The sequence below is a fragment of the Vitis riparia genome, chromosome 10 (assembly GCF_004353265.1).
Source record: "Vitis riparia cultivar Riparia Gloire de Montpellier isolate 1030 chromosome 10, EGFV_Vit.rip_1.0, whole genome shotgun sequence".
NCBI lineage: Eukaryota > Viridiplantae > Streptophyta > Magnoliopsida > Vitales > Vitaceae > Vitis > Vitis riparia.
Genome location: NC_048440.1, coordinates 13,783,329 through 13,855,417, shown reverse-complemented (window position 1 = coordinate 13,855,417; position 72,089 = coordinate 13,783,329). Strand labels below are relative to the sequence as shown.

Genomic DNA, 72,089 nt, shown 5'->3' with positions numbered 1-72,089 from the left:
TTTGATTGATCCCATGGAAAGTCATTCATGTGCTCTTCTAATGTTCAAGAATACGATCAGTTCGTGATGGAGAGAAACCCCGGGTTCAATTGGCTATTCCCTTTCTACACCCAAAACAGACTGTGTGTGTGCTCTAAAGAGTTTGTGCAGTACGTGCTCTTCTCAGCCCCAAGAGAAAAAAAAACAGAATAGGACAATAGTTTGCTTTTTTCCCCTTATATATATATATACAAATAAAAAATAATTCATATATATATATATATATATATATATATATTACATATCACACATACACAGTTTGGACCAATTGACTTAAAGGGCCAATCAAGTGAATTAGGGTGAACCCATAAAAATCAAACAATAATGTGTCTAGTCCCATTATGGATCACAATACAAAAATTAAATTAACACTAATTTATGGCATTATCAAATTGATTATATAAGTCCACACATAAAAATTCCAACAATTCTCCCACTTGGACTACATAATCAAACATCACAACATATACATAATCATAAATCAATGTCCCATAAAATCTCATCAAAAACAAATAATCAGAAAGCAATCATATATGCTTCATTGCTTGATTCACAAGGAAATATACAATAATAGCAATCCTTCCAACAATAGTATAATATTACAATACCAAAAGTGGCTCCCACTAATTTAATGCAACCTAGGCTTCCAACAACCCCATTTGAGATACATGTTCCTAAAACACAACTATGGGTAAGCCTTTTGTTAGTGGATTCGCCAACATACCTTTTGTGGACATGTGCTCAATATCAATAAGAGACTTTTCCACTTTCTCATTAACAAAGTAGAACTTTAAATCAATATGTTTGGAATGAGAAATACTCCTAGTGTTCTTAGAGAAAGCAACAACTACGAAATTATCACAAAATAATTTTAGCGGTCTAAAAATGGAGTCAACAACTCCCAAAGTTGAAATAAAATTCTACATCCACATAGCATGACAACAAGGCTCATAACATGCCACGTACTTTGCCTCCATAGTTGAGGATGTTGTAAGCGTTTGCTTGACACTTTTCCAAGATACAGCTTCTCCTGCCATCAGAAAAATATAGCCCATAGTGGATTTCTTATCATCTACGTAGCCAGCAAAATCAGCATCACAAAACCCAACTACATCAAGTATGTTGGTGCGCCAATATGTCAACATTAAGTCCTTATTTCCTTGCAAATACCTAAGGACCTTCTTTAGCAGCTTTCCAATGTTGACTCCTAGGATTGCTCAAGTACCTACCCAACATGCCCACAACAAAAGCAATATCAGGGCGTGTACATACTTGAGCATACATAAGGTTGCCAACCAAAGATGAATAAGGAATGGTTCTCATTTTCTCTCTCTCATCATCATTTTGAGGACACTGAGCCTTTGCAAATTTATCACCCTTCATAATTCGCGCTCTAGTATAACTACAGTTGTGCATATTGAACTTCTTCAATATCTTCTCAATATAGGTTCTTTGAGACAATTTAAGCACCCCATTAGCCCTATCACGAAGAATCTTTATGCCCAAAACATAAGAAGCCTCACCAAGATCCTTCATGTCAAAATGGGTTGACAACATGTGCTTTGTCTCAATCAACAAGTCAGAATTATTTGATGCGAGTAGTATATCATCAACATATAAAACAAGAAATATGTAACTACTCCTACTGACCCTTAAATATATGCATCTGTCAACTGTGTTATCTTTAAAACCATTTTGGGTGATAATCCTATCAAACTTCAGATACCACTGCCTCGAAGCTTGTTTAAGACCATAAATTGACTTATTGAGTTTGCAAACTAAGTCTTACTTTCCAACTTCTGTAAAACTAGTAGGTTGCTCCATATACACATTCTCATCCATATCACCATTCAAGAAGGTTGTCTTGACATCCATCTGATGTAGCTCCAAATCAAAATGAGCTACTATAGCCATAATCACTCTAAAAGAGTCCTTGGTCGACACAAATGAGAAGGTTTCTTTAAAATCAATGTCTTCTCTTTGACTATAACATTTAATCACAAGTCTAGCTTTATATCTCTCTATTTGCCTGCTAGAATCACATTTGGTCTTAAAGACCCACTTGCACCCAACTGGTTTACAACCATGTGGCAATTCAACCAAATCCCAAACATCATTCATATACATATAATTCATTTCATCATCCATGGCTTCTTTCCAAGAAGTGAATTGAGGACAATGAATTGTTTCTTGATAAGTGATTGCATCAGAAGCATCATAACCATCATACTCATGCTCTTGCAAATAAATCATGTAGTCATCTGAAATAGCCGGCCTACGAACCCTTTGTGATATTCTCAAAGGAATCCCATCAACAACAGTATCACCAACAAAAATGCCAGATTCCACTTGATCAACATGATCTCCTTGATTAGTGGCTGGCTGTTGAACAATAGGAACATCCACATTTAGAACATGAGATGCAGGAAAAAGAATTACAACATGTTTTTTTCCAAAAGGTATCTCACGAGGCACAAAATTGGGATCAATGTTAACTTTATCTTCAAAGTATATAAACCTATTTGACTTAATGATCTTGGTGGTATGAGATGGACAACAAAATCTGGAACCCCTTGATCCAATGCAATAACCAACGAAGAAACCACTGATGGTTTTAGGATCAAGTTTATTTGATTATGGGTTATATGGTCTAACCTCAGCCTTACATCCTTAAACATGGAAATGATGAAGACTCGGTTTGTTCCCTGACCATAGCTCATAAGGTGTCTTAGGCATAGACTTACTAGGCACTTGATTCAAAATATATGTCACAGTCCTTAAGGCTTCACCCCACAGAAATTCTGGTAAGGAAGACTTAGACAACATGCACCTCAACAATGTGCGATACCTCTTTTGAGCAACCCCATTATGTTGAGAAGTGCCTGACATTGTATATCTAGCATCAATGCCGCATTCCAACAGAAACTTAAGGAATGGTCTAGGATTCTGTCCTATCTTATCATATCTCCCATAATACTCACCACCTCTATCAAGCTTCACAACTTTAATGGGTTTTCCCAACCGCGACTCCACCTTAGCCTTAAAAGCCTTAAACACAATTAGGGAGTCAAATTTCTCATGGATTAGTTCAACATAACCATATCTAGAGAAATCATCAATAAAAGTGATGAAATATTTATAACCTCATAAAACAGTTGGTTTCAAAGGACCACATATATATGTGTGGATCAAGTCTAAAGTACTTCCACACCTATCAATCTTCTCCTTTCTGGTCTTAGCTGTTATCTTCCCCTTTAAGCAAACAACACAAGTCTCGAAGTCTGAGAAATCAAGATTATAAAGCATACCATCTCTAACCAATCTCTCTAATCTTTGCCTAGAAATATGACCTAGGCGTTTGTGCCACAACATAAAAGAACTCAAATCCATTCTAGCACGCTTGCAAACAACAAAAAAATTAACAGAAGATGAATCACACAAAGGACCATGATGCAAACTGAGACTATAAAGATTGCCAAACAAAACACCATTGCCAATTAAAACTGAGTTGCTAAAAATATCCACTTTTCCACCTCCAAAGTGGAAAGAATAACCTTGTCTATCCAAAACAGATACATAAATCAAATTCCTCTAAGTGAGGGTATGTAAGCAACATCGTGTAACAACAAAAAGCTTTCAGCGGCCAATCTTAGCTTTATCATGCCAAAAAAAATCTACTTTCACTTTGCTTCCATCACCCATATACACAAATTCTTCATGCTTTGACAGCCTCCTTTTCTTTGTCATCTCCCACAAAGAATTAGTAACATGAATAGTGGCACCAATATCTAACCACCAAGAATTGACATGAACATCAACAATATTAGTCTTAATCATGTTTGCATTCAAGTAAGTTGTCATTTCTGCCTTATCAATCTTGGTATAATTGGCCTTCATATATTCCAAAAAGTCTTTAACCCTTTCCATCTTTGGCACACATTCTTTGATAGATTTATCCATAGTGTGTTTCATCACCATCAAACAACTCCTATTGGAGTGCTCTCATTTCTCATAAAATGATCTTTCATCTGTAGAGCTCATATTAGTGGGCTTACTTGGCTCATCAACTCTCAAAGCCAAGTCCAGATTGTGTAGAGTCATATGCATGTTGAAAGACTCAAACCATTCCTCAAAATTATTTCCTATAAGAGGTTTGATGGTAGACAATTGCAGAGTAATACCAGGATTGCTAGTAGCTAGAAAATAGCAAAATTAAACAATATTCATGTTAGTACAAAATCATGTTATTTGCTAGTTTCCAGAATTACTCAATTTACCAATAGCTTGGAATTTTGAAAATTCCACAGTGGGAAGGACAACTAATTAAATATCACAACCAAGATGCACTAATTTTATTACCAAAAGGACAAAGAAAATTAGTATGGTTCATAATATATAATTAATTTCCTTCATCAATCTAAGCATCCTACCAAGTATTATAATCATCGATAGGACAATTACAATACCCGTATGGACCTTAGTAATCACAATAATAAAACAACCAAAAGTGAGAGATTAAATATCTTAACAAAGATAATTTGACACATATAGGATCACGATAGGCAACTACATATATGTTCACTATTGTCAAGATAAATTCAAAACATCTCAATTTGCACAACTTGACACACTTGGAATTGCGATAAGCAATCACTCAAGTGTTCTTTAATGTCACAATAAATTGAAATATTTAACAAAATAGCCTAGGACAACATTATTGGTATAAAACAAAAATTATACCCAAAAGAATAATAATAATAATAATAATAATAATAATAATAATAATAATAATAATAATAATAATAATTGTCCCAATAAAGCCAAACTTAATAAATGCATAATAATTTCAACATATGCATTATCATTCTAAGAATGGCAAGACAAAAAAAAATTCTTTTTTTTTTGTGACGTCATGATGACGTCATCATCTTCTCCACGGGCTAAACAGACCTGGTTCGGGCTGAACAGATCTGGAGAAGAAGAAAAAAAATCCCGACCAAAAAATTATGCTATTTCCGATGCAAATAATCGATTTTCCGTCCTAAAAACATTAATCCATCAATATTGACCAAAAATTACATAAAAACGGGTAATAAAAAGGAGATCCAAAACAAATCCTAGTTTTCAAAATCCCATCAAATGATTTCCAAAAAAATAAAAATAATGATGGCTTTTGCTCCAAACAAGGTTTTCTACAAGTCTCCAACATCAATCGGGCTTCAAATTAGACAATTAACACCAAACAAAAAAACCCCCAAAAAATGGCTTCCAAATAAAAAACGGGAAAACCTAAATTAATCCTAAAAAACATTGCAGCTTAAATGTCATCCATGGTGGCTTTGATACCAATTGTTGAAAAATTAAACCACAAACAGGATTTCATGTAGACATTAAAGCATATAATAAAAATTGGGAATTAAGAAAAGCTAACCTTGATTGATCCCATGGAAAACCATTCCTGTGCTCTTCTGGTGTTCAAGGATACGATTAGTTCGTTATGGAGAGAAACCCCGAGTTCAATTGGCTCTTTCCTTTCTACACCCAAAATAGTCTATGTGTGTGCTCTGAAGAGTTTGTGCAGTACGTGCTCTTTTCAGCCCCAAGAGAAAACAAAACAGAATAGGACAACAACCTGCCTTTTTTTTCCCCTTATATATATATATTAATAAATAATTATTCATATATATATATATATATTACATATCACACATACACAGTTTTGACCACTTGACTTAATGGGTTAGTCAAGTGAATTAGGGTGAGCCCAAAGAAATCAAGTAATAATGTGTCCAACCCCATTATGGACCACAATGCAAAAATTAAATTAACACTGATTTATGACATTATCAAATTAATTATGTAAGTCCACACATAAAAATTCAAACATCTGATTCATTAACAATTCTAATGATTAAAAATAATTTGGATGTCCAAAATTATACCTATTATTGCTAGAATTTGGACTAGGTCTAGAATGTCTAATTGAAGAGTACATTTATACATGTAATAAAAGTTGGTTATATAGACATTTAAAAAATTATTTTTTTATTTTTATAATTATTTTAAATAAAAAATTATTAATATTTGTCATTTATCAAAATATTATTGTTTATTTCAACAAATAAAATACTAGTATTTTTATAATATACTATTTATCATTTATTAAATTATTAATATTTATTTTATAATTTTTAATATAATATTATCATCTTTTAACAAAAAATATATAATTAGTATTTTTTTTTATCATGTACAAATTTTAGTGTTACATTATTTATTAAAACAATTATACCCATTTATTCTATATTTATATTTATTCTTTATAATTTAATATTCTTTCTAAAGTAGATAAAAATTTATGTGAATTTTTAAAAATATTATGATTCATTGTTATAAAATTTTCAATGTTATTATTCGTTCTTAAATATAACTACAATGTTTGTAAAAAAAAAAGTGATAATTTTAGAAATATTTTATAAAATATAAAAATAAATAAGTAAATAAAAAGATGAGTGCATCACATGAGGAGTTTGTAAAGTAATAAAGATTAAGAGAAAAAAAAAAAAAAAAAAGGCATTCCAAGGTAAGTAAGTCTGTGAAGAAGAAAAGATAAATGATAAAAAGTGAAGACAAAAAATGGCATATTTAGAAAGATGATTAAGTTTGAAAATTAAAAAGTATAAAAAATATATATAGAAAAAAAGAGGGGTATATTTAGCAAAATGAAATGGTTATAAAGTGGAAAAGATTAAAAAAAAATTACAATTAAAATAATGCGGTACTAGTAAATGTAAAGTAAATCATAAGGAGTTAGAGTTACTATTTTTTTAGCACTTTGGGGATTTGTTTTCAAAAAGAAAAAAAAAAAGGCTTTTGGGTTAGAATAGCTACTAGTAAGGGCATTAGATGTTAAATTTTTCTAATTGTATGCTTAAAAACATAATTTTCCTTTTTGATTTTCTCTAATTCAATTGTTTTTGGTGTCATTCAATACTGGTAATATGCTTTACATTTTACTATTCATTTGGGTGGTAATTTTTTTTTTTTTTTTGGATCTTACAATGTCAAAGATTTTCTTGGCTATCTTTACCATTATACAATTGCCAAAGAAATCAGCTATGACAAAAGGAAACGAGGTGGAGTAAGCAAGACGTGGAGATTCCTCCTTATAGCTAGCCTCCGAGTGTTTTGGTAATTTGCCACCTTCACAAATGTCTTTTCACTGACCTCCACAGAGGTATGCTCTCTTTAAATTCCTATTATTGTAGGACTCAAGTATGGTCTAGTTTCCATGTAATGATGAAAACTTTAGAATTGTTGGTTCTTCTACTTATACTTCTTAAACAAAGGTATAAGTTGGAACCAAGGGCAAATTAGTGCGTAATTTTAGAATATGTAGATGATATAAAAGGGTATAAGTGGTTGTGCCCAAATTAAAAATCCTCAAAAAATTTTATTGTAGGGATGTCACCTTTGATAAGTTTGAAATATTGAGTTCTAGGATGGATTAATCTAATATAGAGAACAATCTTGGTTTGAGAGGTGAGGTGGTGTTTGAACCTAAAATTTTAAAAATAAATAAAATAAAATAAAATAAAATAAAAGGTGCAATATCTTAATGATAAAGAAAATGCACCACAAAATAAACAAAATAATTTAGTCAAAGATAGAATAGGAAGGCATATTAAACCACCTCAAAAATATGTTTTGCTAGGATAAAACCCTTATAAGCATGCCATGATGAACAATAAATAGATTTCATTATTATTATGTTATGATTTTGGTTTTCATTTACTATCCTATTTATGCATTATATTTGTACATGACTTGAATGTATTAAGAGTTACACAAAAGATCCAAGTAATAGGTTCCTTATAGGTTGATGAGTTATTTATAACTAGTTTATGTACTTAGGTAATTCATCTGATACTATAGTGTACTATATCTTAATTGGAGGGATCACTTGTCTTGGTTATCAAAATGGATTTCCTATGGAAGTGTACTAGTATACGCATGGTTACACCTTAGGCAACACTTATAATGAGTCCTGACATTAGTCATCAGGTAATCATGATTTCACCAAGCTACAATGTTGTATGAGCTCTCAACCTTGAGAGACTACTGAGTTACTACTAGGGTCATTAGTGGCTCTGACCTATGAGTGAGATCCTAAGATTGTCATATATTCTTTATGGATTAGGTTGTTGTTGATAAAGACATGTGACAATAGGTATTCTCAAGATAAGTACCATGATATCTCTTGGGTTTGAGACAAAGTGTTTCTTTGGGTGATTCTAAGGACTTATAATAATGAAATATGTGGTCACAATAATTCCTTTAATGGAATTTGATGCATGCTCTTGGTGAGCTAGGGTGTAAGTTGATCACATAACAAGAGGATTTGAGACTCGATGATGGTACAAGTAATCTTAAACGAATGACGACTTGTACCTCATTAGATTATGGACACCAATTTATAGGAATCTTATATGTAATGGTTAGTAGGACATGGACTGAGCTTTATATCTCGATCTAATATCATAGGATACTAGAGTGTATTTAACTCTTTATAATATGATGTTGAGTCAACATGAGAATTGGATTTTGAAGAAGTTAGTATTTGATGGGAAAAAAATGGATCTCTCTGTTTCCCAAGCCTAGATTAGGTTGGGAACATGCAAAACTATCCTAGGTTTTTCTAAATCCTATGTACAATGAAAAAAAAAATTGTATTTTTAAACTTTATATGGATTTAAAATATGCTAACGAAAACCATACTTGAGATTTAGATGTTTTTGAATCGATTCCACATGACAAAGATGAAGAACGAAGTCATAGGAAATCTCTTAAACCCAAAGTCTTTCATTTGATGACTCAAATGTTAGGTGGAAGCTATGACTCTCTTTCTAGAGGTGGAAGATGGCTCTCTAGAAAATGTTATAGAAACCATAACTCCTCAAGGGGTATTTATAGGATTCCCCATTGGGTTTAAGTGACTTGAGCCCACTAAGGGCTTGAGTCACCTAATCCAGCCCAAGTAGGTTCTAATTGATTAATTAACCTAACAAGGTATACTAATCAATCAATTAGCCTAATCCAGAGACTTTGTTCACAAAAGTGAACTTAGAACCAATTCAACCCTCATAACCTATGCCAACAAGGAATATGAGCTTAGAGCAGGCACCATTGGGACCCATAGAAGTATTGGCTCCCTTATAATCCAATTCTGAAGTTGATTCAACATTCCACTATAGAAAATCAACTGAGCTCCAATATTCTATGTAACTAATGACATACCATGTGCTTGGGCCCATGACTTGCCATCCATCGTGTTTAGTTTTCCCATGAATTGGCGTCCATAGTCTAATAAGGTCAAAGCTATCAATTTTTCAAGACTACATGTACTATCTTTAAGTTATAAATCTTCCTATTGTATGTTCAATTGACATATCTTAGCTTTCAAAGAGTCTATGTCAAGTTCCACTTAAGGAATTACTATGGCCATAGTTTCCATAAACACATCTCCTTAGATCACCTAAGGGGACACACTATCTCAATCTTAAGAGATATCATGATGCCTCAATTTAGAATACCTATTGCTACCAACTTCGATCAACAGTGACCCAATGCATAGGGAATATATGATCAACTTACGATCTCATGTATAGGTTAAAGTCACTACTAACTTCAACACAAACTCAATATTCTTTCAAGGTTAATAGACAACATTATGAAACAATTTGGTGAGGTCATGACTACTTGAAAGAGATTCACCTTAGGTCCTATCTAATGCGTAACTATACACACTAATGTGTGTAAACTCATCATGGGAAACTCATCCTAATAACCAAGACTAATTATCCTTCCAATTAGGAGGTGGTGCACTACAACCTCTAATGGGTTGCCTAGAGCCATGAACTAGCTATGAACTAATAATTTATTTGCAAAAAACTCGTGACTTTGATCTTCCATGCAACTCTTAATGCACCAAAGTCACATATAATGCAAAATATACATGTTAGAGTGCTTATAAGGTATAATGCATGAAAATATGATAGATAAAAGTGAACTGAAACTTTATTAAATAAATCATAAAAAATCATTAAATCATGACATGCTTTTAAAGGTTTTATCTTAACAATCTTCCTTAAAGCATCATGCCTCTAAAGTATACTAGGTACACACATCTGACACCTATGATATCCCTATGAGCATCAAACACATCTAAAGTATTATAAGTGTAAGAGTGTTCAATCTATATTTGTTAATCTTTGAATCTAAAGTATCAAACACCTATGTTATTCCATAGTACTTGAACATTGACTTGCCCACCTAATTAATCTTTGAGAGTTTCTCTATATTGCTAGTGTTTGATAATGCTTGAAATTGTAAAGGTTTTTTGGAACCTAAGAAACCAAGTGTAAAGAAATAGAGGAAAGTGTTGGTTGAGGAGACTCTTGGAATAGTGAAATACCTCAAGGCTTTATAGCGGAGTCAGAAGGTACAAAGCTAGAGATGGGTTGTCGAATCATTATACAATCACTTTGTTTGCGATCTCTATTTCCTTACTATATTTTTGACACTTTACTTTTTATTTGTATGTATACACTGTTTGTATTAAGAAGATCCTTGGAATAGTAGAAATCCTCAAGGCTTATGAAGGAGCTAGATGGCATGAAGGTTGATGAATAAATATAAGATCATTTTGTTTGCAATATCTCTTTTCTTACTCTTTTTTTCGACACTCTAGTTTCTTTACTTGCATACATCAATTATTCATGTTGAGAAGACTATTGAAATAGTGGAATCCTCGAGTCTTGTGAAGGAGCTACAAGGCATGGACTGAGATTGTGTTTGCAACATCTCTTTCTTTACTTTATTTTCAGCTCTTTAAACTTTACTTACACACATTACTTGTGTTAAAATTTGGTAAAATGTTGCAAAATTATAGACTCACCCAATCATCCGCCAACCCTCTTGGGTGATAATATAGGTTTGCTTGGCACGACTTCTCCAATCAAATCATTCATAGTATTATCTCAAAACAAGCTATTAATAATTTCTATGTAAGAATATTTTTAAAGAGTACTTCTTAACTAGTTTCTTCACATTTATGGAATGCTCTTATAAAAGCAATTTAATAACATATTTTTGTAGCTAAAATTTATGCAAACCCCATTCCCCCACTCCCTCCATCCTAAAACCGTCGGCTGTTGGAAAGGTTGGTCTGTATGTTTCATTAGAGGACCTAATATCTAAACTAGAAAGCCAAAATGTTGTGAAGATTCATATTGCCATAGCCAAATTGTCACTTTTTTATAACTTTATATTATCTATTTATTTCTATATCCTTTTATCTTAATTCTGAATTTCTAAATTACAAACTTTGACTATTGTATGAATTTTGAAGCTAACCAAAATGTTTGTCCAAAAGTTAGAGCTCTAAGCTTGGAAGTAAATGAAATATTGAGCATTCTACATGATCTCCCAAATCAAATTTCCTAGAAAGTGATGAGCTATCCTATACAGGGATCACTACCTAAATATACAAATGGTCCATTCAAGACGACAACCATTGCCATTGAGTGTAGATGATCCAGTTGGAGGGATTGTCGGGCCACCTATTGTCCAAAATCGGTTGATCATAACTCAATTTTAGGACTTCAGTTTAAGGGATGTTTAACAATTGATTATTGGAGACGTGTTCCTAAAAAGATGAAAAATGTTTTATGAGCATCTATATAAAGATATATTAAAATTCAATGTTTTATACATTTTTACTTTAGATGGACTCAATATTTGGGTTCAACAGTTCAAAATTGGTTAGTCATAGGTCATTTTTAGGAACTCTAGTTTGAATGAGAGTGTCTATAACAATTGATAGTTGAAGACATGCTCTTAATAAGTAAGGATTACTTTCACTCACTTCCTTTGAGGTTTTAACTAAATACAACTAGTCTTCACTAGTTTAAAAAATTTTCAAATACTTCCCTTATTTTAATTTAGAGGATAAATGGGTGAAAACAACAAATGAGAAAGGGGCTTTGATACTAATGGAAGTTATGTGTATTAAGTCAAAACCTCAAGAGAGAGCAATGAAATTAACCCTAATAAGTAATAGCTGAAAAATACTTTATATGAGCTTTTACACGTGGGATATATTAAAATATAATATTTTATAACCTTTATTTGTTCACATGAAACATTTATTAATGTACTTTATTGCCAAAACACTACCAACGAAATAAGAAGTTTATGTTGGGCATCAAAATCAAGATTTGTTGTTAAGATCCAAAAAGCAAAAGATGAAGCAATAATTATTTAATATGATACAAAGAAGCAACCTACTAAAATTTAGGTAGGATTAAGAAATTTTATGTTCAAATTACGCATGGATAATCCTATGAATTTATATGTAATACAAGACAAATAATCCTAACACATAATTAATTTATACAAATATTATTATTGTTGCAATTGAAAAATATTAAAAAGATTGAGAGTTCGTATGAGATAAATGATTTTGATTAAAGCACTTTTAATTTGTAGTACTTTCAGAAATCACTTTAGTTGATTTTTCAACTTTTTAAAAACAATTTTCAAACACTTAATTTCCGTAACTAAACATTTTCAAGAATTAGAAAGAGCTTCTAACTCAATCAAAATCATTTTCAGATGAGGCCAAAATATGCTTTAGAGTTTAGAAAGGGGCCTACACAAATTACAGGTCAATTAACTCTTATTAGACCATACATAGAAATTGAACTCCAGAATCACTAAAACATAACGGTGGAAAGCTCATTACTGATTGCTGGGTGCAACTGCATTTAAGATCCTTAATTATCTCGTCCTTCTTATTTTTTATGACATGAGCAACTTCACCAACTTCTCAAATTCACTGAAATCATTAATGGCCTCATATTGTTGCAAGCTTTCCGAATTCGGACACAACAGGAAATTTTCTCGAATCATGTTAAACTCTTCCCAACAACTTTCGGCCTCTTCGCACTCCCCTGATAAGATGTAAATGATGGCCTGTGAAAATTTTCACAAACACCATATATGAGTAACGGAAATTTTGATGTCCATGTGAATTATGATAACAATGAACCACTGTTCTGCATCTACAAATACCTTCAAAACTCTAATAGTTTAGAACAAATTTTACTGAGAATATAGAGATCAAAGAAAAATACTTCTCACCTTGTACAGTGGACGTCGAGCATCAGAGATCTTTTCGTCCTTCAAGCATTTATAACTTAAAGCCTCGTTCCAATCACCCTAGCAGCATATTAGATCATAAAGGAAAAATGTGTAAGAATTAACCAACTGACCTTAAGTCCTTTTGTACTTCATATCTCAATTTCCATGCTCTCTAGGATCCTTTAATTTACATTAACCAACTGACTTTACATTTATCTCCTTGTTATGTAAGTCCTGTTTGGAGGACAAATTAAATGGATGTGGATTATCATTTTATTTGACTGGGGGTGGGGTGTGTGACAAGGTGATCGTTTGGTCTCAAGCATGCCAAGAGCTTGAGGAAGGATCCTCATGGTCATCATAAGAAAGGAACAAAGCATATCACTTCTCTACCTTATTCCATAGTCTTAGTCCTCACGATCAACATTCTTTCTGGTACATGTCCATCCACTGATGTGAATGCCCAATCCCCATCCCTAGTGGGGAGCTAGTGCCCAATTTAAATTTGGCCTGCTATAGTACTTATCAAATAACCCAGCAGCCACATCAATTTGAGAGGGTGCCTCCCTCTTCAAAAACAATATGCTAAATTATTTACATTATCTTGGAAATTAGAAAGGAAGACACCCATTGGGTCTTTAAATTGGTTAAATAAGACCTCTTGTCCAACGAGGCTCTATAATATATTGGACATCCAATTTTCTTAAAAACTAAAGTTGTCAAGTTTTGGGCCTACTTTTTATATTACTCTCTCCGCTACCCTTCCTCACCCGGAACATAATTAGAAGTCAAAATTTAAAGAGAAACTATTGTGGGAAACTATCCTGCATACGCTTTGTAGAGGACAAAACTCTAGAAACCTCCTAGTGCAGCTACATTACTAATCAATAAATAGATTGGGAAATAGGGAAACAGTCACCTTGTAGATTAACATTTCCACCAGCAACATTCCAATTTCATATTCTTCATGTGCTTTTCCTTCCCTCTGGGCTTTTTCCATTGCTGATTTAAGTGCTTTTACAGCTGCAGCTTCTTTTCTGCTCATTTCCAGCTTTGCCACCGTACTCTTCATACAAGAGAAAATTTTCATTAATTGGTATTTCTGATAAAAATAAAATAAAAATTGGTAATAATCTTCTATACGCTACATTTCCACCATCCACACGAAATAAAATTATGGTAATAATTCTCAAAAGAGTACTTGTGAAAGATTCAGAAACTTCACACAGCAATATAATATCCATAAATTTGTAGAAAATACAACTGAGGTAGAAAAATGAACTTCGTGGAAGCTGGTTCAAGTAGATGAAACACTCTAAAATTAAAACTGACTTAACTAAATGTTATGCAAATTAGATGTAAGATGCTACAGTATATATAAAATCTCAGATAATGGCGGAAAAATATTGGCTGATGTGCCTAACCTCCAGCTGCCTAAAATGAAGGTGAGGGTCAGCAAGTAATTTCTCCAATTTTTTCTCAGTCTTATCTAGCTCTGCCTGAGCCTCATGATAGTCAACCAGTCTCTGTAGGGCCAGGTGGCCTCCATGGAGAAGTCCAATGGACATGGACCTCATATAAGCAGGACGAGCCTTTCCTTTTCTTTCCCATGCTCCATTTTTGTATGCCCATGCATAGAAGATGACAACACAGATAATGATAGGCATTCCAGCCACAAAAATTGCTCCATACTTGGTTTTTATAGTAAGATGGTCAGAAAAAATTCCTATCCCTAGTTGTAAATATTGATTCAAGGTATCTAGGAACAAAGACATACTTATTGATCGCTTCTCTTCTTTCTTTTTCCAGCCTAGGGAGGGCTCTCCTTTCTAAGCAAACAATCCTCTGAGGATGAACAGATAAGAAGATTTTGTGAAAGAAGTTGTAGAAATGATGTTCCAAATCTATGAGCTACTTATAGCTAGATAAAATGCATGTGTGACACGGCTTTGTTTGTGAAGAACAAATGATTCTGATTTAGTTTTGAACAGTCGGTAAAGAGACTCGTGGATACTTATCAGGGAATATGTAAGTTTGAAAGTAAAGTTTGTTCCTCTCCTAGATAACAAGAAAGAGACCCTTTTTGCCATGTTATTCTTGGGACAATATGGTTTGCTTGTAGTAGTTGATGGTTTGAAGCACAAGCTGAAAAACAAAGTGATGGGGTTTGGAAATGGTTGACATATACTGAAGAAAAATTGGGAGCAAAGTAAGTGCCTAGGTAATGTTGCTAATTCAAAATAGTTAGTGAACAATGTTGTCCATGAGCATGAACTAGGCTTCTAGTGAGTGATTAAATTCAAAATAGTAAGTGCCTAGATTTTCATTTTGGAATCAACGAATGATCAAATCCAAAATAGATTCAGATTTTCAGTTTTGGGACTTTATAAATGGCATGCATGAAATACCTTTGACACAGATGCTTTGCCTCAGAGAATGTTTGTTTGCAACCAATACAATTATACCTTACTTCCTCCAATGGAAAACCACATTCATCCTCCATGTGGCCATTTTTATTGTTAAATACGCTACAACAAATATGAATTTTTACTATAGATTAATTTTTTTTATTAAAGTAAAGCATTTTTGTAGTAAAAAGAGGGTTTTCCAACTAAAAGCACCTGAAACAAGTTTGTTTCTACAAGTCGGTGAATAATTATCTTTCAACATAAAAAAAAAAGTTTCTAGTGAAAAATGAAAATTTTGTTACAAATAAAATGTATATATCAATTTTCACCACAAAATAAAATTTATGACAACATGTTACTTTTCTTCATAAAATAAAATTTGTAATAATGTATCACTTTTCATCACAAAATAAATTCATAAGGAAAGTCAATTTTTTTATTTTTTTTATTTTTTTATTTTATGAAACCTGAAGTTCTAACACTAAAGACTAAAATCCTTACACTACGATGGGTTTCAATAAATATGAGAAAGTAAACTTTGATAAAGCAAAGTTTAAATAAGCACAATAGCTCCAAGGAGTTTACAAATGTCCTACACAATCTAAGCATGAAATTGATTTAACATTAACCTAGGTCTTTCATTCCAATAACAGAAATTAAAAAACCTTAGTATTAATTAATTGTAGGCATAAGAAAAACCTAAGTTTTCCTCAATGGGCAACTGCAATCTTCTTGGCAATTGATTAGTCAAACGGTCCTTTGAAGACTCACATGTACTCTCTCTCTTCACCATACACCTCCTCTCTCTCTCTAACTCTCCCTCTACCACACACATCTCCTTCTCTTGGATTCAAAATCTAACTTCGTAGTGATGTTTCCATGTAAATTAATAGAATATCGTACTAAAAATTCATGTGAAACATACTATATTTGACTAGTTCAACGGTCTTTTGAAGACTCATGTACTCTCCCTTGTCACCACACCCCTCACTCTCTCTCTCTCGTGCTCCCCACCCCCCATCTTTTTCTTCTTTTTGGTTGTTGGTGAAGAATCTACCTCCTTTTATATCTATATTATTTACTTTATATTCTTTTTTTGTTTATTATTTCTTTTTCTTTTTCACTATCCCATATTCAACTTATATAACTTTATTAATATAATTTGATTTATAATTATACCTAAAATCCACATCTATATAACCTTATAATTTCCTTCCATTTTATTTTATCTTATTTATTTATATCTTTAATCTATCATTGGAAAATCAAATTCAATTTCAAAACAATATAACATCATATACGTACAATTTTGCTAAAAATTGAATTTTTGGTCCTTTATAATTATATTAATTTAATCTATTTTATTTATCAATTGCATCTCAATTAGATCAATCTTTTAAAGTTAAATTCACCAAATAACTTAAATTTTCATCCTAAATCAATTCACATAATGCAAATTTAATCTCAACTTGATCTTAGTTCAATTTCATTTTGTCTTTTGTATTTTCATAAAGTTTAATTATAATTATAGAAATTAAATTGGACTCCTCTTATTATTAGACTTAATTTCTTCTTCACCATCATAATTTGACATAATATAGATTAACACAAAATTTTTAATTAAGGTTCACAAATGTTTACTAATAATAATTAAATTAATTTTCAATAATTTACATTCATAATTAAATTACTCAAAACCCAATATCAAATAATTTAATAGCTAAATTTGTCTCCAAATTTAATTTGTTTTCTTTTTAAAATTTTTACTCTTAAAATTGATATGATAAAATTTCAAATTATTGACTTTTGTATAACTTTTACAAAATTTCTCTAAATTAAATATTGACATAACATCTTCAATACTCTTTTTGACCATTTGATTAATAACTTTAGAAAAAAATTTGTGATTAATAAATATGATGTGTCACTAAAAATTCAGGTATTTCAATAGTCGACCCTTAACCATGGACGAAAACTACAATGACTAAGAAGACTAAATTTGAAAATCTTTCTCATCATTTGAAATGAGATTTGAGGAAGCAATCCACATGAATTAGATGGTGCACCCATCATTCTTAGCTCGTTATGAAATATCCAACATGTCATTGGTAAATTTACTAACAATACAAATGTCATTGTATTCTTTTTTTAGGGTTGGGTGCTAATTAAGTTACCTCAATATTTTAAGGCATATCAAGAGATGCTAAGTCCAACACGCTCACTAGATGTATGACAATGAATGGTTGTAATAAAGATCATTGACAGTAATATATTTAATAAAAACAACAATGAAGAACTAAGAACTATAGTTATTAAGTAGGTCATGAATAAGGCACTGTTCAATCACGCCTATGAACTTTGGACATAACAAACAAAAACTTCAATTGTGAGGAGAGAGCATCATGAGCTAACTTGAAATAGACTAACTATTGTTATAAATGGTCACAACCTTAAACAAAGAAGAGTAAGGTGGCATGTGTAGTAAGAATTGCGCTTCATATATATATATATACCCGCCTCATTGACCCCATTTATTTATTTATTTTAAATAAATTATATTTTATTTATAAATTATTTATAAATTTCATGTTTGTTAAAAAGGGAAAAATGAAAAATAAATTAAATTCAAACAACTTTTTATTAATTAGATATATAAATCAGTGGGGCGGGGCAGCATAAGACAATATTTGAACTTGCCTATTACCATCGGCAGTTATACATCTCCTATATATTTATACATTCACACACTAAAATTTCGTTTCTAATACTATATGATATCCTTGGATAATATATCTAATAAAATAAAATAAGTTATACCATACTCATGTTTAATATATATACATATATATATAATAATTAAAAAATTGAATAGAAAATTTATTATACTTCAATCCACATATATACACATTAAAATTTCGTTTCTAGCATCATATGATATCCTTAGATGATATATCTAATGAAATATGTTATACCATACTCATGTTTGATATATATAATAATTTAAAAATTGAATAGAATATATATTATACTTCAATCGATATTTGTTTAAAATTAAAATTATATTGTATCTCAATATTTGCTATTAAAAAAAGTATAAAATTTCTTTCATATTTAATATCATTTAGAAATTGTTTCATAATTTATTTTGCATTTAAGAAAAACTTGTGGCTTTTTTATTTGAAATGGATTTGTTGTTCTTAAACATCATAATTTAAAACGGTTTGAAAACCCACGTGAGCGAGATTAATTAAAATTTAATAAAGAAATAAATGCAATTTTCGTTTTAAGAGTTGATAATGCAGGTGATACTAAATGCTAATTTAGTAGCAGCAAGCATGGTGTCAAAAGAGCTTGGTCGGGTGGGTAGGTCCTAACAACCTGATAACAACGTGTGGCAATTAATGAAATGCCTTTGGGTGCCTTTGGATGCCTTGCCTACTTCCAAAGACAACGTTTTCTAAAGCAGTTGTCTATATTATACCTTGCTTCTTCCCCTTAAAAGAAAAGATTTGTGCTGTACAGAACTGCCATTTTTTGTTTGCTATATATGGCCATATATATAAGTCAGTGTTTTACACCTTGAACCAGCACAACCACGCCATGGAATCCACGATTGGCCTCCGTTTTTCCACCCTTCCCAATCAGTACTCCATTTGCATGCATTCTGGTTTCCATGCTGCAAGAGCCACCAAACCCCATTTAAGCTTCAGCCATTCTCTTTCACTCCCCCAGAGTTCAAGAAACCGCCCAATTGAGCACATCCGTGGTCCTATAACTTGCATGTTGGATGGTTCACTGCCTCCTACATACTATAGAGTTGATAAAGGAAGGGCAAGTATGGCTTCGGCTTCTCCCTTTCTTCACAACATCGGTTCTGGAAGGTGGACGAACCACAAAGGCAATGCAGCTCAGATAGACGGGCATTCCTTGGCAGGAGTACCATTGCCAGGGACGACAAGTATTGATCATTATATTGAGGTTCTATTCCATCTCATACTATAAAAACTTTTGTCAAAAAATCAATGTTCCACTACTATTGAATTTCTAGGAAAATGAAAGAAATTGCTTAGATATTTTAAAATACTCCACTGTTTGGTAATGAAAAGGAATTAGAAAAGGATACAGGGAATCCCTAATTTTGAATTCCATCCTAATGTGATTAAATTGGATGGGGAAAAAAAAAAAAAACAGAAACGCTATTGGTCAGTATTCTGTTTGACCGCTTTCAATTTCTTTCTTTTCCTTATTCCAGTTGCCGTGAGAAATCATGGTCTTAGTCCCAATGTCATTGTCAAATTGCCCATGGGCCAATTATGAGCTGGAGCTCAAAAATTGTGAAAGTAAGTTTGATTTTAAACATAATTAAGTTTTTATTTTTCATTTTTTTTTTCAAATGGTGCTACTTAAACACACCTATCCCATATATATTATGCTGTTTGGAAATGAATTTCCAAACCCAAATCAACATTTAGTTTGTTCTTTTTAGTTCCACATTCATGAAGGTTTTACAAACCAAAAAGGACTAGTGTGTTTAATAGTATTTCTATTGGAAGTACTTTAGTGAAAGTTTTTTCTCCATAAATATTTTTGAAAAAATTATCTATCAACTACTTCTTCAAGAAACACTACAAATTATTTTTCAACTTTTTAAATGTGTTTTTAAAATTTTGAGAAATGTTAAATTTTTCTTCACAAACAAATTTTATAGTAGAGGTGTTTTGCTTATTAGTACTTCGGAGTGGTGCAGACTCTCCGGCTTGGCTATTGAATGAATCTTATGCTTGTCAGGTCCACTCCTGGGTCTTCTCTTGCCTATCGTCCACTTCGGTGACTCCAACCCCGGAAACATGATCTCTTCCACTAACCTCTTCACATGAACTTTCAGAGTCCCTATCTAAAAAGCACTACCACATGGGTTCTAATTTGTTCTTCTCGCTCCACATTCATAAAGCCTTGCTTTACAACCCAACAAGGCTGCTATGGGAAATGTTAGGTTAAAAGAATCCAGAAAGGGATAAGAATTGAGTAAAACTTTCTGATGTGCTGTTGTCAATAATTGATATTTGATAGACATGCATTATCATCCAAGCCTGGTACATGAATATGACTCTTAGATTTGGCAAGCCTTATACTGATTGTTATTTGCCTAGGATGGATTAAAGCTCGGTCCAACCTCCATGAATGAAGTTTAAAGCTTGCTTCTGCTGCACTTGAGCTTAAGAACTCCATCTTATATCATATTGTTTTTTGCAGCTTATGGAAGTGGCAAAGAAGCTAAAAGAATCTCGGCAGTATGATTTGGCAGTGGAAATACTGGAGCTTAACGAACCCAAAGTCAGTGAAGACCCGGAAGCTGCTTACCAAGTGCAAATGGAAATAATGCACATTCTCTACCTTCAGGTATGCATTAAAGCTTTCTTAACTTTTAAAACTTACTACATAAACTACTTTAGACAGTTTTTACTTTACAAGATCTCATTGAAAGCAACATGACCACTCAAAAAGCAACCATTCTAGTTGCTTCTCAAGAGCTCTGTGCTTCTCTTGACCACTTCTAAACTTGGTATAGAATTTACATGTATATCTCCGTCTCTTAACATTTTATTTAACCTTGAATATTTATAGAAATTATTTCTAATATATGCATTTTCTTATTTAATTTGCAATGAATTATATATCTATAAGCAAATACCTATATACAAAATAGTATATAGAATATTTTTACTAAAAGATATATGTACCAACTGGTTATTGGAAACAATGCTCAACAATCACCACATTTGCTTAAGTTTAGTTAAGTCAATTTTTTGTGTCCCCGTTTTATATGCTTCCTCTGTAATGTCTCATCAATTCACAAGATCCCTTCAATAAATCATTATTGAGAGTCACTTTATGTACTCCTCTATAAAGGTACATCAAATGAGAGAACTCACCATATTCTATCCTAATTAAGTTTACAATCTTCCAAGTCCTTACAATACACCAAAAACTTCCTTGTGGGTCATGACCCCCTTGTTCAGCATGAGCACATCTTATTTGCCTTCTAGTATATCCTCAAAAACTAAACTTTTCACAAACTCTATGATTTCCACCTTTCGAGATTCAATAAGTGCAAAAAGTATGCAAACGCTTATTTTAAATGACAAAATATATGCTTCGTATATTACATAATGATGAGAGGAGAACTAATTAGATCTATATTCAATTAAAATTTCTTTTGCAATACTCCTGATCAACACTACTCTTATAAATCATTTTTACTCCCATTTCCTTCTTTGCTTTAAAATTGTACTTTCAATGTTTTCAACCTTAGATATTATTTTTGGTTGTTCTAAGAAATCTTCACCTTAACTTTGATCCTATTTTTTTAGCCAATTGAAGCTTTAATGCTACGTATTATGTAACAAACAAAGAATATGTATTAAATAGGAATTTTAGATTCTTTTCAACAAGCTTCATCTTTAACTCAAATTTCATTGAGCTAGTCATGCATTGACGACTCTATAATTCAATCACTTATTGTATTATGCTTGCAAACGACTTTTTTGAACCACGTTTATTTAGAAAGCTAAGTTTTGAGTAAAGGAATATTAAATAAGTATTCACTCTTTCTAATCCTAGGCTCACTACTATACTTAATCTTCTAAATCTTTACTGCATGCTAAGACTTCATGTGTCATGAACTCGTTGTTTGTCTACCAGTAATCACGTGGATTCAAACTATCCAATACTTCAATATTGCTTGGACATTTCAACATCCAATGAATGTATATGACAGACCACACTTAAGTTGGATAGTAAAATACATCTCCAATCAAAATTCATTTTGCCAATCTTTTTAGCATTCCAAATCTTTGTTACTATTTTTACATTAAACTATATTCAAATCTTTAAGTACTTATATTTTGTTTAACTCTTTTATTTCTTCAATTTGGCTCTTATATAAACTATTGTGCTAATAGAAGTTTTGAACCCATGAATTGTATAATAACAATAAGGATACAAAAATTTATATACAAAAGTATATAAGATTGTTAATGTGATTTAACAAATCATGTTTAAAATGAAAGAAAGTCAATCCACTATACCAATAAAAAACCAACAAAAGAAAGAAAAAGTAAAGGGTAAACTCATGCTTCCTATCCCTGTTATCTATATATGTTATCTAAATTTTAAACTCAAAACCTACTTCACTCGATGTTTCTCTTCTTTTTCACATACCTACCCATATTATGTAATTTTTTCATGCTCATCTCGATTTCAAAATTTTACTGTGATATTCTTAATACATTTTCCTATCCTATAATATTTTTAAACATGAAAATGCTTATATCTAAAATATTTTATACAATATTTTTTTGTAAAAATGAATTATGAACTAAGAAGGAATTTGAGATTACTTCCCACACAATCCATCACTTTAGACACTGTCCACCACTTTACATGGAGGTCTGTTTTTAGTTATAAGATCCTTGTCATATGTTTCAAAATTAAATTGGATATGAGGTACTACATTGTCCTCAATATTTTTCTAGTGTTTAGTTGATGAGATGTTTCCTATTGTACACATACCTCTACATTATTCTCTTAAAATCATTTTTTGTGTTCTTCCACATTAATTCTACTCTTATCATCTTCCTTTGCATGATTATCTTTATCATTTTTTCTATGCCTATATAAACTTGAGATTGATCTTTTTAAAAAAATAAAAAAATTGATGCCAATCTATTAAAAATTTTCAGGAAATTACTTAGGATCCATGCATGTTTCTAAATATTTGAAGAAGTTTTGAGATTTATTATTATTTGCAATGTTTTCTAGGCTAATTTTTTATGATGCTTCATAGCTTCAATTTTAACTATCACTTAAATTTTATTTTTTAATTTACTATATGATTATTCTAGAATTTCATATTGGTTGTTATCTAAATCTCTCAACAAAATAATTTTATCGCTTCACATTCTCCATCTATTGGTTAGACTGATCAGGCTTGTGCCTTTTGTTTTAGTATTGTTTGTTACTTCCACTCCCCATTTTGGTAATTATATTATCAAAAGAAAAAATATAACAATTTTGGGAATCTTAAAAACCTTCAATGATTAATTCATTTTCTGAATTTATTATAATGTCACCCAATATTTTCTTTTCTTAATTTGCTTCTTGAATTTTGTTTCGGATACTGTCTCTTTTACAGGAAAAATTCACAGAAGCCATGGTATATGCTGAAAAGTTATATGAGAACAAAGCAATTTATGCCAAGCGATTCCAATTTGAATTGTTTTATGCTACAAAGGTTTGTTAATTACAGAGCTTTAAAATGAAACCTTTTAGAAGAAAACTCTCTATTAGATATCTCCCATCTCTAATTCATGATTTCTTAGTGAAGTCATTCATAAGTTGTATGTTAAGTGTTGGTTTGGATATATATATATATATATATATATATATATATTTTTTTTTTTTAATTAGAAATTTCTATATAGAAGTATAATATTTTATACAAAAATTATAGATTTATGTTATGTATTTAAAAATTATTTTAATTTCTTTATTAAATTGAAGGTAATAAAAATTTGTTGATACCTCAATTTTTTTTTTTTAAATAGCTTTTAATACTATTGCTTTTTCAATGTAAGTCTCTTAAGATTTAGCTGTGCTGTATATGGTTTGTCTTGAGTAATGGAACCTTGTCTAGGCTTGTCACCGATTCTAGTTTGGTTGGTTTAACATTGATTTATGCAGCTTCTGGAAATAGCAAAGAAGCTAAAGGAATCTCAGCATTATGATCTAGCAGTGAAGCTACTGAAGGTGCATGACCCCGAAGTTGAGAATTACCCAGATGCTTCTTACTCCGTCAAAATGGAAATAATGCACATGCTCTTCCTTCAGGCATGTATTAATGCACCTTTCTTGATTACATTAGAGAGAAAAAAAAAATAATTAACTCATGCTCTGAACATTTTCTTCTTTAAATTCCATCTCCAGTCATTTCTATTTTCATAGTATACTTTTTGAATTTATTTTGATATCATTTCTCACAGGAAAAGTATGAAGAAGCCTGGACTTATTGTGATGCACTCTCTAAGAATGAAGTCATTTACCTTCCTCAATTCAAGTTGGGATTGTTTTATGCTTTGAAGGTTTGTAACTTACAATGCTTTACCAAACATAATATTATAAATTTAGCTCATAATGATTTGGTAGACCATCATCATATATCCTCATATAATAAAAAGAATTATTAAACACCCCCATTTAAAATCTCTTTACCCCCACTCTTTTTTTTTTTCCCTATATACATATATATTCCAAGTGTGATATCTATCATTATCTTTATATATACAATGCTTTGAAAGCTTAATTTTTGCTAAAACTATTTTTTTTTTTTTTTTTTTACCTAAATTATTGTATGAGTGCTGATAAGTGTTTTACCTTTACAGTCAGGTATATTGTGCGGGTTGAATCAACATCAGGAAGCAATTAAATTCATGCATAAATTCAATCAAAACCGAAGCGAAGGATTTCCATTGGTCACACCCGATAAGGATGAATCCACCAAAAAGTTTGGAAGTTGAAGATGGAAAGAAGAGAAAATAAAAATATAGTTTTAATGCTTATACTTATATTAATTAATGAGAAATGTCCTACGGGAGATTCTGATAGAAGTAAGGCACTCACAACCATGATATTTCAAATTTTCTGAAGCCTTTTGAGGTATGTAGGACAACTATGTTCTTTCATGTGTATGTGCGCGCCTGCCACATGCCTGTTTGGCTGTTTCAGCTTTGAGTTCAATAATTTTCATCAAATAACTGAAGCTATTTTCCAAGAGTTCCATGGGTTTCATTGTATTATGTATGTGTTATATCATTGTTCCAAAATTCTAGTTTTAATTGCTCTTTCTCTATTTCTTTTAGATCATTTTTATCCTTTTATTTTTAATTTGGATGATATTTTTGCTCTTTTTTGTATTACATGAAAGGTGCAGTTGATTGGAAGGAATAGAAATGAGAATTGAAAATCATGATGCCATATGAAACAGAAAAATATAAATCTGACAAGATTGATTTTGCTTTCTATAAGAATGAACTTTTTATTCTATAGCTACAAAGGAGGAGGCTATGTGGTGGCTAACAACCGCGGGTATAGAGAATAATTAGCACGGCTATATCATATTGTTATGCCCACACTTAGTTATAAAAATGTGACTGATCATATGGTGGAGGACACAACAGATGATGCTCAGAGCATGAGCATGGGTGTAGAAGTCAAGGCATCTATAGGCAAGTCCATAGCCTTTGCACAATCCTAATTGGGTCAAAGTTGGTCATTATCGGCCATCTCTCAGTTTCAAACAAACACAAACCCTCACAAGGAATTTCCAAAGTCTCACAAAGAAAACCAATGTTCAATTCAATTTTTACTCCTCTTACGAATTTGCTAATTCGCCTAGCCATTTCATATTTTAAATTTGAATAAAACACCCTGGTTTGCGGTTTTCTAGTTTAATTATTTGTGTCTAAAAAGTGAATCCATAAAATTGTTCTGAAAAGTGTTTTGAGAGAAGAGATCAATCACATTTGCATATTTGCATATTTCTGTTGTTATATCCTTATAATCACCCAAAACATAAACTTGATATAAATCAATCACGGAAACATGCATTCTTGTCAGATTGGAAACAAACGAACCTGAGTCCATTTTTTTTGCTTTTGATGAAGAGGTACGGATCTTCTAAGATTGTAGAGAGCACCACCTTTCTTTGTACTCTCTCTGGCGATGGGAAGCAAGAGAGAATGGGTTCTGTTCTTATTCAAAAGATGTGATATAAAGAATAGACACTTAGCCTTATATGTATACCCTCTATGCCTTAGGGACCATACCATTTGGATTATTGGGCCTTCACGTGTCTTAGGCCCATCATCTTGGACCTGTGATGGCATTGGGCTCTACACATAAGGTGGCCCATACTTTAGAAAACTAATACAAAACAAATACGCAAAAGACGAATAGCTTAGTTATGAACCATTGTTAAATATGTGTGAGTCCATATTTTAACAATCTCCCACTTGGACCACATGTATTACAAAACAATGTTCATGATAGTACTTTATTGAGCTCATCTTGCTATTCTATCTAAATATTCTTAAACAATCCGGTTTACTAATTATGTTAACACAATATTAAAGCGGCCTTCGTTAATCATAATTGTAACTAGACCCATCAATGATCACAACATTAAAAAAATTAGCAACATAGATCAAGTATGGATGTGTGGCATGGAAATTACATAGAATATGATCTTTAATATGTCTATTTCCAATTGGTCCTATTTTATGACTAAAAAATATTCAAATTCTACTTTCAACACTTGATGCTAAACTACTACTGAAAGTCATCATTTCAATTCAGAGTATTCAAATACAATAGTCTTTTAAAATCAAGGTTTGTACAGATAACACAAACATAATATCACATCAAGAAAACAAACACAAAATCTAAATACAAACTCCCACTATACTAGCACATCATCAATATGTACAACACCCACATGTGTGACATGCTCATGATATACCTTGGGTGGCAAACCCTTAGTGAGCAAATTGGCAATCATGGAGTTTGTGCTTATGTGTTCAATTGATACTTGAAGACTCTGAACTCTTTCTTTTACAACCAAGAACTTGATGTCAATGTGTTTGGACTTTGACGAACTTTGGTTGTTCTTAGAATATAATTATGCGGCCTTATTATCACAGTTGATTCTCAATGGTTTCTCAATCCCATCAACAATCCGCAATTGAGTGATAAAATTTCACAGTCATATCCCATGGTTTGATGCCTCGTAGCAGGCTATGAATTCTACCTCCATGGTGGAAGAAGCAATAAGTGTTTGTTTAACACTTTTCCATGAAACTGCTCCTCCAGCCAACATGAAGATGTAGCCTGAAGTGGATCTCCTACTGTCAAGACATCCCGCAAAATTGGAGTCTGAATATCCCACGATCTCTAAATGACTGGATCTACGATATGTGAGCATATAATCTTTAGTTCTTTGCAAATACCGCATAACCCATTTTGCCTTTTTTCAATGATCCATACCTGGGTTACTAAAATATCTGCCTAACATTCCAACAATGTACGCAATATTCGGACGCGTACAAACTTGTGCATATATGAGACTTCCTACTGTAGAGGCATAGGGAAACTTCTCCATATCCTTCTTCTCAAGTTCAGTTTTTGGACATTAGTGCAAACTAAATTTATTGCCCTTTGCCACAGACGTGTCTCATGGTGCACAATTGCTCATGCCAAATCTACTCAACACCTTATCGATGTAGGCCTTTTATGATAGCCCAAGTATACATTTTGAATGATCCCTATAGATTTGTATACCTAGCACAAAAGATGCATTACAAAGATCCTTCATGTCAAATTTACTAGATAGAAATCGCTTGGTTTCATGCAAGAGTTCCACATCACTACTTGCAAGTAGAATATCATCAACATATAGCACCAAGATAATGAATTTTCTCTTACTGAACTTGAGATATATGCATTGATCAACAGTGTTTTCCTTAAAACCAAATGAAGTAATCACCTGATCAAACTTTTGGTACCATTGTCGGGATGCCTGCTTTAAACCATATATGGACCTTTTTAATCTGCATACAAGTTGCTTTGAATCATTAGATTCAAAGTTCTCCGGTTGTACCATGTATATGGTCTCATCAATGTTACCACTAAGAAACGCAATTTTAACGTCCATTTGATGCAACTCTAAATCATAATGAGCTACAAGTGCCATGATGATTCTAAATGAGTCCTTTGACGAAACCAGTGAAAAAGTCTCCTGATAATCAACGCCTTTTTTTTGAGTGAAACCTTTTACGACTAGGCGTGCCTTATACCTAATAATGTTGCCTTTTGAATCCCGCTTAGTCTTAAAAATCCATTTACAACCAATCGATTTTACACTTTTAGGAAACTCTACTAGGTCCCAAACACCATTGTCTTTTATTAATTTCATTTCATCCTTCATAGTTTCTATCCACTTTTCAAAGTTAGAACTTTGTTTGACTTGACTAACTGAAATCAGATCATCTTCCAGACCCATGTGAAACTCATGTTCTTGGAGATATACAACATAATCATATGAAATTGTACTCCTCCTTTCTCTAGTGGATCTCCTCAGTGACACTTGTACTTGAGGTTCTTGAGGTTGTTGAGTTACCTCTTCATGAACTTGAACTGATTCCATAACTTGAGTAGGAGGAATCTCAAGTGTGTCTTCAATTTCTATTATTGATTGTACATTCTGAATAGTGTCATCAAACATAATATGACCATGTCCAGTCCTAATAATAGGAATACTAACAGATTCATATTCAAATACCACATTTCTTAATGGTTCTCTTCCACTTAACTCAACATCCTCAATAAATTTAGCATTGCCCGTTTCAAAGAAGGATCTAGTTGAGGGGTCATAAAACTTGAAACCTCTCGACCTTTCAGAATACCCTACAAAGTAGCAGCTCACTGTTATGGAGTCCAATTTCTTTTCATTTGGCTTGTAAGGCCTAGCTTTAGTTGGACAACCCCAGACATGCAAGTGCCTAATACTAGGTTTCTTACTAGTCCATAACTCATATGGGGTTTTGGCTACTACCTTGCTTGGGACTCTATTCAAAATGTAAACTGCAGCTTTGACAGCTTCGCTCCAAAGTGATTTTGGTAAGGTGGAATGATTGATCATACTTCTCACCATATCTTTAAAAGTACGGTTTCACCTCTCTACTACACCATTTTGGCTTAGAGTCCCCAACATGGTGTATTGAGGAACGATACCACACTTCATCAATTATTTGGCGAATGGTCCTGGACGTTGTTCACCGGATCCGTCATATCTACCATAATATTCACCTCCATGATCAGATCTAACAGCCTTTATTTTCTTGCTTAGTTGGTTCTCAACTTCAGCTTTAAAATTCTTAAACACATCCAATGACTGAGACTTCTCATGAATCAAATAAAGATAGCCATAACGTGAGTAATCTTCAATGAAAGTGATAAAATATTGTTGTTCATTCCAAGAAGGAGTAGGAAATGGACCACAAATGTCCGTATGTATCAATTCCAAGACATCACCACACCTATTGGCATCCTTTTTCCTCATATTTGTTTGTTTACCCTTAATGCACTCAATACAAACTTGAAAGTCTGAGAAATCAAGTGGATCAAGAATTCCTTCTGACACAAGCCTTTGAATTCGCTGATTTGAAATATGATCCAAACGCTTGTGCCATAACATTGATGAATTCTCATTTATTAATTTTCGCTTAATGTCATACTTACTTGAATGCAAGGTTACATTTCCATTAGAGGCCTTTAAATTCAATTTCTATAATTTGTCTATTAGACTACCTGTACCAATAACATTTGAATTTCGATAAAGACTAACCATTCCATTTCTAAATGAACAATAATATCCACATTTGTCTAGACATGAAACAGAAATTAAATTCCGTCTAAATGACGGAACTACAAAAGTCTCTTCCAAATCCAAAGTACATCCAAAGTCTAACTATAACCTAAAAAAACCAATAGCCTTGACTGCAGCCTTGTTGTTATTTTCCATATAGATGTATATTTCACCATCAGTTGGAATTCAGCTCCTTAGGCAACCCTGCATCGTGACACTTATGTGAGTAGTTGCACCTGTATCTATCCACCAAGTCTCAGGAGGCACTATGGCTAAATTAATTTCTAAACAAACAAAGTTGAGAAGTGTACCTTTCTTTTCATGCCAAGCAACATATTTGGTACATGTCTTCTTCATATGACCAATCTTCTTGCAAAAGAAATAAATGATCTCCTTATCTTGTTTATTCTGCACCTTTTGCTTTGATGTCCCAAAAACTACAATTTGTTTTCCTTTATTGTCCATCTTTCTTTTCTTGTTGGTACCAAATCCTTGAGATGTAGAAGGCAAGTGAGCACTTTCTATCTTTTTTTGTTTCAATCTCTCCTCTTGTACACACTTAGCAATAAGCTCATTCATAGTCCATTTTTCATTTTGTGTGTTGTAACTGATTTTGAATGGATTGAATTGTGTAGGCAGAGAGATCAAGACCAAGTGCACGAGTATGTCTTCTAACAACTCTAACTTTAGTGCCTTGAGTCTAGTCACAAGATTAGACATTTCCATAGTGTACTCCCTTATATTCTCTTTCCCTTTGTACTACATGGGGACAAGCTTACTAAGAATAGTGCTTGTCTCAACCTTTTCGTTTATAGCGAATCGGTTTTCTATTTGGTCCAAGAATGTCTTGGCTCAGGTTTCCTCAGGTATTGCACCCCTTATAGATTCTAGAATTGAGTGCTTCATTATCATTAGACTCATGAGATTGGATCACTCCCATTTTTCCATAACAGCCCTTTGCTCAGTAGTGCTAGCACTAGTAAGGTCTGGAGGGCGATCCTCTCTTAATGCATAGTCCAAATCCATGCACCCGAGCACAATTACAACGTGTTCCTTCCATTTCTTGAAGTTTGTGCCATTAAGCATAGGAATGTTATTAACATTTGCAAATATAGAAGATGATGAATTCATAATAATAAAGCTTGCAATCAGTCACATAAACATCATACGTACATGAATAAATTAAAATCATACAAGATACCTAGCACAAACATTAATATTTAGTCTTTAGACAAAAATATCAACTTGTAATTGGTATCCTTTTCAAAATTAATTCATAAATATTGACAATAAAACCGAAACAATATGTCTATCTTTGGACTGACATACAACAAGCAAGATAAACTTTATATGTCACATATTTATGACCACTTTATTTATTATTATATTAAAATAATCTTCCTTTGAGCCGATTATTTTATACAATAATAACATGTTTCATACTTCAAAATAAATAAAATTATATAATATAAGTTACTTTGGCAACAAATATATACATAACCTATTTATTTTGAAATGTTTAAACACAAATTTAACAAGAAATAATTTAATTAATTAATATATATATATATATATATATATATATATATATATATATATGAAATAATTTAATTAATTAATTAAATTGGGCCTTTACTTAATAGTACAACCAAAATGATTTCTAGGTTTATAGTTCAGCCCTTGATTAAGGGCCCATAACAAGCATGAATTTTGACTAGTCTTACATTGAGACTCACATTTTCCAAGTCTAATTTGACCTAATATTCACAAAAAAAAAAAAAAAATGATTTTACTAGTAAGCATACATTTTATATTGTTACAACAGGAAAATATTCAAACTCCAATTGTTTGACATTCATTTGGTTCATAAGGAGAGAACACAGCACAAGATGGAACACAAAAGAAGAATATATTTTATTTATTCTTTTCCCATGTACTTTTCATTACTCAATTTGAGTAAAGCTTAAACCACACCAAACCGCACCAAAGAATGCTGTCAGTGACGTCACAGCGGGGCCAAAATGACACCTTAATGGCATCGCTCAGTGCCGTTTCAATCAGCAAATGACACCTGAACAACGTCGCTATAGACGGCGTCGCAATGAGTACGCCACAACGCCTCCTTCGATCGCCAAAATCAGCGTCAAAACGGCACCAAGGATGTCGGCAACGCTTCCTCTATCTGCCTAAACGTCCACCAAAATGAATAGCGCCGAAACGTCGCTATTCTGATTCCCAGATAATGGCTCGCAGTGGCGCTTCAGTGGTGCCATTTTCTTAATGGCGTTTGGAATGGCGCTTGAATGGCATTGCAAACGATGCTTAGTATGGCGCCTGAACGGCGCCTAAAGTGCACCTGAAATGGTGTTGCAAACGACGCTTAGTATGACACATTAATGACATTGCAAACAACGCCTGAAGTGCGCCTGGAATGGCGCTGCAAACGGCGTCATTGGAGCGCCTAAAAATGGCGTCTTTTCAAACCACCAAACAGTGTCAAAACGGTGGGAATGCCACGTCAAACGAATGGCGGAAGACATCGACAGTGATTCCCACATCAAATCGACGCCAACAGCGGTGTCTTCAACGACGCTTTTCACCCATCACTACAGTGGTGCAGCATCACCGGTCATTGGTGTCGCAGCCTAAATCGCCACGCCATCCAAGCCTTTACCTAGATGTTGCGACTGGTGGTTGGCGGGACTCTAGTTCGCATTCACGGGATCTCAAGAACATTTTCGGGCCCTCCCAAGGGAAGATCCGCATAAATGAGAGGGGAGGGGAATATTTAATGGTTCCTTAATGTTACTGGAAAAATAAGATTTCACATGTTTTCTTTTGTTTATGTTTTTTTAAAAGAATCTTGTTTCATTACGGGCTTTGATACCAATTGTTATATCCTTATAATCACCCAAAACATAAACTTGATATAAATCAATAATGGAAAACATGCTTTCTTGTCAAATTGGGAACAAATGAACCTGAGTCCAATTTTTTGCTTTTGATGAAGAGGTACGGATCTTCTAAGGCTGTAGAGAGCACCACCTTTCTTTGTACTCTCTTTAGCGATGGAAAGCAGGAGAGAATGAGTTCTGTTCTTATTCAAAAGATGTGATATAAAGAACAGACACTTAGCCTTATATTTATACCCTCTATGCCTTAGGGACCATACCATTTGGATTATTAGGCCTTCACATGTCTTAGGCCCATCATCTTAGACCCGTGATGGCATTGGGCTCTACACATAAGGTGGCCCATACTTTAAAAAACTGGTACAAAACAAATACACAAAAGACGAAGAGCTTAGTTATGAACCATTGTTAAATATGTGTGAGTCCATATCTTAACATCTATATCCTATAATTATTTCATAAGAGTGTTTAAATTCAGATGCACCACATTAAATTCATATTTCATGCAAGTTTATTCCAAATTCATTTCTAGATTTCTCATATATCTAGATATAAATGATCGATCAATCAAAATGAATTAAACATGTAGATCACGTTTATTGCATTTTCAAGCATCAAATATATGAAATCCATAACAATATTCAAAAGAATTCAATCATTTATATCATAAATAATGATTCAAGAGATAGGAACTGAGATTTACCACAAAGAAATAAACTTCTCATTTGATCTTCATTTCAAAATGGTTTTTCTCAAGATACAAAGAGATTTAACTCCCAATCATGATGGATTTTGCCTTCATTCTCATGTTCTGTTGTCAAGCCAGTGATAGAAAAATGGAGGGAAAAGTAAAACTCAAATTCTAAGTAAACCTGAGTCAAAATGATAAAAGAGGATAAAATTCACAAATTGATCCAAAATAATGCAAGAGATCCTAAAAGGATGTCTTCTACATCTAACAATCACTATTTATACTAATACCATGTCTATGTAGCAAGATCTTACTATGTCACCTTATCTACCCATCTAAACATCAATGACAGAACTTACTTAAAATAACAACAAAGTAAAAATTAAAAAACGAAGCTAAAATAAGAGTTTTTACAACAATGTAAATAGGTTCAACATTGTTTTGAATCCCGCTTAGTCTTAAAAATCCATTTACAACCAATCGATTTTACACTTTTAGGCAACTCTACTAGGTCCCAAACACCATTGTCTTTCATTGATTTCATTTCATCCTTCATGGCTTCTATCCATTTTTCAGAGTTAGAACTTTGTTTGACTTAACTTGAATCAATACTTTTAAAGTCATTTTGACATCTCATTATGAATTTTGATATATCTTGATAATAGGTTCAACATGTTAGGATAGAGCCTTTAAAAGTATGACATGATGTAACAAATTTGGAATTTATTATTTATTTAATAAAGTTTCAGTTACATGTTAATCTATCTTAATTCCATGTATTGTACCTTATGAGCATTTTGGCCTACATCTCTTTTATTGTACATGACTTACGTACATTAGAAGTCGAATAGAAGATCCAAGTTATGGGTTCCTTACAAGCAGATGATTTGTTCATAACTAGTTCATGGGCTTAGCACAATCCATTTGAGGTTGTACTGCACTACTTATTATAGAGATAGTTGGTTTTGGCCATCAGGATGGATTTCCCATGGTAAGTGCACCAATGTGTATGATTACATTGAATACAGTGAATCATGAAATAGGTCTATCGGGTCATGACCTCATCAAGTTGCTATGTTATATTATCTCTTAACCTTGAGAGACTATTGAGTTTGTGCCAATATTAATAGTGATTTTAACCTACAGGTGAGATCCTAAAGTGATCATAAATTTCTCATGGATTAAGTCATTGTTCATAGAAGTTAGTAGCAATAAGTATTCTTAATAAAGGTATCATAATATTTCATTGAGACAGTGTGTACCCTTAGGCGATTCTAAGGAGGTGTGTTTAGGAAAACTATGGCTATTGTAGTTCCTTAAGTGGAACTTGACATGTCAATTGATCACACTTTAAGAGGATCTAAAACTCAAGAATGGTAGAAGAAATCTTGAAAGGCTGATAACTTTTACTTTGTTAGATAATGGACATCAATTCATAGGGAGACTATATATAAAAAATAATAGGTCATAGAATCGAGTATGTAGTTTCTCATTGTTATTTACATAGGGTACTGGAGGGAAATTGATTCTCTATAGTAGGATCTTGAATCAACTTCAAAATTGGATTATGATGAAGCTAGTACTGTCCTACAGGTCCTAATGGTCCTTGCTCAAGCTCATATACTTCGATGGCATGGTTTATAAAGGGAATTGTATTGTCTCGTGATTCACTTATGTGCATAAGAGCATTTTGATAATTTTGTAAGATTGCACAAGGGTTAGTGATGATATATTTGGATTGAGTTAATTGATTCATTAAATGGCCTTATTAGGTTAAGTAATCAATTAGGACCCTACGCAAGCTAGATTAATTAACCTAAGCTCATGATAGGTTCAAGTCACTTATGCCTAATAGGAACCCTATAAATATCCCTTAAGGGTTAGCATTTAATTTTTCTTCTCCTTCCACCATCCATAGATAGAGAGCCCCAACCTCCACCCTTTAAAGCCTCACCATTAGAGTGCCAAGGTTTAAGAAAGAGTCATATGGGTAGAAGATCAAGAGTCTATGAGACATCTAACAACTTCAGACTTGTTTTTCACCAAAAATGAAAGGATTAAGGAACATCCAAATGGTCAATAAGGTTTTCTAATTCAAATATCTAGATTCGTTTTTGTTTTAAAAGACATTTTTTTTTTCCGTTGCTAGGATCTAGATGCCCCTAGGTAGTTATTGTATGCATTTAACCTAATCTTAGGATAGAAAAAGAAGTAATTCATATTTCCTTATGCAACAATAGTGAAAAATCTTTGGTCTCAAATAATTTTGATCCCAAAACTGATATATCAAATTGATTTTCTCTTTTTGATTTCATGCACTCTAATTTCTTTATTGTTATTATGATTCGATACATCCTTGCTTGTATCAAAATGCATTTGACACCATTTCTTCCATTTTGATACAAATTTTATTCTCACCAAATTCTTCCTTTAATGCTTTCTTCTCTTTCCTTGATGCTTCCTTCACCTATCCGATTCCCTAAAATGTCTTCAACCCTCCTATTTTGCTAGATGAAACACTTAAAATTCATATTAATTAGTAACTAAAATAGGACTTTAGCAATAACATAAGCTAAAAGAACTTGCCTATGCTCTCTTTTACACCAAAATAACATGTTTTATTGATAGAAAATCATTTGATTCAAGCACAAATCAACTTCCCCCAACTTAGCTTTTACTAGTCCCTAGCAAAATAGAGAATGAAAAAAAATCAAAACTTGTAATTGAAGAAAACTTATCAACAAGATTGTAAACCAAAATTAAACAAGTAAAGATGTAAAATCCTTTTAAGAATAATCTTAAAATTAAACATATAACTCAAAGTAATCTTTCAACTTTATAAATATATACATTAGCATGCTACATGATTAATATTCATCTTATTCACCCTCAAATAAGTTTTTAGAAATCATTTCTATAGGAAACTCAAGTGTTAATTTGTAACATTTCCTTCTAGTAACTATTTCAAAAACCTCACTTCTCCAACCTAGGATAAACCTCTCATTAGCAAATTTAGAAAAGCACATTTTTCTTTTGTTAATTTTTTTCATCATTTTTCTTTTCTAGATTTTTTTTTCAACCAAGAAAAACTCATTCTTTGTGGCTAAAAATGGATCAACCAGACAACTCCTAGGAATCCTCCCAAGGTAATAGATATTGAGGACCATATAAGGTCATTTACTCTTTAAGACCCTAAGCTCTTTAGAACAAGGTCTAATTTCCTACCTTTTATTTTCTCTTGCGTGTTAACTAAATCTCACCTCATGTAACAAACATTGTGTTTGTGGCTCCTAACTAGTTGGATAAGGGTACCAAGGTTTAAAAACAAGAATGACATGACCCTTAAAAACAAGCACTCAGGCCTTGAACAAGTCATCACATTGGCAAACTCTTATTCTTACACCAAACTCAATTCCATTATTAAAATCAAAGTACATAAACCATAAGAAAAAATGAACCATGGCAAGTTAATTTAACCTTAAAAATGTAGGTAATCACATTGAAATGGTTTTTTTATTATTCAAATATCTAAAAGTAAAGAGATTGAAAATAGGGAAAATTGAAATCAACAATGAAATGGGAACTACTACAATTTATTGAAATCTTGAGGCCTTGTATCAAGATATTTTGACATAAGCAACCAAAGATTGAAATTGACAAAATTCGATATCATAACATTGCATCTCATTGGTGTTAAAAATTTTGATACATGGTAAAATTGGATTTAAATGGTTATTTGATACAAGCTTGATTTATCAAATGACATCGAAATACATTTTGATAAAACTTAAAACCTATTGATTGATTTATAATAAATCATTTTGAAATTCAATATATTGCGGTATGGAATCAAGGTATCAAAACAGATTTCAATAAAACCATTAACCTTCTATCCTTTTTTACATTGGGGCACAAATCAATTCGATACCCCAATAAATCGAAAACAATTTTGACAATACCTCAAAATTTTTAGTCATTTCATACAAGTTAAATTCAAACTTGATACTTATGTTGTATCAAATAGCCTATCGAAATTAGAATCAATAAATACATTTAGCTTATTGCAATTGAGCTAACTCAAGTTGATACCCATTTGTTAGGACATCGAGTCTTATTTATATGTTGGTAATTTTGTTCCTTTTTTATTTTATTTTTATGTTTGGTAATAGAAGTCTTTTTAGATAGTGACTCACTCTCCATTGAAGATCAAGAGTTATTGTTCATCCAACCAAGAAGTCACAAGTACGTCTAAAAAGGTTTGGCTTGTGGCAAATTAGGCATTTTTGAGGTATTAAGAGAATTGGTTTTGTTTTAAACTTTAAATGATTTAAAATTGACTTTTGAAATAGAGTAAGACTGCTCAAGCGGCTTAGAGCACTCAAACACTCAGGACCGCTCAGACAAGCCATACCTCTTAAGCGCCCGAGACTCTCAAGCGGTGGGTGAGCTGGCTCAAGCTATCATACATATTTTGTCAATAATTTTTTTTATGCAAATTGATTTGGAACTCTTCCAAAACCAAAACTCTTTAGGCTTTCCAATAAATACCTCCCTATTAATTCCTTGAGGGTATGAGATTGGAGATAAATCATTGAGAAACCTTACATTCCTTAGAGAAGGTCTACGAGAAAGAAAGCCTAAAGAGCCACACCATTCCTAATTTCTCATTCAAAGGAATGGATCTTTGAATCTTGATTTAAAGACCTTCATCATTCGGTGAGGCTGAAATGATCTACTAGAGAAATTGAAGGTTGTTGTGTTATGGATGTGAATCAAGTTATAGGTAGTAGAGAGTAAGTCTTTAGGGTAAAACAACTTGATTTTGCATAATGGATTTAGATTAGTAAGTCTTAGACCTTGTGGTTTTTTATCTCTACAGTTAGTGTGGGGGTTTTCCATGTAAAAAAAATCTTATGCCTCATTGTTTATATATATTTTTTATTTGATATTCGATTTGAAATGCTTATAATTGATAGAATAGATTATCCCTAACATCTCATAGGGTAAAAAAAATTGGGTATAACATATAAATCTTTATTGAAATTTTTTAAATCACCTATTCTCCCCTCCTCTCTCTCTTTCTCGCCCCCCACCCCTCCTCCTTCCCTCTACCCCTTTTCTCGGCTAATATCAGAGCAGGATAAAAGATAAAACATAAAAATTGATTCTTTATTAATCATACAAGATAAAAATCAAAATTTTATTAATCTTGGAAGTTTGGTATGGAACAATCTAAAAGCGATGCCCCTTTGAATAGTCCACCTTACTTTGATGGGAATAACTACTCCCATTGGAAAGCACAAATGATGTGTTTCCTTAAAATGCAAGGCGAAAAGGTATGAAATTCAGTTGAATATGGATGGGGACCCTCATTGATCCTTGATGTTCAAGGAAGATCAATAGGAGAACTGAAACCTAAATATGAATCGGACAAAGCTGACAATGAAGGTAGTAAAGCCAATGTTAGGGCTTTATTTAATATTTTTAATGGAGTTTGTCTAGATGAGTTTCATAGGATAACAAATTGTAAACGTGCAAAGGAAGCATGGGATATTCTTCAAGTCACTCATGAAGGTACATCTGTTGTAAAGATCTCAGAATTGCAATTGGTTGCCACTAAATTTGAGAATATTAAGATGCTTGAAAATCAAAACTTTTCTACCTTTTATTTTGAATTAAGTGATATTGTTAATTGTTTTCTTAACCTTGGAGAACTCATTCCAAATTAAAAGGTAGTAAGAAAAATATTGAGATCTTTATCTAAGAGATTTAGACTTAAAGTTACTACCATAGAGGAGAGCAAGGGTATCAATTCCATGAGAGTTGATAAAATTTTTTGAGTCCATACAAACATATGAGATGACCTTACCTAGTTCTCTAAAGACTATGCCTTTAAGGCTTCTGAGAATGAGGAAAAAGATATTGAAATGCCATATGATGTAACTAGGGAGCCTTTAAGGCTTTTGAGAGTGAGGAGAAAGATATTGAAATGTCGTATAATGTAACTAGGGATGAATTGACCCATATGGCTAAAAGAATAAAAAAAGGTCATGAAATTTAACAAAAGGTTTTGCAAAAACTAAGAATCTAGAAAAATGAAGAGAACTAATGAACAAATATCCAAAAATAAGGATAAAGGTTCATCCAAAGATAAGAAAATTGAATGCTTTAATTGTGGAGGTCTTGGACTACACTATGCTAATGATTGTCCTAACCTCAAAGATATAAAAAAATCTATGTAGGCTATTTGGAGTGATACTGTCTCTAAAAAGAGTGTTTCCATAGCTTCTGAAGATGCAACGTACGATCCAAATGACTTTTTAGTTTTTATTGCATTTATGGAATCTGTGCATGATAGTGATAGTGATGATGAGTTTACTGATGAACAAAAGGTTGAATTCTTAAGTAATCTTGTTGTTGCGCATGAAAAGCTAATTAAAAGTTACTTAAAGATCATGATATTCTTGAAGCTCATAAAAAAAAGATTAATGGAGAAAATACTAATTTACTTGAAAAAAAAAATAGATTTCTTAAGTCTAAACATCACTCCCTCCTTGATAAAAATAATGCTCTCACTCAAGAGATCAACATTAATTAGCCTTCTTCATTTGTGAAGTTTTTTTACCCTGGAACTAGTGTTCTTAATGAAATAATTGATAAATGCAAAACCTATTGTGATAAAATAGATTTGGGGTATTATATTAACATAGATGAAACTCCCTCTAGTGGAATAAACCTAATCAAAAGCCTAGAAGTCAACCTAGTTCCTCTAAGTCACCACTTAGGACTAAACAAGCTTAGTTGAGAAAGGATAGGACTAAATGTCAAATTGTGTTCAATGCATTTAAAGATAGATCTTCTAGTAAGTGGTACTTGGATAATGGTTGCTCTAGACATATGATTGGAGACAAAGCCTTTTTCACATCTCTAGAGGATTATAATGGTGAGACAATTACATTTGGAGATGAGAGCTTAGCTTGTGTGAAAGGCAAGGGAAGTTTATCTATCCCGACTTGTCCTAAGTTAGATGGAGTTCTATATGTTGATGGACTCAAGGCAAACCTCCTAAGCATTAGTTAGACTTGTGACAAAGACCATAGGGTAAATTTTTGCCAAGACTTATGCGAGATAGTCAACAAAGAGGGAAAGGTTGTTATCATAGGACATAGGGCAGTTGACAACTATTATGCCATAAATCATAACTCTAGAACACCTCTTTTGTGTAGTAGGGCAAAGCTAGATCCTATTGAGTTGTGGCTGATTACTACTAAAAAACAACACATTTTAAATAGTAATTCTCTTGAATTCCATATCTTTTGAGTAGTAATTATGCCTAATATGCCTAAGTAATACATTGTTGCCCTTGTAAAAGATACTAATGGTTTTTTGTGAAGTTTTGAAGATATTTCAAGGTGATTTTTGAAGTATTGAGTAACAAAAAAAAAAAAAAAATGGAATTGAGGAAGGCAAATAATGAGGATGATGAGGAAGAATCAATGAACTTGGACCAAGATTTGGAGATGATTTGGAGGTGGTTGAGGTGGATTCAAAAGAAAGAAATGGAAGAAATGACAAAAAGGAGTTCAAAAATTAAATATTTCCATTTTGCATGACTATGTGAAATGGACCAAAAGGTGGATTTGTGCTGCAAGCCAAGGAGAATTTTAAAGCTGATTTTGCAGGATCATGCAAAAATTTCATACAACCATGCGAAATGCTCCAAGAAGATGTAAATTGTTGCTGCTACATTTTTTATTTTGCACAATCATGCGAAATTGCTTGATCTCTTGCAAATGGCCATTTTATTATTAAACTTCAGATTGCTTTATGAAGAAGCTTCCAGAATACCTCTTAGATGATGCTAAGTGTCCACTTGACCTTGGCTTATAAATAGAAATTTGATTTTTTTTTCAAAAAAAACTTTTTTGACATTTCTAATTGTAGAAATTTCTAGATTTTCTCTCTTTATTGAATTCTCTACTTTTCTTCATTTTCTCTAATGTTCTCTCTCTCATTTTCTCACTAGCCAAACATGCCTTGTGAGACCAAATCTCCAAGCATGAGTGGCTAAATTTCATTTTTCTTGGAAGAATGAGGATCTAGAGGCAAGATCTATGGTGAATTAGAGAAATGAGCTCTAATTACAAAACTAATTTAATCCAATTGATTGATTAATTGAATTTTGGGGATATTTCTTTTCAAATTGTCTTGGATGATTACTACAATGCAAACTAGGTAGATTCATTAAATTCTTAAAGCTAGATTTGATGAGATTGAATAGTTTCATTGTATGAATCATTGGAAGATAATTTAAAATGAATTGAATATATGATTTGATTTGATCTCTTGGATTAAATAACCTAATTTGATGAGAAATTAGATCTAGACTCAAAGGTACATCCAAAATCAGTTTAGATGAGAATTTAGGTTTTCAATCTAACTTGATGAAAATTAGATCTCAACATCTATTCACCATGGAAATTGTTTTCTAGAAAATCCTAACTCCGAGAATTTCATTTCCTATTAATTTTCTTCTATTTTACATTTCATTTTTCTTCTCAATTTGAGACCATTGTTAAATTGATTTTTCACCATGAATTTTCAAATCAATTTCACTTGATCACAATTATTTCTTATTCTCTCATTCAAGCCTTAATTATCGAGAATAATCCATCTTAGTGGACGACACCTAAAAACCACTATACTGCTGTAGTTTGTACTAAAACCATTTTTGATCGAGTACAAGCTACTCTAGAATAGTGAATTAGGTTATAAATTGTGTTTTGATCTAATAAATGACGAAAAATCAATCGATCAATGGCATAAAAGGCTAAGTCATATAAGCCATAGGAACCTAATGCACTTAGTGAATACTGAAAACATTAGAGGTATCCCTAAACTAAGTGATGAACCTAAACCCATTTTGTGGTGAGTGCATGAAAGGTAAACAAACTAAGAGTTCACATAAAAAAGGTTAAGAAGAAAAGGACCACTAATCCTTTACACCTTCTATAGATGGATCTTATGGGTCCAATGCGAACTAAAAGTAGAGGTAGGAAGAGATATGTCCTAGTTGTTGTCAATGATTTTTCAAGACACTCATTTTTGCAGAAAAATCAGAGACCATAGAGTACTTAAAGTCTTTATTCAATAGAATACAAGTGGAAATATGCCATCCAATGATAAGTATTAGGAGTAATAGAGGAAGAGAGTTTGAAAATGTGGATGTTGACCTCTTTTGCGAATCTAAAGGAATTAAACATGAATTTTTCAACCCCTAGAACTCCTCAATAGAATGGAGTGTTATAAGAAATGGCTAGGGTGATGATTCATATACATAATACCTTATGTAATTTTAGGCAAAAGTAATTAATGCAGCATGTTATACTGCCAATAGGATTTTTCTTAGGCTAGGAACAAAGAAAGCATCTTATAAATTATGGATTGGGAGAAAAACTAACCTTAAGTATTTTAGGACTTTTGATAATGAATGCTATGTATTCAGGGATGTGGAGAACCTTGGAAAGTTTGATGTTATATCTAATGTAGGTATCTTCCTAGGCTATTCTATTACTAGTAAAGCCTAGAGGGTTTATAATCAAAATTCAAAAATTATCCAAGAATCCTCTAATGTGGTTATAAATGATACTATGTATGATCAGGATATAATTGATGGTCAAATTTTAACCTAGGATTCTATTGAGAATACCTTAAAGATGTGGAGATCACAAAAGATAACCCTAATGATATCCCTAAAAGAGACATTGATCCCAATAAAGATGAAAATGTACCTCTAGATATCACTTCTAAAGAAACGAGGAGTAAGCATAGATCTAGAATACATAAGAACCACCCAATCTCAAATGTTGTAGGTAATGTAAATGAACATGTGGTTACTAGGAGACAATCAAGGTTGAATGAGATCGGTCTTGTATGCTATACCTCCTAATTGGAGCCAAAGAATGTGGAGGAAGCTTTAGGTGATGATTTTTGGACTACTTCACTCCAAGAAAAACTAAATCAATTTCTTAGGAATGATGTGTGGTATTTAGTCCTTAGGCCTGAAGATAAACATGTTATAGGTGCAAAATGGATTTTCAAGAACAAATAAGATGAAAATGGGATCATTGTAAGGAACGAAGCAAGATTAGTTGTCCAAGGATACTCACAAATAGAGGAGATTGATTATGAAGAGACATTTGCATCTGTAGCTAGATTCGAATCAATTAGGATGCTTTTGGCAATGGCATACTCCTTGAGGATAAAGCTTTACCAAATGGATGTCAATAGTGCATTTCTAAAAGGGATTCTAAGTGAAGAGGTTTATGTTGAGCAACCTAGGGTTTTGAGGATCCAAAATTCCCCAATCATATCTATAGGTTAAAGAAAGCCCTTTATGGATTAAAGCAAGTTCCTAGAGTTTGGTATGAGAGGCTTACGACCTATTTTTTGGAGAAAAAGTTTAAGAGAAAGGGAGTTGACAAAGCCTTATTTATACATAGGTCCAAGGATGAGTTGTTAATGGCTTAGATTTATGTTGATGATATTGTCAAGTTTAAGAGTAACCTTGCCCTTTGTTTTGTTGAGGAAATGAAGACTGAATTTGAAATGAGCATGGTAGGTGAACTAACCTTCATTCTAGGATTGCAGATTAGGCAACTAAAAGATGGAATCTTTCTTTCTCAATCCAAGTATGATAAGGAGTTAATAAAAAAAATTTGGTCTAGAATCCATCAAACACTTTAGGACACCTATGAGCACTACCACTCAGCTTAGCAAAGATGCATCTGGTAAAGATGTTGAGTAAAATCTCTATAAGAGTATGATAGGAAGTTTACTTTATCTCACAACGTGTCATCCTGACATTTCCTTTAGTGTTGGAGCTTGTGCTAGGAACCATGCAAATCCCAAAGAGTCACACTTAACTACTATTAAAAGAATTAGATGTTATGTAAATGGGACTCCTAATTATGGTTCATGATATCCTTATGATTCTTCTCTGGTGGTTGCTAGATATTCCAACACCGACTAGGTCGGGAATGTTGAGGATAGAAAAAACACATTTGATGTTTGTTTCTTTATTGGTGATTGTCTTGTGGTTTGGCTTAGTAAGTAACAAAACTTTATATCCTTATCTACCGTTAAAATTGAATATATTGCTGCTAGAAGTTGTTGTACGCAACTCCTGTGGATGAAGCAAATGATAAAGACTATGAAATTGAGCAAGGGAACTAAACATATTGAAATTTGTTATCATTTCATTAGAGATTTTCTTAATTAATTAGCCATTAAATTCACAAATTTGAAACTCAAATAATGAACCCATTAATATCATAAATTAATAGATAAAAATTAGTTCATAATGACTTTTCTTTTTTGCACATAATTATATTTTTATAAATTTTCTCAATAGAAAAATAAACTTCAAATTAAGCAACACTTTATATTGAATTTATTAATGTGTTTAACCATTTTTTAAATTAAGTTAGAACTCAAAATAAATATAATCATTACAAAATAAATAAATAAATAAATAATGAAAACTAATATATTATGATTCATGACTTTATTATTTCTCCTATATGCGCGCACAACTATATCTTTTGAATTATCTTAGTAAATAGATTCTAAATTAAGTGACACATGATTAATAATTTAAACTTTTTAATGAATCCTTTAATTTTTAAGAATAATTTGGAATTCAAAAAACCAATCCAGTTAAATATTGCATTTTAAACCAAAACATTATAGAATACATATTTCTTAATAGAATACTAAATGATTACATATAATGAAAATTTTGATTTATTTGCACCTTAAAAAGGTTAAACATTATTTATTATTCATTTTAAATAAAATATTCTTAACAATTATTATTATTGTTTATTTTTAACAAAAAGAAAAAAATCAATTATGCTTCTAAGAAGATGTTAATATCCATATTTTTCTACCATATACTAAAATAGAAATTCTTTTATAAATATAAATTTATGATTTTATTATAATATTACTATTCTTATTTTACTCAAAAATATTTATTTTTTAAATTATTTGGTAATTAAAAAACTAATCACTTTTATTATGACTAGAATTAAATTTGATTAATAGTATATAAATTAAATTTACAATATTTTTATAAAATCAAAATAGTTTTTTTTTTTTTTAGAGAAACAATTTATCCAAATCATTTTTTATTTTTAAAAATGGTTTTTAAAAACACCATGTCAAACAACTTTACTTTCATGAAATTCCAAAAAAAAATTGTTTTTGAAAATTCAACTTAAAAAACAATTTTTAAAAATAAGCATTAGAAAATAGGTCCTAAGTCCTAACCATATGATTAATGTGTGAGACATCAATGAAACGCCTTTGGCTGCCAACACGTGACACCAAGATGCCTTGCTTACTGCCAAAGACAATATTGTCTAAAGCAGTGGTCTATATTATACCTTGCTTCTTCCCCAGAAAAGAAAGAATTTATTCTGTACTGCAATATCATTTTTATTTGCTATATTTGCCCATATATAAGTGCTCTTAATGCCAGTAGTAGTGTCCTATACCTAGAATCAACACAACCACGCCATGGAATCCATGATTGGCCTCCGTTTTTCCACCCTTCCCAATCAGTCCATTAGGCCTTCTGGCCTCCATGCTGCAAGAGCTACTGCCAAACCCCATTTAAGCTTCAGCCATTCTTCTCTTTCACTCCCCAAGAGTTCAAGAAACAGGCCAATTGGGAACATCCCTGTTTCAATAACTTGCATGGTGGATAGTTCACTGCCTCCTACATTCAATAGAGTGGATAAAGGAAGGGCAAATATGGCTTGGGCTTCTCCTTTTCTTCACAACATCAGTTCGGGTAGGAGGACAAACTGCAAAGGCAATGTAGCTCAGATAGATGGGCCTTCTCAGACGCACATTGATCATCATATTGAGGTTCTGTTCCATCTCAGATAATATAAACTTTTGTCAAAAATCAATATTCTAGTACTATTGAATTTAGATAAAAATGAAAGAAATTGCTTAGATATTTTGAAATATTTCACTGTTTGGTAATGAAAAGAAATTAGAAGAGGATCCAGGAATCCTAAAGTGATTAAATTGGATGGAATTGATGTAATCTTTTCCAAAGCACATAGATTTAAGAATTTACAATTTTTCAACACCTTTAGTTTGTCCATTTAGTTTTGAAAGTAATATTTTATTATGAATATGACATTTTTGGCAATGAATTTCCAAACCCAAATCAACATTGAGTTTGTCCTTCCAATTTCAAATAGGGTTACTTAAAAGGTCAAGCATCCTCTGCACTTGAGATATTGAGAACTCCATATTATTTTATATTGATGTTTGCAGCTTATGGAAATGGTAAAGACGCTAAGGGAATCTCAGCAGTATGATACGGCTATGAAACTACTGAAGCATCATGAACCCAAAGTTTTGGATGACCTCGAAGCTGCTTACCAAGTGAAAATGGAAATAATGCACATTCTCTACCTTCAAGTACGTATTAAAATTTCTTGACTCTTCAAAACTTACTCCATATACTACTTTAGACAGTTTTTACTTTGTAATATCTCATTTAAAGCAACGCGACCACTCAAGACCCAACTGTTCCTTCTCAGGGGCTTTATACCTTTTCCCGGCTTACATTCCTCTTCTACTTACCATGCAATCAAATGTAACTTCCGGATCATCATGTCACTTTTATGATAATCACAGGCTATGCATGAATTATTTATGTTTGAGAATCATTTTAATATACCAAGGAGAACATATTACACAAGAAATAAATACACAATATAACTCCTGATCCATGAACTCTCTTATGTTTCCTTACTCTTTTAAGTATGTCCATAATATTTATGAAGATATTCTTAATACATTTTCTTATTCTACAATAAAATATATTTTTATAAGCAAATACCTATATTTAAAATATTGTATAAAATGTTTCAAAAAAATGAGATGTGTAAATAGAAATGAAACAATGTTCAACAATCTCCACATTGGCTTAAATTTAGTTAAGTCAGTTTTTCATCTTTGCATAACACATGCTGCCACTATAAGTATGTTTTCTCCATGCATGCCTCACCTATGTCAGTGACTCTTTTAGTACGCCATTATTGAGATAGTCACTTGTTGTACTTCAATATAAAGATACACCAAATGAGAACTCAGTACTATTTTCGATCCTATGTTTACAATATTAATTCCATCTTTCGAGTTCTTATAATACACACAGGCACACCTTGTTTGTTGTTATCTAGTAGCTCCTCAAAAAGTTGAATTATTCAAATATTATTATATTGTTTCCACCTTTGGAGATTCATAAGTGCAAAAGGTATGCAACACTTATTTCAAATAACAAAATATAGGCTTCTTATGTTACATATTGATGAGAAGACATACTAACTCCATATTTGATTAAAATTTCTTTTGCAATTGTCTTGATCAAAACTCTTATAAATCATTTCCCTTCTTTGCTTTCAAATTATACTTTCAATATCTTTGACCTTGGGTATTCTCCTTGGCTATTCCTGACATCTTCACCTTAACTCTGATACTATTTTTTTGAGCTAATAGAAGCTTTAATGCTATGCATTGCATGATAATTAAATAAAGAATATGCATCAAATAGGAATTTGATCCACTTTTCAACAGTCTCCATCTTAATCTTCTATCTCTTCACCAGTGTACATGATTCTATGATACATAATAATAATCTTCTATCCTCTTTTAAAGCTCCCTTCACTTTTCCTTAGAAAGAAGAAAAGAAACAAAAGAAAAAGAAAGAAAGAATATAATTACAATAGAAAAAATATTTTTCTTATTCTTTCTAAATTATGAACTAAGGAGGAATTTAAGATAACTTCCAACGTATCCATCACTTTAGATGCTATCCACCACATTCAATGAAGGTATGTTTTTAGTCAAGATCCTTGGTATATCTTTCAAAATTAAATTAACATGGAGCAATGTAGTATATTATCCCAATATTTTTCTTGTGATTAGTCGATGAGATGTTTCCTACCCTACATTTCATCCCCATTGTTCTCTTAAAATCATTTTGTGTTTTTCCACATTATTTCTTCTCATCATGTTCCTCTAGATTATTATCTTTATCCTTTATGTGTACCTATATGAACTCGAGACTGATATTTTTAAAAAAAATTGATGCCAACCTATTAAAAATTTTCGGGAAGTTACAAATTTGGATCCACATTTCTAGATATTTGAATGAGTTATGAGATTTATTATTACTTGCAATGTTTTCCAAACCATTTTTTTATGATACTTCATAAGTTTAATTTCACTAGTCCCTAAAGTTCATATTTTAATTTACTATATGATTATTCTAGAATGGCATACTGGTTGTTATCTAAATCTCTAAAGAAAATCATGTTCTTTCACATTCCCGGCTTGTGCTTTTATTTTTAGTATTGTTTATTACTTCCACTCCCCTTTTGGTAATCATATTACGAAAAGAAAAAATAGAACAATTTTAGCCAGCTTGAAAACCTTCAGTGATTAATACATTTTCTGAATTTATTAAAATGTTACCATTTCTTTTTTGTTAATTTGCTTCTTGAATTTTGGTTCGGATACCGTCTTTTTTATAGGGAAAAGACCAAGAAGCCTTGGTGTATGCTGAAGAATTTTATGACAACAAAGCAATTTATGCCAAGCGATTCCGATTCGAATTGTTTTATGCTACAAAGGTTTGTTAATTACTTTGCTTTACTTTGCAGATCATGTCGTACATCTATCATCTAATTAATTAAATTTCATATCATGAATTGTGGGCCCTTTGATCAACATTAGGAGACATAATAGCTATAGTGAACTCTTTAAGGATAAGCAAAGTGGAACCTTTCATAAGAGGATGTGCATCTCCCATTTCTACTTCACATGATTTCTTAGTGAAGTTTGTTCATCAGCTAGACTTTAAAGTTTTTGGTTTATTACCTTTATCATTTTCACGTTGAAACCTACCTTGAAAACCCATCTTATTGCACGTTATTGTATGCAGCTTATGGAAATAGCACGGAACCTAAAGGAATCTCAACATTATGATCTAGCAGTGAAACTACTGAAGGTGCACGATCCCGAAGTTGAGGACGACCCAGATGCTTCTTACTACGTGAAAATGGAAATAATGCACATTCTCTTCCTTCAGGCATGTATTGAACCTTTCTTGATTACCATGGTTTACATTCTTTTTTCTACATACCACACAAACAATGGTAACTTGTGCATGACCATGTCATGGCACTTCTAAGAGAACTAATTTCTGGATGGAGTACTTACTTATGGCTTCAATATTTTTTATTTATTTATAAAATGTATATCCCATTCTCCTAGTTCAATTTCTCAATATCTTACTTCTTTTTCCTCGTTGAGATTACTACTATCGAAAAATTGAATACTTTTTTTGTGCTATCCAACATATTTAGGGTGTGTTTGGCATATAGAAATAAGAAGAGAACTGGATCATAATAACATATAAATAATAATTTTTTTATTCTTATTCTAAAAATTAATCTAAATGTATTGATAAAAGACAAATAGAATTGATTTCTCAGTCTTATTATCCTATTATTTCAAACATGGCGTAGAGAAAATTTTGGCATGTGTTTAAATTGAATTTATTAGCAAAATCACCTTGGAGTTCCATACTGCATTATTATCTCCATTACTTTTCTATTCAGCTTGTGCTTAGTTGATGAGAAGTTTCTCCAACTCCTCTTTTCATTTTTGTGTGCCTAAATGAAGTTGAGATTAAACTTGTTTGAAATTTTCTAGAAGACTTACTAGGCTATGTTTGACTCTCAAAAAGTGCTAACAAAGGCAAAAAAAAAAAATACTAAGGTTTCTCGTGTTTGGTTTCATTATGAAAAAAAAAAAAAAATCAAATATAATTAAAATTAATTAGAAATTTATATATTTTAAAATTATTTAATATTTAAATAATAAAAAAAAAATAAGTGAAATGATTTTGAAGGAGTATATGAAAATAATTTATTGATTTTAAATATTTTTTATTTTCTTTCATTTTTTCTTTCCTTTCACTTTTCCTTTTTATTTTCTTTTCCTTACATTTTCCATCAAAATTTTCAAGAACCAAATATAGCCTAAAAATTCCAAAGAAACTCTAGATACACATTTCTAAACATCTTAAGTAGTACTAAAATATAGATTCCCATATTGTTTTGGTTATTACTTGTGTTTAATTTCAAAAAGTGCCTTTTCTTTAATCATGCATAATTTTATTTTAACAATTCCCCAAAGTTTAAATTATCTATATTTACCGCTAAAATCATGTTCTCGCAGCCCCTATATATCCCATCTATTTCTTAGACCAGGCTTCTACTTCCAATTTTCTCTGTTGCTCCTATTCTACTCCCATTTTGGTAATTAGATAAGAAAGAGAAAAAGTAATTTTCGGCAGTCTAAAGACCCTTAATAATTAAACTTTTTCTTATCTAAGTTCCCTCTCCAGTCATTTCTAATTTCGTAGTATATATACTTTTTGAATTTATTTTGATATCATTTCTCGCAGGAAAAGTATGAAGAAGCCTGGACTTATTGTGAAGAACTTTATAAGAAAGAACACATTTACCGTCCTCATTTCAAATTTGGATTGTTTTATGCTTTGAAGGTTTGTTAATTACAATTCTTTACCAAAGATAGCATTATAAGGTTTAGCATGTTCATACAAAGGCTTTAAATTTAGCCCATAATCATTATGTAGACCATCATTATCCTCATATAATAAAAAGAATTGTTAAAGACCCCATCTAAAATCTCTTTACCCCTCTTTTTTCTTTATACATACATATAAATATCTGATAAATATCTTACCTTTACAGTCAGGTATATTGTGCGGGTTGAATGATCATCAGAAAGCAATTGAATACATGCAGAAATTCAGTGAAAACCGAAGTGAAGCAATTCCATTGGCGCCACCCGACAAGGATGAATCCGCTAAAAGTCGATGGACTTGAAGAAAATGAAAATATAGTTTTAGTGCTTTTTACTTCTGTTAAGTAATAAGAAATGGCTATTAGAAATGCTGATACAAGTACAGCACTAGCTAGCATGGTATTTCATAATTTTCTAAAGCCTTTGAGGGATATGGGATAACCATATTCTTTTGTGTGTGGCTTTTGGTGTTTCAACTTTTTGAGTCTAATAATTTTCATCAAATAATGGAAGTTAGCATCCAAGATTTTCATGGGTTGTCTTGAAAATTTCATTTGGGCATATATCTTTTAGATTTTTGTTCAAAGACTCTTGGTTTTAACTGCTCTTTCTCTATTTCTTTTAGATCATTTTTATCCTTTGATCTCTTTTCCTATTACATGAAAGGGCCATTTGATAGGAATGAATAGAAACCAAAATTGAAAATCACAAAGCCATAAGAGAGTGAAAAATAAAAAAAATCTGGCAAGATTGAGTTTGCTTTTTATAAGAATGAATTTTTTTATTCTATCCCTACAAAGAGAGGAGCTATATAGCAGGGGACATTTCTTGTGTTACTTCGATATGGTTCCTAGAGTTGAGAACATTTAGTTGAGGTTGCATCAATTCGACCATGGCTATGTAGTTAGTTTATTAATTTTTTTAATTTTTTTTAAATAAAAAGACTCCACTTCTTTTTGTTCAATGAACATAACTTCTCCTGCTTTCATGATCACTAAAGAGAAGATGAACAATCATTGTTTGTGCTTAACATAAAACCGGCCATCATCATTAAATCATCTCTAAGTGATTTAATTACAATGCTAATTAATTATCATGTAGGATTTGACAAGATATCAAAATAATCTCCAAAATGCAAAACCGAAATAATGTTTCTACCAAACCATCTTCTATTGTTAACTTGCTCCCTTGAAAGTTAATTTTCTCAAAAGATCACTCTTTGAGAATCTATTTTTCAATTGACTCCTTTAGTTATATGCTCCTTAGAATGGTTTTCACTTCTTATTCCATTTGTAAAGTCTAGCTAATCCAATCTTAGGTTAATCATCGAAGAGCATAGGTGAATTGAGTGGTGGTCAATTTTTACAAATTTTAAGATCAATGAATGCAAATGAAAGAAATAATGAGCAGTAAATCAATAATACATGAAATATAGATAAGAGAAGATAGATGCAAACACTATTTGATTTCAACCTAATCTTTTCCTAGATCTTAGCACAAGTGGGATTCTTTCTAGAGGGGGAGGCTAAGGTTTTCTCTTTGGATTCTCTAAAGTGATAGTGGAAGACTGAAGCCCTAGACCCCTAAGGGGTTTATATAGGTTTTTTTTTTTTTTTTTTTTTTTTTTTTTTTTTTTTTTTATGGTCTTAAGTGACTTGAGCTCAACTTGGACTTAGGTTGCTCAATTTAGCTCACTTGGGTCTTAATTAATTAATTAATTAATTATCCCTATTAGGCTCCAATTAATTAATTAGCTCTATTAGGCTCTAATTAATAAATTAGCCTAGTCTACAAAGAACATTCATATGATCTAGTATAACATGCATTTTTACTAAAATGCCCTTCTGAACACATATTAATTAGAAACCTAAAAATACCCTTAAAACCATGCCACCATGAATCTAGAGTTCAAACAAAGATTGATGGGACCCATAAGGAAATACTAGCTCCCTCATATTCTAATTCTGAAGTTGACTATCCCACTACAAAGAGTGAATTGCACTTCAATATTTTATGTATATTACAACAAGATAGAACTTAGGCATATGACCTACTATCTACTACATACAGACTCCCCAAAAACTAGTGTTCGTAATCCAATAAGATATATGCTATCAACCTCTTAAGATTATCATTTCAATTATTGAGTTATAAATCCTCCTATTATATGATCAACTAATTTCTCTAACTCACAAGAACATATGTCAAATTCTAATTAAGGAGTTATTGTTACCACAAATTTCATAATCTCATGTCCTTAGGATCACCTAAGGAGACATATTATCTCAATCTTATGAGATGTCATGGTACCTCTATTGAGAATACTTATTGTCATCAGCCTCCATCAATAGTGATTCAAACCATAAGGAATATATGAATACTTTAGGATCTCGCCCATAATTCAAAGCCTCATAATGATTTCAACATTGACTCAATATCCTCTTAAGGTTAAAAGTCCATATAGCATAGTAGCTTAGTGAATCATGACTACCCAATAGTCAATGTCATGATTCATATATCGTAGGTCCTATCCATTATGTAACCATTTACACTAGTTCACTCACCATGAGAACTTAATCCCAATGACCAAGACTAGTCATCCCTCTAATTAGAGGTAGTTCTCTATAACTTTAAATGAATTACCTAAATCCATGAACTAGTTGTGAACAAATCATCTGCTTAGAAGGAACCCATGACTTGGATCTTGTATTCAACTTTTAATGCACCCAAGTTAAGTGCAATGAAAAAAATGCCAAATTTGAATGCTTATAGGATATAATGCATGGAATATGATAGAAAAACCGAAACTAAATTCTTATTAAATGAGTAATAAATAAAAAAATATCACATCATGTCTTGCTTTTAAGGGCTCTATTTGTTGGAATAGAGCCCTTAAAAGCAAAACATGACGTAACTAAGTTAGACTTGGCTTTCCACTTTCTATTCGTTATTTGAATTGATATTGATGTGGGCATTTAGGCCTACACCACTTACATTGTACATGAATTGGGTGTACTAGGAGTTACATGGAAGATCCAAGTCATAGGTGTTAGGATAGAGACCTTAAAAGTGTGATATGATGTATTAAATTTTATGTTTATTATTTATTTCATAAATTTTTAGTTGCACTTTAATTTATCCTTATTTCATGTATTGTACCTTATGAGGATTTTGACCTTCATATCTTGCATTTTACATGACTTAGATGCCTTAGGAGTTGCATGAAATATGCAAGTCATAAGTTCTTTGTAAGTAGATGATTTGTTTATAACCAGTTCATGAGCTTAGGCAATCCATTTGAGGTTGTAGTGTACTACCTCCTAATTGAAGTGATGGTTGGTCTTGGCCATTAGGATGGGTTTCCCATAGTGAATGCACTAGTGTGTATGTATGATTACACATTAGACAAGACCTATGTTGAGTCATGAAATAAGGTTATCAAGTAATCATGACTTCACGAAGCTATTGTGTTATATTGTCTCTTAATCTTGAGAGTATGTTAAGCTTGTGCCAAAGTTAGTAGTGGCTTTGACCTATAGGTGAAATCTTAAAGTAATCATATATTCCCTATGGATTAGGTCATAGTTGATAGAAGTCGGTAGCAACAAGTATTCTTAATAAAAGGCATCATGATATCTCATGGGATTGAGACAAAGGAGATGTGTTTAGGTAAGCTATGACCATAGTAGTTCCGTATGTGAAACTTGACATAAGCTCTTTATGAGTTAAGATATGTCAATTGATCACACTATAGGAGAATCTAGAACTTAAGGATGGTTGAGGTAATCTTAAGAGACTAATAGTTTTCTCCTTATTAGATTATAAACACCAGTTCATGGGAAGACTATATATAATGTATAGTACATCACATACCTATGTACTAAGTATCTTGTTATTATTTGCATAGGGTGTTAGAGTTTAATTGATTCTTTATAGTGGGATATTGAATTAACTCCAAAACTAAATTCTAAGGAAGCCAATATTGTCATATGGGTCTCAATGGTCCCCACTCGAGTTCATATACCTTGATGGTACAGTTTATGAAAATTAGATTAGCTCTTGGTTCACTTATGTGCATAAGGATGTTTTGATAATTTTGTAAGGGTGTATAGGGGTTAGTAAATGATATATTTGAATTAGGCTAATTGATTAATTAGATAGCTTTGTTAGGTTAATTAATCAATTCGAACCCTCGTTGAGGTAGCTTAAGTGACCCAAGCCCATGGTGGGCTCAAGTTACTTAAACCTAGCTAGAACTCTATAAATACCCCCTTAAGGGTTAGGGTTTTAGTCTTTTGTCTTCTTCTACCATCCAGAAAGAGAGAGCTCTACTCTTTATCCTCCAAATTCCCCATCATTTGTGTACCAAGGTTTGAGGGAGAGTCATTAAGTGGAAGATCGTGGCTCTATGAGACTTTCAACAACTTCAGATTTGTTCTTCACCGAAAAGAAAGGATTTAAGAACATCAAAATCATCGATAAGATTTTCTAATTCAAGTATTTGGATTTGTTTTTTTTTCTTAAATGTGTTTTGCTTATGTTGTTATGATCTAGTTAGATGCCCTAGGTATTTATTGCATGCGCCTAACCTAATCTTAAGATAGGGTACAGAGTAATTCGAAGTTCCCTTCAATGGGTTTCTTGTAAGATTAATAAGTTTCTCATAGTCAGTTCATGAAATTATAAAATTCATTTGAGGTTATAGTGCACTATCTCCTAATTGGAGGGACGACTTGTCTTAGTTACTAGAATAAGTTTCCATAATGAGTGCACTAGTGTGTATAGTTATACATTGGATAGGACTTATTATAAATATTGGCATTGACCATTGAGTAGTCATGATTCATCAAGTTACTATGGTGCATAGACTCTTAACCTTGAGAGAATATTAAGCATGTGTTGAAATCAACAAAAAGCTTTAACTTATGGGTGAGACCCTAAGGTGATCATATATATTCTCTATGGATTGAGTCATTATTGATGGAGGTTGATGGCAATAGGTATTCTCAATGGAAACACCATGATATCTCATGGGATTGAGACATCGTATCCCATTAGGTGATAATAAGGACATGCAATCATAAAATTTGTGGCATCCCACTAATTCCTTTAGTAAAATTTGATACATGCACTTTGTGAGTTAGAGTATGTCATTTGATCACATAATAGGATAAAATGTAACTCAAGGATTATAGAGATTATTTTGAAAGGTTGATAGCGTATACCTTGTTCGATCACAGACACTAGTTCATGGGGAGTTTGCATGCAGTGGATACTGGTCACGGACCCGAGCTTGCTATCTTAATTTAATAGCATAAGATATTGGAATATAGTTAACTCTCTATAATAAGATGTTGAGTTAATTTTAGAATTAGATTATGAAGGAGCTAGTATTTGCTTATGAATCTCAGTAGTCCTTGTTTGATCTCATGTTGCTTGGTGGCAGAGTTTTTAAGGGTTAGTTGACTATCTATTTACATGTGTGTAGAAAGGAGTTCTGATTTTATTTTTATTTAAAAAAAAAAAAACACCACGTTAGTATCATTTTCATTATCCAATCTCATGTGAAAAATTATATTAATTTCTTAATTAAATTTTAATTAATACCTCATTTTGTGGGGGTCACTTGATCATGAATCCTTATATAACATTTAAGTTCAAAAGAGACATAGATATAAAGGACACGGAAAAATGATTGTAAATCAAAGAAAGTTATTATGGCTATTGATAACGAGAGAAAAAATGTGATCCATTAAAGTGTGGAAAATGATACTCCAACAATCATTTCTATCATCAATTTTTCCATCATTTGATTCACTTTGCTCCGTTAGTTTCTTGAAGGGGAAGAATAAGTGGCCCTGATATAGAGAATAAACCCTTTTGAATGGTCTCTCTACAGAGAATAAATCCTTTCTTTTTAGGGGAATAAGCAAGGTATAATATAGACTGCTACTTTAGAAAATATTGTCTTTGGTAGTAAGCAAGGCATTGTGTCATATGTGTTACCCAAAGGCATTCCATTCATGTGTCACACTTCAACATGCATCTATTTAAGTGGCCAAAATATATACTCTTTTAGCAACCCCCAGCATATTTCCTCCATTTAAAGACAATTTGGTTGATGGGACCTGCATGAATTGCACAACCTTGTGCTTGCTGCTACGAAAATGACATCAAGCATCACCTGCATTAGCCACTCTTAAAACGAAATTTATACTTATTTCTTAATTAATTTTAATTAATACTTCACTTAGATTGTTTTCAAACCACTTTAAATTATCTTCTTTAAGAAAAAATTTTTAAATAAAACACAACAAAAAAAAATCCACTTAAAAAACAACAAATTTCTTAATTTTCTTTCCTTGGTTTTTTTTTTGGATTTTTTACATATTTATAAAAAAAAATAATTAATTTAATAATTATTTGCATTATTCCTTCTTTTTGGGGATCTTTGTAGCCATTTGAATATTATATGACATTAATTTGTTTAATTTCAAAAGAGATAAAGATGTAATGGACGCCTAATTAAAAGTAATTGCAAAATCGAAGAAAATTATCGTGGCTATTGATAAAGAGAAACAAAAAAAAGTGATTCATTAAAGTATGGAAAATGGTAGTCCGACCATTATTTGATTGACTTTGCCGCATTAGCTTTTTAAAAAAATAAACTTAAAAATCACATGTATGTTAACAAGATATAGCATAGGATATGATAGGAGATGACATAATATTTCTTATCCTATATGTAAATCAAGACCGAATAAGATAAATTACCATATCACTTGTTGATCTCATATTCAACTAAATATAGGATATGATAAGTAATATGATATACTATCCATTTATAATTTTTTGGGATATAATGATTTTAATTTGATATTAGGATGTATGTGGTTCATAATTAAATTGGCACTTCTCATCCAATTTTAAAACTTTTTATTAGATTTTTTATATTACTTATTTTGGAAAACAATAAAATTTGATTAAATATTTAACATGTAATTGAAAAAAAAAGGAATTAGAGAATTATATAAAGTACAACAAAAAATAATACTAGTATATATCATTTAGAAAAATGCTAAGATACCTATTGGACAAAAAATCCAAACCATTGAATATGTATGGTTAGATCTAGACCGTCGAATATGGATGCAAACAAATGTGATTCAAGTACAAGGGTAGATATTGAAAAAGTATACTTCTATATTATAGTTAGATCCTACTATTTAATATATATGTAACATGCTTTTATATATGTAACAATACAATATCATATTTTTATTTACAAATTTTAAATTTATAAATCATGAATATTATTACCAAAGAAATAAAAAAAAATTGCTACCTAAATGATAAATTTTTGAACAATTTCTAAATATATAGTACTAAATATGAGAGAAAAAATCCTTTTTTTTTTTTGTAATCCACATATAATATAATTTTTATTTTAAACAAATATCGAACATTAAAACAAAACATATTTTCTATTCCATTTTTTATTTTTATGGAAACTAAATATGAGTATAGCATAATATATTTCATTGAACACAATATCCAAAGATATTATATCATAATGGAAATAAAGTTCTAGGATAACTATATATCAACTAAATATAGTATTAGAACTTTTTATTTGAAAAATCATTTTAATGAAAAAAAAAAAAAAGTCCCTTTCCTTTTTACTGCACCTTTTGCTTGAACCAAAATTCATGCTATTCTTGTCCCCTTACCCTTCCTTGTTTAAGTTCATTGCCATTTATAATAATAGCTTAATTAATCTATTTCCCATCCTATTAATTCATGATGCTTTCTCTTCATCATTGAAGTTATCATTGGTATGGCACTTAATTAATAGATGTGCCATGGAATTTTTCAATGCCTCTTGGGTACTAACACATGACAAAATCCCTTGCTTAGTGCCGAAGACAGTATTTTCTATATCAGTCGTGTTATACCTTGCTTCTCCCCCTTAGAAACATGGATTTATTCTCTCAGCAGGACCACTTATATTTGTCATATATAGGACCCTGGAATGCAAGTATTTTTAATCCTGTGGAAGTCTTATATCTGCAAAAAGCACAATCAAGCTACCCATGGAATCCATGATTGTCTACCGTTTTGGCACCCTCCCCCATCAGTCCATTCACATGTCTTCTGGCTACAAGGCTGCAATAACTACCAAACCTTATTGCTTTAGCCATTTTTCCACCAAACCCCATTTAAGCTTTAGTCATTCTTCTAGGAGCCGCCCTCTTGAGCACATCCTTGGTCCTATAACTTTCAGGGTGGGTCATCCATGGACTTCTCTTACGGATCAGAAGAGTAGACCTCCCCAGGCCTTTACAGCAGAACATTCGGAAGAGGTTCTATTTCATACACAATTTAGCTTTTGCCAAAGATCAATATTTTAATACTATGGTATTTGGAGGAAAATGAAAGACATTGCTTAGATATTTTCGGTTCCATTGTTTGAAACCAAGGGAATTTGTAATGAAAAGGAATTGGAAGGGGCCGGATTCAGGAAATGGGTTACAAGTTTGAATTCCATCCTGAAATGGCTCTTTTAGCACTTCAAGAAACATTTTGCTTCCACATTTTATACTCAGTAACCATGTGCAGATTGTCATAAATGTTATACAATCCCTCGCTTCCAATTCCTTTCTTCTTCCTTATTCACTAATTTCTAATGGTCCTTAATAAGTCAAGCTTGAACACTAAGCTCAGCTCGATTGACCAGCTAAATTTCACCCATATTTAATGTTACGATCCTAGAGTGTTGGGTGTCTTATGTTTAAAGGGTTGGAAAATTCTATAAAATCAGAATGTTGTTCTACTCATTTGAAATCTGGAATTGTTCCTATTGTCATGCATGAGGCTGTGCTGAAACTTCACATCCGCTTTCAAGTTATGGTCTATAACACAAGAAAATCGGTTATGGTCTGGATTGTGGTCGGTTCTTTATGCCATGCCAATGTAGAGGCAGATCAAATTGGGTCAGTCCTATGCTTGACATGCATGATTGTGCAGCCTGGTAGAGCATTCCAATATCTATTCCAATTGCCATGAGCATTCCCCCACATGCTATTCTGGAATCACCCTGTAGATGGACCACTTGACCTAGGAAAAACCAAAAAGCCTGGTCTCTAGACGACACTGAAAAGCATTTTTGTCATTCCGTAGAGTACAGAATAATTTGAATACCAAACAAAGTTGGAAGCTTTGACGTTTTAGTACCTTCCCTTCCATCATCCATCCATTGTAAAATTCTACTGCTATTCCCACTCCCTATTCTGTAACATCAGATAAGCGTATTTCAGGCTATTAATTCCCATATTAATGTTCTATATAAAATACACTCTGCAACTCTAGTGTCTTGTAACAATTCGTGATGTCCTCTTTTTCAATTAACCCATCACATGATTGGGAACCAATTTGTGTATCCAAATCAACATCTAGCCTTGTTCTTCCATATCCACTTTGATACTGGAAGGCTTTACTAACCAACAAAAATCTGCATATGGTTGTTAATTTGCAGGTGGTGGAAGTGGCAAAGGAGCTAAAGGAATCTGGGCATCAAGATATAGCATTGCAACTACTGAAGATACACGATCGCCAACTCGATATTGAGAGAGATGCTGTCAGTTATTTCACAATAAAAATGGAAATAATGCAAATTCTCATTGATAAAGTACGTATTAGAACTTTCTGGACTCTTATGTGAAGAGAAAAATTAAGGACGTAATATCTCAAGACTTTGAAACCGACTTACACTTCTTTCTATCCCTAATTCTTTTGTGCTTTCCCATTTTGCTTCTTGATCGAATGTTGTTTTTCTACAGAAAATGCGCAATGAGGCCTCGGAGTATTCCAGGGACATTGAGGAAAAGAGATCAAAGCACAAGCATTATTTCAATTTCGAACCGTTTGATAAATTGAAGGTTCGTTACAATAGTGTTTCACCATTGAAAATATTGTAAGGCATAGAAGCTTTACAAGGTGTCTTAAATTTGGCCCATTATCATTGATTGATAATCCACTATAAGAAAAATGGCTTATAGCAGCGGCCAGCAGCCTCAATAAAGATTAAAAATGATGTGACTATAACATATATATAGTTGTATACCAAATTGACTACCATAGAGCGTGGACATAGGTGGTGCAACTATATCTTATAGTTGCGGTTGTAAGCATGGTCGTGAGTTTATATTAAAACATTAAGTAGTGGATACAAGTTCACTACTATGAAAACAAATTATAGTGTCACTATTTATGATGCCCTATTAAAATAATGATACAATAAATGTGATGCATGATATAAGATATTTGCACTTAGATATTTTGGTGACTATTTTTTTATTTATAATGTCATTATTAAAAAAGGTGACACCATAAGATAATAAAAATTTTAAATATGATGACATTAACACTATTTTACAAATATCATAAGACTCTTTTAGAAAAGTGACAAGACAAAAGTAGCTTATTATATTCATGGCCAAAAGCTCTCAAAAAGCCCTTCTATAGCCACTCATCACCATTATTGAAGCTTTCACCACCAAATGAAGCAACATTGCTACCCATCAAAGCATTGTCATCATTACTGCTCATGTTGTTGCTCCATACTATTTGATTTTATCTCTACCATTGCCACATTGAACATGGTCGGCATAGCCTCTTCTCTTAATGGTTCACATCTCAACCACATCTCCTCTCCTTTATCCTATTTTAACCCGAGGCTTTGAATCTTCAATATTCATTGCATTCAAGTTTTTTTTATTTTTTATTTAATTCTTTTATATATATATATATATATATTATCACTCCATTACTAGAATATTATGGATTATCATTTTTAGAAATGTAAATGTCTTTATCTTATTAGAGGTCCAAATCCATTAAAATCTACATTGGATTGACTATTTTTTTCCTGGTTGAAAAGGTAAGGAGAAGTGAAGTTACTTCATGGACCCTTGACATATAAGATTATTAATGAAAATTAAAATTATCTTCCATTATATGATATCAAAACATGTTTACTAATTAAAAACTATATTGTATTTTACAGGAAAAGGTGCATCAAATTTAGGAGGGTGGTATTATTCTCATTGACTTAAAGATAACATAAAGAGTGCTTGGAAAGTGATAAGCTATTTTTAAGGTATGGAAAGACAAGAAGGTTGTGGGAGCATATATATCATAGAGTTACAAGAGTTCAAGACAATGACTACTTGTTGAGTTGCAAGAGTTGAAATCATTGATACGGAATTTCATGCCACAACAAACTAACTCTTCTTAGCAACCACTACTTTAATCTTACCCATCTTCCAAGCCACCACCTTTACCAAAGAGTTGACATCATGATGTGATTTACTATTATTTGTTGGTCACTTTTATTTTGGACAATATACAAACTTGGACAAAAATATTATATTGAGGGCTGAAATTTTTTTATCCCCATATGTGTTCATAGACGAGAATTTTTCCTTATTTTCATCTCCCAATGTGGATAGAAATATTTAGAGATAAAATTCTTCCATTCTCTAAACAATTGTTAACTTTTTAAATTGAAATAATTTTGTCTCTAAGTGTAAGTTGAAACATTTTGAGAAGAAACTTTTGTATTACTCAAACTATATGTCAATATTTCGAGACATAAATATTCCATCCCTAATCTAATTTGAAATATTTGGAGACAATTATTTTGTTGTAGAAACTATATGTCAATATTTTAGGATGAAAATATTTCGTCTCCTAATGTATAAAGTAACATTTAGAGAGAAAATAATTTCCTAGCTCAATGAGCTCTTGTGTTGTCAGATGATTTAATTGATATTTGTTAAATTTATTTCCAATGAAACTTTTGACTTTATGTCACAAAAAACACTCATTGAAAAATAATTTTGGCCATGATTTTGTTTCATTAAAGATATGTTTCTATGACAAAATTGAGTTTTTCATCCCCAAAAAGATAGAATGACACAATTATAAAGACAATTCTACAATGTTTTTATGCCATAAAAATAAAATTTTTAGAGATGAAACATTTCATCCCTAATAATGTACTTTGTTGTAGTGACCCAAAAGTTCTCATAACTCCCTAACCATGAAGACTTCTTCTACCTCACCATAACCAATCTTTGTTTTGAAACCCTAGCATTACCATCATTAACCTTCAAACCCATCTCCATAGGATCGTTGGGAATGTGCTCCAGTTGAGGAAGATGACATCGAGAAGCTTGATCAATTCTAGCTTTGGTGACTTTAATCAGGTATAGATTCAATTTTTGTATCACAACTAGGGCTTTTTCAGAACCTTTATTTTATAACCGAGTGACTTTCTCTTTCCCATGGCTGATTTTACTAATGAACTACAAATATTATTAACTTTCACGTAATTTGGGTTTTTTGTTCATTTTGGATTTGGTTTTCTAAATATAGTAATGAATGCAATGTGGATCTCATTATTCACTTTGTGATAATTATTATGATTTTGAATATAGGTTATTGGGCCTTAAGGGATTATGTGGATTTTGTTTTATGTTATTGAATGTGGTGATCTGGGTTGAAGAATAAAACTAGAATTCATGATATTATGACATATGTTAGAAAATCATTATTACAACTTTAAAAGATCTCAACCATTATTGTTGTCATGTTTGACTGTCTGGTTTTAAATTTTTTTATTCAACTTAGTTTACATGTTTAAGGATAGCTCATAGAATTGTGAAGTGTCTTTGCGAGGAGAGATGTTTGTTTGAATATCTTCTTGTGTTCACGACGTAAATAACAAATAGTAAATGGTAGGAAATATTAATCTATTATAGTTGTTCATCTGTTACACTATTTAAGTATATAATATTATAAGATATTATCTTTACAAACATAAATAAAGACTAGAATAAAATAAAACATTTATTGAATTAGTACTATATCCATAAATATTCTGTTTCATAAATTAAGATAAATAACTTTTGATTTATATTTATTTATTTCACATTATATTAACTTATTAGATTATGAAGATCCTACTTTCTTAAGTGAAGTACAAGAGTTTTTAGTATATTTTAAAAATTAGAATAACTAATGATTAAGAATAATAATTAATTTATTAGATTGTGAAGATATTATTTTCTTAAGATAAATAATCTATAGTATTACAAGATATTATCTTTAAAAATAAAAATAATGAGTTGAGTAAAACAAAACATTTATTGAATTAGTAAATATGGAGATATTATGTTTTATAAGATTAAGATAAATGAATTTTGGTTTATATTTTAAGATAAGTACAAGAGTTATAGGTATTTTAAAAATTAATAACTTGTAATTAAAAATATCAATTAATTTATTAGAATATGAAGGCACTATTTTCTTAATATAAATAATATATCGTATTGCAAGATATTATCTATAAAAAAATATAAATAATGATTAAATAAAATGTAACATTTATTGAATTAGTATATATAGTGATATTATGTTTTATAAGATTACGGTAAATGAATTTTGGTTTATATTTATTTATTTCATTTTATATTCATTTATTAAATTACAAAGACATTATTTTCTAGAGATAAGTACAAAAGTTATATGCAGTTTAAAATTTGGAATAATTAATAGTTAAAAGTAATAATTTAATTATTAGATTTTAAGGGCTTATTTTCTTAGGATAAGTAACTTCAAATAAATAAAGAGTGTTGGGATAGAGCTCTTAAAAGTATGACATGATGTAACAAATTTGAACTTTATTATTTATCAAATAATGTTTTTGTTGTTCTTTTATCTATCCTTACTCCATACATTACACCTTATGAGCATTCTAGTCTGCATTCCTTGCATTGCACATGACTTAGGTGCATTAAGAGTTGCATAGAAGATCCAAGTCATAAGTTCCTTGCAAGTAATTAACTTATTCACAACCAGTTCATGGGCCTAAGCAACCCATTAGAGGTTGTGGTGCACTACCTCTTAATTGGAGAGATAACTGGTTTCTTGGCCACTTATTAAGATGGATTGTCCATGGTGAGTGTACTAGTGTATATAATTACATATTAGATAAGACCTACAATGAGTTGAGACATAAGGCCATTGAGTAGCCATGATATCACCAAACTGCTACATTTAGAGAATACCAAGCTTGTGCCATGTTAGCAATGACTTTAACCTATAGGTTAGATCCTAAAGTGATTATGACCTATGGATTGGGTCATTATTGATGGAAACCAATAGTATTAGGTATTCTCAATAAGGGCACCATGATATCTCATGAGATTGAGATAATGTGTCCCACTAGATGATCCTTGGGAGGCGTGTTCATGTAAACTATGGTCATAATAGTTCCTTAAGTAGAACTAGACATAAACTCTTTATAAGTTAAGATATGTGAGATGATCACACAATAGAAGGATATATAACTCAAGGATGATATGAAGGGAAAAACTCAAATCTCTCTGTTTCCTAAGCCCGGATCAGGGTTAAGAACTTACATAACTATCCTAGCTAGGCCTTTTCTAAATCCTATGCACAACGAAAAAATAACATTTGTATACTTTAAATGGATTCAAAAAGTGCTAACGAAAAATAATATCTCAAATTCGGATTTTCCCAAATCAAATCCACGTGGTGCAGATAAAGAACAAAATCGCAGAAGTCTTGTAAACCCAAAGTCTTCTGCCTGATGACTCTAACCTTGATCTTGACAAACTTCCGGTGTGGATGGAAAGGAAGGTGGAGGTTATTATTCTTTCTCTCTCTATTTGAAGATAAAAGATGGCTCTCTAGAAAAACTATATGAACCCTAACCCCTAAGGAGGTATTTTTAGGGTTTTCTACTTAACTTAAGTGACTTAAGCTCACTAAGGGCTTGGGTCATTTAATCTAGCCCATAATGGGTCCTAATTGATTAATTAACCCAATAGGGCCTACTAATTAATCAATTAGTCAAATCTAGAGACCTTGTTCACTTACCCCTATGCAACCTTGCATAATTACCAAAACACCCTTATGTACAAAAGTGGACCTAGAGCTAATCCGACCATCATAACCCATGCCAACAAGGTATATGAGCTCAAAGAGAGGATCGACCAGTAGAACCCATAGGAATACTAGCTCCCTCAAAATCCAATTCTAAAGTTGATTCAACATCCCACTATAAAGAATTAGCTAAACTCCGGTATTCTATGTAAATAACAACGAGACACCAAGTGCTCGGGTCCGTGACCTATTATCTATTGAGTTCAGTCTCCCCATGAACTGATGTTCGTAGTCTAACAAGGTGAAAGCTAAAAGAACCTTTCAAGACTACCTCTACCATCCTTAAGTTACATATTCCCCTAGTGTGTGTTCAATTGACATATCTTAAATCTAAAAGAACCTATGTCGAGTTCCATTTAAAGAATTATTATGACCATAGTTTCCATGAACACACCTCTTTAGGATCACCCAATGGGACACACTGTCTCAATCCTAAGAGATATCATGGTGCCTCTATTGAGAATACCTATTGCTATCGATTTCCATCAATGGTGACCCAATCCATAGAGAATATATGATCAATTTACGATCTCACCCATAGGTCAAAACCAAAATGATGACACAAGTTTAGTGTTCACTAAATGTTGAAAGTCAATACAATGAAGCAGCTTGATGAAGTCGCGACTACTTGATAATCCTATGTCATAACTCACCATAGGTCCAGTTCAATGTGTAACCATATATACTAATGCCCTCACCATGGGAAACCCATCCCAATAACCAAGACTAGTCATCCCTCCAATTATAAGGTAGTACACTACAACCTATAATGAATTATCTAGACCCATGAATTGATTGTGAACAAGTCATCTATTTGCAATGAACCTGAAACTTAGATCTTCCATACAACTCCTAATGCACCCAAATCACATATAATGCAAAAGATACTAGGCGAGAATGAGCATAAAGTACAATACATGGAATAGAGATATATAAAAGTGAAATTAGAATATCATTAAATAAATAATGAATTTCAAATCTATGACATCATGTCATACTTTTAAAGGCTCTATCATAACATTATGAACACCAATATGGTAAAAAAAAAAAAAATTATATTAGACATCATATGATTCGCATGGTTGCATTCTTTAACAAGATAGAGATCCTTGGTGATAAAATCGATGAGAAAACCCAAGTTGATATAATCCTAGAGTCCTTACCAAATTCCTTTAACTAGTTTCAACTCAATTATACTATGAACAAGTTAATGGTGAGCTTGTCTAAACTAATGAGGGAACTCTAGATGACTAAAGGGATTATTAAGGATGCTCAAGATGTTTACATGGCAATGAAAGATTCTTTAGGTTCTTCCCATAATAAAAAGAAGAAGAATACTTTCAAGAAAACCAAGTAGGGGAAAACCAAGGTTAGGAGAGGCAAGAACAAGGGAAAGGACAAGTGTTTCCTTTATGGTAAGAAGCCACTAGAAAAATGATGCCTATTCTACTTAAAGAAAAAAAAAAGTTATGTTTCATTCACTTTTAATTGAATCATGTTTAGTGGTAGATTCTACTAATTCATGGTGAATAGATTCTAGGGCCACTAACCATATCTGTAATTCCTTATAGGGGTTTCAACAAATGAGAAAGTTGAATGAAGAAGCGATGTAATTGACTCTGGCGTCTGCTATAAGGATAGTTATGCAAGTAGTGAGAGACGTTACTCTTGTATTAGAGAAATATAAACATTCAAACTCAAGCATTTTCTTTATATATCTGAGTCTTGAAAGAATTTGATTTCAGTTTCTAACCTAAATAAATCATATTATTCATTTATTTCAATAATAGTGTTTTTATTAGAAAGAGTGATTTGTTTATTTGCTCAATTCCATTGGTTGACAATCTTTTTTGCATCACTCCTATCTTGCCTGCTGTTGAAAATCATCATGCTTCATTAAAAGGAAGATACCTAGCATTAATCAAACATACTTATGGCATCTACACTTAGGTCATATTGATCTAAATAAGATCCAAAGACTAATTAAGTTTGGAACATTACATTTATTAGTTCAAAAGACTTTCCAATCTTCTAATTCTATATAGAAAATAAAAGGACCAAGAGATCTTTTAATACGAAATGGGTTAAAGCCAAAGAACATCTGGATCTAGTGCATTCTGATACATGTAGACCTTTTAATGTCCAAGCACATAGAGGGTATGAGTATTTTATCACTTTCATTGATGATTACTCTAGGTATGGTTATGTTTACCTTATGCATAGGAAATTCGGTGCCTTAATAAATTCAAGGAATTTAAGGTAGAATGGAGAATCAATTAGATAAATACCTCAAGGTATTTTAATCTAATCGAGGGAAATAGTACATGTCAATTGAGTTTGATTATTTTCTTTAGGAACGTAGAAGTATATCTCAGTTGAGTACTTTTAGAACCCCACAACAAAATGGAATAGTGGAAAAAAGAAATCAAATTCTTATAAACATGGTAAAATCTATGATGAGTTTTTCAACACTTCTTACATCCTTTTAGGGATATGCCTTAAATACCAATAGATATATTCTTATCTGGTTCCTTCTAAATCAATACCTTTGACTCCTATAGAGATGTGAATGGGCTATAAACTTGGTTTATACCATATTTGCATATGGAGGTGCCCTATATACATGTTGAAACCAAAGGTAGATAAGTTGGAACTAAGATCAAAAGTTCATCAGTTTGTTAAATATAAAAAATGGACTAGGAATTATTATTTTTATAATTAGGTCAACCAAAAGGTGTTTGTGAGTACAAATGCTAGATTCCTAGAAGATGAATATATGATGGATAATAAAAGTAGGAGTAAGATTGATTTGAAAGTACTAGATGAGACTCTCATGCATAACAATTCAAAAAACTACAAATCTATTGTTAACCATTCTTGTTTCTAATACAATGATACCTTATCATAGTGGGAGGGTTGTTATATACTCAATCTTATTCATATATTTAAGAGAATCTTTTGAGGCCATTAGAGGAACATGAGATCAATCCACATATTCTGATAAAGCAATGAGTGATGTGGATGCATATATTTGGAAAAAGGCTATGGAGGTAGAGTTGCAATCTATGTATCCTAATCAAATTTGGGAACTTATAGAAGTACCTAAAAGGATAAAACTCATACAATGCAAATGGATCTACAAAAAGAAAAATAAAGTAGGTGGAAAGGTTTAGACTTTTAAGGCTAGGCTTGTGGCGAATGGTTATAATAAAAAACTTAGTTTCAATTATGAGGAAGCCTTCTTGCTGATAGTCATGCTCAAGTCTATCAAATCTCAACTATGAGATATGGAAAATGGATGTCAAGATTCTATTTTTGAATAGAAATCTTAATGAGTGCATCTATATGATGCAATTAGATGATTGCACAGCAAATTAAGAACCAAGAGCATATGGTGTACATCCATAAATCTATTTATGGATTAAAGCAAGCATCCCACTTGCTTCTCAAGCTCAAGTGGGCTCCCTCCTACCCCAATAAGGCACTAGCCTTATGCATTTGGCCTTAGGACCAAATCCTGGGTTTAAACCAACCACAGGGCTCCCACTAACATGAGCATCAACCACCTCAATGAAAGACCAACTCAATTTGACTAGTCTTTTTTTAGTCCTCACAATTAGATGATATAGATGGGTTGTTACTCATATCAAAAAGTCTATTTCTAGTATAAGAGTTCTCAAGTAATTATTCCTTGTGGCCTCCATAACCTCTAGCCTAAGTTAGTAAAGACTTCTTTCAGTCTTTGTAACTACTAGCCCAAGAAAGATGTGTTTCAACTATAGACAACTAAAATAATGGTGAACTAAACTAAGATACAAGGATCTCAACACCTCTCACCTCTTGAAGAAAGAAAGAAGTAAACAAAATAAACACAAAACTAAAAAATTCATTAAAAAAAGTTACAAAAAGAAAAAGAAACACAAACACTAAAACAATCTAACTTATTTCCCTATGGATCCTCTCTCTCCCATTTTCTATATATAGTTCTCATATTTATAGATGGAATATCTCTCTCTTCCCCTATTGCTTCGAGTTATCCCTAGCTAGTTATGCATGCTTCCTACCCATGCTATAGATGTAGCAACGCAACCATCAATAAAAAAAAAATGTTAGTCTGAAGTAGATGGTCGCACTTCCTATCTTTTCAATATGACAACATGGTGGTATGAATAGATCAATCTGAGCTACAGGTGCATTATTTGTTGTGAAACCTTTATGAGTATGAGAAGATTGGAAGATGTGGTATGTGCGCATGGTGGAGTCATGAAGGTAATGTGCTGAGATGGAAATTGTCAAGGGTGTGTTTCATAGTTAGAAGAGATAGCACACTTTATTATTGGGAAGGTGTGCTACTTTATTAGAGGAAAATTACACACCAAGGGTTATAGATGTGTCTTTGCCTTATTAATGAACAATAGCATATTTATGATTCTTGTAACTATGAGCAATGTGCAAGATGGAATGGTATACTGTGCTCTCATCTTGGTATATCTTAGGAAACACATGATTTCTAAAGCACCTAAAGGAAGTGAACAATCTGAGTTGAGCCTCTTTAGTGTACAATATGAAGTGCACAATGTAAATTAGGCCTCTTAGTGCGCAATCAAGACCGCCACTTAAAGGTGCACAATCTCAAGTACGCTTCTCTAAGTGCACAGTTTGGATTGGTGCCCCTAGGGTACGTAGTCTATACTAGGCCCTACATAGTACACTATCAGGAGCCCTACTTAGGTTGAAGTGCACTATCGATGGTAAAGTACCCTCATTTTTGGTACTCTTTTCTCCATGAAGTGTTGGAAATGCTCTAAACCTACCTTAATACTATAGAAATCTGAAAAAACATGGCAAATAAATTTTCCTAAGAGATTAACATCAAACTAACACTAGGATTGTAATAAGTGCCTCAAATACACTAAAGTAGGCTATTTTAGAGCCATCATAGTGTAAACTTTGAGTTCTCATCACATCCTCTTGCCAATTTGTTGCTAATCACTCAACAACGAAAAGAAAAAAACAAAAATGAGAACTCAAATTAAAGAATAAAGAATAACAAAATTTTAATGAAGAATGGAAAATCAAGTATGGCCATCTTAAACCAAAGTATAGGGTACTACAAGCTTTGAATATACTCAACTAATATATTAATTCGAAATATCTAGGTGATATTAGTTCCTGATAGACTAAAAGGTTTTAAACTAATAGTTTCACAAAAGTTTCCCCTTCATCCATATATACCACCTCCCAATTTTCAGACAGTTGAGCCCAAAAGATTGATTCAAGGCAAGCAGTCACTTAATCTTCTTATGTCTTTTCACTACATTTTTTTTTTATGCATGGAAAAATGTACATAAACATCACTCTATTGCTTATATAGCGACTTTCAGCTTATGACTCTCAATTCAATCAATCTAAGGCAATAGGTGATGAAACACCCTTGAACCTACTTACCAAGCTCCATGTGGTAAAAATTGATTTTTCCAGCTTCTTATCACTACATCCACCTACAAGATGTTTAATGAAAGAAGGCAAACTAACATTTTTTTTTTTTTTTTTTAAAGTGAACTTGTTCTTACCTTTGAACTGTTGTCAACCCCTTCCTGTATAGTCCAAGTCTCTCA

The 72,089-nt window shown here is 32.0% G+C and overlaps 4 protein-coding genes across 4 annotated transcripts; 3 read left to right on the top strand and 1 right to left on the bottom strand.

Moving 5' to 3' along the window:
• Positions 1-12,548: 12,548 nt before the first annotated feature.
• Positions 12,549-15,121, bottom strand: LOC117924034. Its single transcript, XM_034842582.1, has 4 exons — positions 14,667-15,121; positions 14,162-14,308; positions 13,243-13,320; positions 12,549-13,074 (listed from the first exon to the last, which is right to left on the bottom strand). Exons 1-4 carry the CDS (start codon positions 15,015-15,017, stop codon positions 12,901-12,903), a joined length of 750 nt encoding a protein of 249 aa, XP_034698473.1. The 5' UTR covers positions 15,018-15,121; the 3' UTR covers positions 12,549-12,900.
• A 4,122-nt stretch (positions 15,122-19,243) lies between these two features.
• Positions 19,244-25,571, top strand: LOC117922944. The gene is made up of 6 exons (XM_034841181.1): positions 19,244-19,628; positions 20,904-21,050; positions 23,845-23,943; positions 24,393-24,539; positions 24,692-24,790; positions 25,091-25,571. Exons 1-6 carry the CDS (start codon positions 19,251-19,253, stop codon positions 25,223-25,225), a joined length of 1,005 nt encoding a protein of 334 aa, XP_034697072.1. The 5' UTR covers positions 19,244-19,250; the 3' UTR covers positions 25,226-25,571.
• A 20,720-nt stretch (positions 25,572-46,291) lies between these two features.
• Positions 46,292-51,970, top strand: LOC117922945. Its single transcript, XM_034841182.1, has 6 exons — positions 46,292-46,668; positions 47,089-47,235; positions 49,356-49,454; positions 49,766-49,912; positions 51,296-51,394; positions 51,606-51,970. Exons 1-6 carry the CDS (start codon positions 46,315-46,317, stop codon positions 51,738-51,740), a joined length of 981 nt encoding a protein of 326 aa, XP_034697073.1. The 5' UTR covers positions 46,292-46,314; the 3' UTR covers positions 51,741-51,970.
• A 7,533-nt stretch (positions 51,971-59,503) lies between these two features.
• On the top strand, positions 59,504-62,940 carry LOC117924168. Its single transcript, XM_034842750.1, has 4 exons — positions 59,504-59,801; positions 60,974-61,126; positions 61,278-61,376; positions 62,504-62,940. Exons 1-4 carry the CDS (start codon positions 59,532-59,534, stop codon positions 62,522-62,524), a joined length of 543 nt encoding a protein of 180 aa, XP_034698641.1. The 5' UTR covers positions 59,504-59,531; the 3' UTR covers positions 62,525-62,940.
• The last annotated feature ends 9,149 nt before the right edge of the window (positions 62,941-72,089 follow it).

What these genes read in the sequence shown, in the direction of transcription:
- LOC117922944 (XM_034841181.1), top strand. Translation starts at nt 19,251, where the DNA reads ATGGAATCCACGATTGGCCTCCGTTTTTCCACCCTTCCCAATCAGTAC. An exon ending in TGCACATGCTCTTCCTTCAG is followed by an intron (nt 24,540 to 24,691) that starts GCATGTATTAAT and finishes CATTTCTCACAG; the next exon opens with GAAAAGTATGAAGAAGCCTG. An exon ending in GATTGTTTTATGCTTTGAAG is followed by an intron (nt 24,791 to 25,090) that starts GTTTGTAACTTA and finishes TTACCTTTACAG; the next exon opens with TCAGGTATATTGTGCGGGTT.
- LOC117924168 (XM_034842750.1), top strand. Translation starts at nt 59,532, where the DNA reads ATGGAATCCATGATTGTCTACCGTTTTGGCACCCTCCCCCATCAGTCC. An exon ending in CAGCAGAACATTCGGAAGAG is followed by an intron (nt 59,802 to 60,973) that starts GTTCTATTTCAT and finishes GTTAATTTGCAG; the next exon opens with GTGGTGGAAGTGGCAAAGGA. An exon ending in AACCGTTTGATAAATTGAAG is followed by an intron (nt 61,377 to 62,503) that starts GTTCGTTACAAT and finishes TGTATTTTACAG; the next exon opens with GAAAAGGTGCATCAAATTTA.
- LOC117922945 (XM_034841182.1), top strand. Translation starts at nt 46,315, where the DNA reads ATGGAATCCATGATTGGCCTCCGTTTTTCCACCCTTCCCAATCAGTCC. An exon ending in TGCACATTCTCTACCTTCAA is followed by an intron (nt 47,236 to 49,355) that starts GTACGTATTAAA and finishes TCTTTTTTATAG; the next exon opens with GGAAAAGACCAAGAAGCCTT. An exon ending in GATTGTTTTATGCTTTGAAG is followed by an intron (nt 51,395 to 51,605) that starts GTTTGTTAATTA and finishes TTACCTTTACAG; the next exon opens with TCAGGTATATTGTGCGGGTT.
- LOC117924034 (XM_034842582.1), bottom strand. Translation starts at nt 15,017, where the DNA reads ATGTCTTTGTTCCTAGATACCTTGAATCAATATTTACAACTAGGGATA. An exon ending in TTCATTTTAGGCAGCTGGAG is followed by an intron (nt 14,309 to 14,666) that starts GTTAGGCACATC and finishes TCTTGTATGAAG; the next exon opens with AGTACGGTGGCAAAGCTGGA. An exon ending in TGGAAATGTTAATCTACAAG is followed by an intron (nt 13,321 to 14,161) that starts GTGACTGTTTCC and finishes ATATGCTGCTAG; the next exon opens with GGTGATTGGAACGAGGCTTT.